Source organism: Phalangium opilio, unplaced genomic scaffold (genome assembly GCF_054372755.1).
Source record: "Phalangium opilio isolate 3A_F unplaced genomic scaffold, DU_Popi_V2 ptg000209l_1, whole genome shotgun sequence".
NCBI lineage: Eukaryota > Metazoa > Arthropoda > Arachnida > Opiliones > Phalangiidae > Phalangium > Phalangium opilio.
The window spans coordinates 13,433,473-13,505,561 of record NW_028324217.1 but is presented as its reverse complement, the minus strand read 5'-3'; the positions used below and the strand labels follow the sequence as shown (position 1 = coordinate 13,505,561).

At 37.9% G+C, this 72,089-nt stretch overlaps 4 protein-coding genes and 3 long non-coding RNA genes across 9 annotated transcripts; 5 read left to right on the top strand and 2 right to left on the bottom strand.

The window, feature by feature from the left end:
• Window positions 1–20,129: 20,129 nt before the first annotated feature.
• Window positions 20,130–26,354, top strand: LOC149620726 (uncharacterized). The gene is made up of 3 exons (XM_089854579.1): window positions 20,130–20,178; window positions 25,200–25,471; window positions 25,545–26,354. The coding sequence occupies exons 1-3, from the start codon at window positions 20,130–20,132 to the stop codon at window positions 26,352–26,354; spliced, it is 1,131 nt and encodes a 376-aa protein (XP_089710705.1).
• An 11,026-nt stretch (window positions 26,355–37,380) lies between these two features.
• Window positions 37,381–38,496, top strand: LOC149620725 (uncharacterized). Its single transcript, XM_089855955.1, has 2 exons — window positions 37,381–38,102; window positions 38,195–38,496. The coding sequence occupies exons 1-2, from the start codon at window positions 37,742–37,744 to the stop codon at window positions 38,371–38,373; spliced, it is 540 nt and encodes a 179-aa protein (XP_089712081.1). The 5' UTR covers window positions 37,381–37,741; the 3' UTR covers window positions 38,374–38,496.
• Window positions 38,497–41,891: 3,395 nt separating this feature from the next.
• LOC149620724 (uncharacterized) lies at window positions 41,892–42,982 on the top strand. Its single transcript, XR_016375576.1, has 3 exons — window positions 41,892–42,522; window positions 42,600–42,698; window positions 42,803–42,982. It is a non-coding gene; the product is annotated as an uncharacterized LOC149620724 (long non-coding RNA).
• Window positions 42,983–51,824: 8,842 nt separating this feature from the next.
• On the top strand, window positions 51,825–52,716 carry LOC149620723 (uncharacterized). Its single transcript, XR_016375486.1, has 2 exons — window positions 51,825–52,371; window positions 52,454–52,716. It is a non-coding gene; the product is annotated as an uncharacterized LOC149620723 (long non-coding RNA).
• A 4,674-nt stretch (window positions 52,717–57,390) lies between these two features.
• On the bottom strand, window positions 57,391–60,534 carry LOC149620722 (uncharacterized). Its single transcript, XR_016375203.1, has 3 exons — window positions 59,954–60,534; window positions 59,838–59,886; window positions 57,391–59,767 (listed from the first exon to the last, which is right to left on the bottom strand). It is a non-coding gene; the product is annotated as an uncharacterized LOC149620722 (long non-coding RNA).
• A 488-nt stretch (window positions 60,535–61,022) lies between these two features.
• On the top strand, window positions 61,023–63,597 carry LOC149620721 (uncharacterized). 2 transcript variants are annotated; one of them, XM_089854318.1, is made up of 2 exons: window positions 61,023–62,388; window positions 62,482–63,597. In XM_089854318.1, exons 1-2 carry the CDS (start codon window positions 62,372–62,374, stop codon window positions 63,350–63,352), a joined length of 888 nt encoding a protein of 295 aa, XP_089710444.1. In that variant the 5' UTR covers window positions 61,023–62,371; the 3' UTR covers window positions 63,353–63,597. The 2 variants fall into 2 exon arrangements, with proteins under 2 accessions (XP_089710444.1, XP_089710445.1); XM_089854319.1 differs by having other exon boundaries at window positions 61,027–62,392.
• Window positions 63,598–68,897: 5,300 nt separating this feature from the next.
• Window positions 68,898–71,135, bottom strand: LOC149620720 (uncharacterized). Of its 2 annotated transcripts, none has more exons than XM_089854419.1 (2): window positions 70,107–71,135; window positions 68,898–70,013 (listed from the first exon to the last, which is right to left on the bottom strand). In XM_089854419.1, the coding sequence occupies exons 1-2, from the start codon at window positions 70,121–70,123 to the stop codon at window positions 69,143–69,145; spliced, it is 888 nt and encodes a 295-aa protein (XP_089710545.1). In that variant the 5' UTR covers window positions 70,124–71,135; the 3' UTR covers window positions 68,898–69,142. The 2 variants fall into 2 exon arrangements, with proteins under 2 accessions (XP_089710545.1, XP_089710546.1); XM_089854420.1 differs by having other exon boundaries at window positions 70,103–71,134.
• Window positions 71,136–72,089: the final 954 nt, after the last annotated feature.

The window sequence follows — 72,089 nt, the reverse complement described above, 5'->3', positions numbered from 1 at the left end:
CATCAAGTTCAGTTTAGTTTGAACATCTGATGCGGAATTGTAGGAGATCATTTAATTGGACCTTATTTTTTGCAACCGAGGCTAAATGGGGAGGCGTACTTGACCTTTCTGCGAGACAATTTACCGGAGCTTTTAGAGGACGTACCGTTACAACTGCGACAAATAATGTGGTTCATGCACGATGGCGCACCGCCCCATTTTAGTCTTCAGGTTAGAGCGTATCTTGATGTCGCGTTTCCCGGGAGGTGGATAGGTCGAGGCGGAACTGTTGCGTCGCCAGCAAGATCTCCCGATCTCAACCCATGCGATTTTTTTCTTTGGGCCATCTCAAGGACTGGTATACCGAAGTGAAGTTCGCGATGTCGAAGACTTACGACAAAGGATAATTGATGGATGTGATAGCATCCGTAACACACCAGAAATCTTCGAACGTGTTCGTGAATCTTTCAAACGACGGGCGCAAGTTTGCTTAAACGTTGATGGTGCCCATTTTGAACAATTTTTGTAGAACAATGTAAATGTGTTTCATTCGAATTATTGTAAAAGTAATGCGGTTCGATTCCAATTATTGTAAAAGTAATGGGTTCGATTCCAATTATTGTAAAAGTAATGGGTTCGATTCCAATTATTGTAAAAGTAATGGGTTCGATTCAAATTATTGTAAAATTAAAGGAATCGGTTCGATTTATTGTAAAATTTAAGGGGTTAATTCGATTTATTGTAAAATTTAAGGGGTTCATTCGATTTATTGAAAAATTTAAGGGGTTCATTCGATTAATTGTAAAATTTAAGGGTTTCATTCGAATTATTGTAAAAGTAATGTTTCTAATTGAAATAAAGAATAAAAGACTGGTCAGTTACCAGTACATCCGAACAAAGAAGTAACCGATATCTGAGCTACTTTCCTTACCTTTAATTACAATCAGTAATAAAAAAACAAAGGGATTAACGCTTTTGGCCGTTTAACACGTTCACGGTCTTCCACTAGGTTTGAACTTATTTCGATCATTGCCTTATGCTCAATAATCGAAAACAATTGGGTCAAACCACAATACTAGTGCTATAATTCTGCAAAATCTCCTTGTTTATCGGCCTACTTTTGAGAGCCCATAACGTCGCAACGGAGCGCTTTACCCCAAAACGTCATAGGACCTTTCGGATTCCTTTTGACCCAAGGAACATGCCTGTTAATTTGTGCCAGACTTTGCAGAAACACCCTGTATATGTGGGCTTCATTATTTAGGATTCTAAACCTAATATGGGTGTCTTTCTCAAGGATCCCAAGCTTTATTTGGGTCTCTTACTCTAGGATCCCAGTCAACAATTTTTAACGGTTACACCTAAATTACACTATAGCGCGAGCGGCTTGCGTCGTGATGCGCGTGATCTAGTGGGCTATGATTACACGCAAGGCTAGGAGGCTTGGGAATAAGATATTTTTCGAAACTAGTCCTCCGTACCAGTGAGCAGTGACCCCTGGTGTCTTAAATATTAAACTGGTCCCGGGAAAAGTCACTTTTCCCTATTTATATTTCTTCTGGTTCCATCTAGTGTGAATCCAACGTAATTAATAAGTCAATTTGATGAAGTTATTTAATTTTTTATGTTGAGATGGTTGGCTTTCAATAAAATATTTCGTAGCATAGAATTTTCCTAGATTTATCAAATTTTTGGTGGAATTTCCCTTTTTGCCGTTTTTAGGAGTCAAAATTTCCCTAGATATGGGAAATTTTCCTCAATCTGGCATCACTGTTCTGTTCTAAAAAATCTCTCTGGACTCTCTCTAGTCTCAACCTAGGAGTGTATACAAAAATGCACAACTGGAGTCGAAATTTATGTTACAATTACAATAATTATAGTGGTCCCTATATCAACTTTTAATAAAAGTAGGAATTAATAAACTAGTCATTGGGACCAGTGAGTCTCACGTTATGAATAAAAAATAACTGGTCCAAGCTATTAATAAACTGGTTTTTAACCAGTATACCAGTCTTATTTCCTAGCCTGAAGGCACGGATGTGTATTGTAGGAGTAGAGACTCGTAGCTTCCACTCTACTAAAAAAAAGCTAGACCTTATTTGTCCATAAAAAGGGGTATGAATTTTGAGCCTCCTTCCAAACCTAGACGAGCCCAATGAGATAGATAGAGTTACAATTCAAATCGGCTTACCGCGAAACACATTGTGTTTATCAAGCACATTTATCAAAACATGACAGCGCCACCTGTCACCCTCTCGCGGAACTAATTACAACTTTTACTCGTTTATTTGCAATCAGAAACATCGTTATGATTTTATTTCATCTATTTATTAGATTAAAGGACTAGAGTTTTTATTATTTAACTCGCGTATTTTATTTAACACGTTTAAAAACTATCTTGACAGCTTATTAGTTGTTACACAGATTATAGCAGCAGACGGTAATAAAAATGTTCTTAGGGTGGCGCCACCCGTATTTGATAAAGATTCATGCTCGACAAAAGGTGTATCGCGAAACGTCGATCTTGTGACTCTAGGTTTAATATATACATTCTATCTCATTGGACGAGCGCATGTAAACAAGAAAGATGGCCGCGAGCTACGTTAAGCCTCGGTCTTTTGTGTATAGAATCCGAGTAGATGATGATATGATTAAATTAAATTTTATATTAATTAAAACAACGTGGTAGGCGTCAGATTTCGTTCTGGTAAGTTAGTGAACTTGTAGTTGTAAGAATGGGATGCGATGATATTGATAAATTAATTTTATCATGGTTTAATTGATTTCTAGCCTTCTAGGTAATTTTTTATCCTTATGGTGATAGAAATCAAGGACATTTATTTTTAAACTAGGGTTTGTAATTATTATATTACCAGTTCTTAATTTATTTTGATTGAGATAAGTATTTAAATATTAAAAATAATGTTGAATTTTTTTCTTAAGATAAGTGATGATTAGTAATTGATTACTCTTAAAAGTTAAAATTAAATTAATAAAAGTTAATTAAATAATTTATAATTAGATTTTAAAGGCAAATCTAAACTTCAAATGATAATTTTTGTAAAAGAAAAATTGTAACTGAAAATAACCTTAGAAAGTGCTTGGTCAAAATCATTATTAAGGGTTATTTTTTGAAATAAAATTGTTTAACACCTTTTGATATAAAGCTTATTGCTAAAACAGTCGACTTATGTATTACTCAGAAGAGTTTAAATTTTAGGCAGATATGAATTAATCTGCAATCGCTTAACCTTATGATTATGTTAACATAAATAGCTCCGTTCTAGTTCTAATTGGATTTAAGTAATCGTTAAACTAATCTGAAATCGCGTAACTTAAAAAGTATGTTAACTTGAATACCAATCGCGTAACTTAAATAGTACCTTAACGTAATTATTTCATTAGTTTTTTGTTCAAGTGAGTGTGATCAACTTTAGTCGTTTTTTTTTCGTTTGAGTACTTTAACTTAAAGGGGCTGTTCGGAACGTGGGAGAGGGGTCGTAAAGCCCCTTTAAGCGATCGAATTGAAATCATAATAGTGAAGGTAATTATATCATTTGAAGTTTGAATAAGTTTACCAACGTGAGCGTGATAAACTTACTGATACGTTAATAATAGTGAACGTAATTATAATATTAGTTGTTGTTGGAGTTCGTTAATATAAATCTTATTAAAACCATAATAGTGAACGCAATTATATCATTAGTTGTTGTTTCAGTACGTTAACTTAATCTAAACCGAAATTCAATATTAACGCCGCATACAACCGTTCTAGCAACACCGAAAACAGCCTAACCCTAAACCGAAATTAAATATTAACGCCTCATACAAACTTTGTAGTTCTAGTAACAGCTATGTGCCGCCGATAAATAAAACACCCTTGCACTAAAAAGAAATTGAGACGCGGGCGCGGCAAGCGTCGACCGTTCTAAACTCTAGTAACGAGAGTCACGTGGTCCCCCTCCTCTCTCTCTCTCTTTCTCTCTGGAAAAAAAATAGCTAGCCCGTCGAGGGAAGAGTGAGATACTGTTGGTGAAAATCGCAGAGAGGTACTAAGCCTCAATAGCTCAGTCTGTAAGGCGTTGTACTCTGGTGCCTGTGTGGATACAAACGTGGCGGGTTCAAATCCCGGTCCTGCCAAAAAATTAATTCTTCAATAGTAAAATATTTACGGGACTTTGTATAGATGTCGCTGAAGTTCGCATTCCTAGCGGGAAGTTTGAAATGAAAGTAACTTTATTTATGATGGATTCTCCCAGGTCACATGAAAAATTGGGGGCAGAAGGGGGGGGGAGAAGGCGCCCAGCCGTAAGGGGTAATTGCAATGCTTAGGCAGTCTATAGACAGCGAAAGCAAAAAGAAAGTGTCAATTTGATTAATTTACACGATATCCCTCAAAATAATAAATGCATGATAAAATGTTTCAGGAAAATTTAATTGTTCTTGAAAAATCTGAGATAAGTAATTTTTTATTTCAATTAAATTATTGGAAACTAATCCATTAGCAGTAAAATCAGGTGATTGAATTAAGTTCTAAAAAGTAGTAAAATACGGATTGTCTTTAAATTTCAATAGAAAAAATAATATCCGCGCTTCAGTCAACTGGAAAAACTCTTATCGTTTTGTTTTTAAGGCTTGGGCAAACCAAGTCTTTTTTATATAATATCTGTTCTTTCAGACTTAATTTGTATTAATCTGTTATAAAAATAAATATATGCTTGTCAAACGTCATTAATTCGATGTTCCAGTAAGATGTTCGTGAGCATATTGGCTCACACCGAGTGCTTCTCATTATTTAATGGGAAAGTTTAAATAATTTGGTAGGGGAGTGGTAAATTAATTCACAATTGGTAGGCGGATGGTAAATTAATTCACCATAGATAGGCAGGTGGTAACTTATTTCATGATAAAAAGTCGGTTGGTAACTCATTTCGTCTAGGTATTAATCTAAGCCTAAACTTGTGACCCTCATAAGTCTTACTTATGATAACTGGTTTTTAATATTTAGATTTGAGGCAGTTACATTGATTTTATACAAAGGTTCTATTGGGAGAGAAGGTTATGTTATTTACCGTATGGCTGCCAGAGCGCGACTATCTGTCGCTATCACTGAGGGTTTAAAAGAGGCTAGCGTCATCTATATGAGTATACAAACATAACAAGTAACGGTTTTACCATAATTTATAAATTAATTAAAATAAAATACTTGGACTTAATTGTTCTTAAGGAAACTTCAGAAGTTTAAAATTCAATAGCTGCTTGAAAATTCAAAATATTCCGAACCTTAACTTCGCTGCTGTTCCTTGGTTATTCGATGTAACCGACCACCAAAAATCCCATGCTTTTTCCATGGGACGCTAAGCCTAAAATATGTGAATTTTTTGTTTAACATTACGGGAGGGTGTGGGTTCTTATCCAGAAGGGCCTACCGGCCCTCTAGAATACAGATAACGCGTATTGGTCAACACCCATACTGTCACAATTATAACCCTATCAGTACTTGGAAGTTGGAACCTAAGAACATTCAACCTCCTTCTTAGTTCAACTGAAACTCAGTGAAGACCCGAAGGTTGAAATAATGTTAGCGGAAAACGAACAAGACGACAAGAGTTATGGTTTTTTTTTTGGTTTTTTTTTAAGAAAAAGGGCTGAATAAGCTTTTCAATTTTCCAAGAAGTCGATACTAGCGCCGCCTGGCTACCAGCGCTGGAAAGCCTCGCATGAAAAATAAAATGTACTGGACATAAGAAAAGAAAAACCAGCGTTTTGCTTCTAGCAAACGACACAAAGGAAAAACTCGAACGTAGCCAAGGTCTATAGAGTTACCGCTATGGACCGTAGCGCGGGTTTGTTTCTAGTGTCCAGTACATTTTATTTTTTACGCGATGCTTTCCAGCGCTGGTAGCCAGGTGGCGCTAGTATCTACTTGTCTACTTTTTAGTATAGGGAGTTGCACATCCTATAGAGCGACGAATGTTTTTCACGCGCATCAAAACTTCGGAAAAATTTACAGGTCCGCCGTGACCCCTTTTGTTTTATATAAAAATTATGGAAAATTTAAAATATCTATTAGACAATGTCCAGTGTCCTGTGCTTATTTACAGGCCTGAGATAGTTTCACCTATCCTGACCTGGGCCGGAAATAAAAACAGCACACGGAATTTTATCCAATAAAATTTTTAAGTGACCCATAATTTAGAAAATCGCGTCAGGGATTTTCTATTTATACTCAATCCTAACTCAAATGTTAATCTCTACGGAGCTCAACATTACGTCGTGAAAGAATTTTCAGAATTAGACCCAAGGTTTCCCAACCAAGAGGGTGCACTTTTTTCACAACAAAACTTTACAGCAATAGTCTAGCAAAGGCACATCTCTCAGTGTAAAGTTTAGTTGACCATTTTGTATAGGTTTAAAAAAACATTATTTCTAAACCATGCGCCAGCACGCGCACATTTCATTGAAAGTTTCTTATTTAAGACTTTGCCCTTCTATATACTAAGAATATTCATCAAAAACAGACAAAGAGCTTTCCAAGACTCGAACCTGCAATGTTTTGTCTCGAATGCAAAAGCGTTATCCATTACGCCACATGCCCGTACTTCATAAAAAAAAGAAATTATCGAAACATTGTATTTAGAGGATTATTTCTTTTATGATGTATAAAAGATCTGTAAAAATAAACTCCTAGCTTGCCAGGACTCGAACCTGCAATCTTCTGCTCCGTAGGCAAACGCGTTACTCTATGCGCCACAAACCCGTTGGAGGCTGTACAAAATGATATGCAAACAGTGTAATATTTGTAACGGTTTTACGATGATTTATAAATTAATTAAAATAAAATACTTAGACTTAATTATTCTTAATTAAACTTCAGAAGTTCAACATTCCATAGGTGCTTGATAATTCTAAAGCGTTCCGAACCTTAACTTCGCAGTAGTTTCTGAGTTATTCGATGGAGTAGACCAATAAAATTCCCATGCTTTATCTATGGGACGCTAAGCCTAAAATCTGTGAATTATTTCTTTAACATTACGGGAGGGTGTGGGTTCTTATCTTGAAGGGCCTACCGGCCCTCTAGAATACAAGGTCTGTAGTGTTACAGTTGTAACAATACTCCTGTTAAAAAGGCACACATACTGTACCCCCCTCCCCCCAAAAAAACTTTTAAATTTCGCGCCTTTTCAATAGCTCTCTTTTCAATATGGGAAAAAATGATTTTAAATGACAATTTATTTAAGTGTAAGAATTAAACAGGAAAATGGAGGTTGAGTGAAAGATTAGTGAAGTTTTAATTATAATTTGTTAGTTTAATTATAAGGTATCCATGAATTTACCAAAAACTTTCGTGTTTTGGGTTAATTTCACATTAATTATACTTCATTAAGTTTAATTTAACGGTTTATCTAGTGTGGATTTAGTTTATAATACAAGTTTCAATGAAATATTAACTTTAATTGCAATTACTCAAAAATATGTATGCGCTTTTGATGTATTTTAATGATGAATTAAATTAATTCGAAAGTGAAATAGGAAACATCTGTGGCTGAGAGAAAAACTTGTGTTGTTTTAATCTTAATTTGAGCGCAGTTCCGGAGAGTCGATTAAGCTTGAAAGTATAATTTATTGGAATTTTTTACCCTAATTGGAACGTTTTGTGCAGTTTATCATTTTTGCCACAGTCATTATTTTACCCTCAACTTTTGAATTTCGCGCCAATTAATGTTCTTTAAACATAGTTGAAATTAACTGAAGTGTGAAATAGAAAACATTTGGATTTTCCAACGGCTTGGGTAGTTTTAATCTTAATTAAACAGTTTATTTAAAAGTTATTTGAGCTTTTAATCCAAAAAATGAATATTTTTGGTTTAATTTCACGTTAATTATATTTAATTGATTTAAAATTAACGTAGGATTGTGTTTCGGCAGTGTACATTTAGGTTATAAATGACTTTCAATATATACTTAACCTTAATTGCAATTTTTAGTGGGTTTTGAATCTTATTTTACCTTAAACTTTCAAATTTCGCGCCTATTAATGTACTTTAAAGATAATTTAAATTAACTAAGTATGAGATAGAAAACATGGAGCTTGTGCAGTTTTAATCTTAATTTATTATTTTATTTCAAAGTTACTCGAGTTCTCATCCAAACATGTATATTTCATGTTTAAATTCACGTTAATTATACTAATTCAGTTGAAATTAATGGAGGATTGAGGTTTGGCAGTGTTGATTTAGCTTATAAAATGAGTTTCAAAACACCTTAATTGTAAAGTTTAGAAGAGTTTGTAGCGGAACGCTACATTTGGGCCTTCACAAACAACATCTACACATTTAGACTTACCCATTCAGGCACCAAATTATATCTCACTGAACCCTAAGCCTACATCCATCCTAATCAGATGGAGTCTCTAGCTAGAGGGGAGCACTATTGCACTACTTGAGCGCCCCCTAGTCTAGATAGGCCTAACTATAGATAAGGGAAAAGTATATATAGCCTGAACAGCCGTGGGAGCAGTGGTTAGTTAGTTGGTTAGTTCATCCGTGGTACTTCGGTTAGAAAGTTAGTCGGTGGGATCTCCTATCTAACACCCGAGTGATTGACATCTATCACCGGCAGCAATAGACGGTCGCGTTTCCGACCCTCTAACGGTTTTGCAATTTAGTGAATCCCGCGCGCTTCTCAGACCAGCCGCCTACCGTTTAAACAAGACCAACAGACACCGTTCACATGGCTCTTATAATTACTGTAAGTGTAATGTTTATTTAACGGACATTCCCTACTGGCGCTTCCCCGATTAAGTACTACATTGTATATAGCCATTTTTCATAATTACTAAAAATTAAACTAACCCATAAAATCATTTATTATTCCAAGGAAAATTACTAACCTAACCTGACTCTGGTAAATAAACGAGATCGAATTTTGTCAACTAATTTTGGTCTCATTATTCCTGACTCTGTATACCTTCGCTTTTAAAGCAAATCGGTTACAAGTTTATCATTCTTGCCAACACAATGTGTTCAATTTTTATCATACCACGTGCTAAATTTGCGGTAACATAAAGATCATCTATAACATATGTTAATGAATGATGTGATTCTATAGTTTAGCAACTTTGGCTTCAATAACAGTAATTAAATTAAATACCTAAACAATTCATTGCAATTTAGACAAATAAACAAACGGCAATGTGAACTGTGGAGATAGCGAACAACGTAACCCTTCGGTGCTGACATGGTTACGTTGGAAAAATCTGCGCTGATGTAAACATGGAAATTATTTGACTAATTAAATTACATAACGACACTGTCCTCCTGGATTAATCAGCACCACTGTTACTTATATTTATGAATTAACAAAATCCACTTTTGGTAACAAATAGTTAAACTGCGCTAACCACGACTCTTTTAACGGGAATTCTTTCTTAACTGTTCTCGCATTAGGAATTATTCGTTGCTTTTCGACGTTACTGATGCACTTTAACTTGGACGATTCTTCCGCGACTCTGACCGCATTCACAGGAATCAAGGGATTCAAGGCTGGCTTTTGCTTAACAGCTTCAGAACTAAAACTTACAGAAGGCATCTACATAGGCTTGCTTTTTCCAATTGCTTTTGAATACTATTCCTTTGTTATGGCACAATTCTTTTAGTTCCAATATTTTAAATTTTTTATAATAAAGGTCCAAATAAATATCGCGGTCAATCACTCCAGCCATTTTCCCTATAGGGCGGACACGTCGTCTGCTACTTTATCCACAACGTACATCATGCGCATGCGTGCATAAAATTACGGAAAGGGCTATTTCAAACTGTGAATTTTCAAGAATTTCCTGTAAATGATTATTTTTAATCTATCCGATGTCGAAGCCTTTAGGTTCTTTCGTCAAATGGATTTCATTCAATTGGAGTGTCTGTATTCAGGCAAAAAACATGGTTTCTCCAAATATTTTAATTTTACATGTGTAGTTGTTAAAGGAAAGTTAGATAACATAACATTACACCTTAGAATAACGGCCTTTTTCTAAACATACAAGGGAAAATGTTATTATTACATAATAATTAGCATTTATTTGGTCTTAAAAACGAGGACTACTGCCATTGGTTTAGTGGCGTCCACTAAATCGAACCTCATACCCTCTTACCCCTACCAAGAAGTGATATCTAGTTTATTAGGGAGAAGGTATAAATTCACCACATTTCCAGCTTTATCGCCAGTCCAAACGTAGGTCCGGAGTTAATCCCCGCCTCTTAATTACAACCAGCATCTCATTGGTTCTTGAAAACTCACGTCAGCCCGACGCGAATGACGAAAATTATGTATTTTCTGACTGAGGAGAGGCGAAATAGCCCGGCCTCCTTTTACGTCCCCCTTGTATTTTGAAAGGGGGACTTGGACCATGGTGCGCGAATACCAAGGCATCTTATACCTTCTCCCTAATAAACTAGATATCACTTCTTGCCCTACCTTACCCTTACTCCTCCCAGCTGTGAGAATTCAACCAATCCCGTACGTTTTTACTATTATATTTAGAAAAAGGACGTTTTTAAACAATTTTGCCTAGACCTAGATGCAGTTTTAAATACCGCGAAAAGTTAAGGTTGTATTAGTTTACGTAAAATCGAGAGATTTTGATAGAAATTATCAAAAATTTAGACAACAATGAGTGTTACAAATATTCGAAAAGATTTTGATTCAATGGCCATTTTCGTCAGTCTCCATATTTCTACGAAATTGACGCTAAATGTTTTACTGAAGAGTGAGATATTAATTATGGAGCAAACCGCAAGTACACGCGTTAAATACATAATTTGTATCAAAATATCAACTACACCAAATTGGACACTAAAATTAAATTTGATTGTCCAATAAATAAAGTGTAATGCATGTGTAATTAAAAGTGTTAACCATCCTCTCTGAGTGAAGTGTTTACGTTTTACACCAAACCTAATATATCGAGAAGCCCTCACATGAGCAGTTCCCGTATGAGCGGATTTCATAATAGCGGTCCTCATAACAGCAGTTCCCTAAATAGCAGTTTCCCGAAATGGCAGTTTACCCGTTACAGCAATTACCTATACAGCGGTTCTCGTAAACGCGGCGTACCGTTACAGCAGTTCTCTAAAGAGCAGAAAGACAGATATGTGAAAAACAATAGTTGTTTATTATGGTGTAAGCTGGCCCAGCTGGGTTATATGTACTCAAATAGAACTAGGTCAGATATGGATAATTTGGTTAGGTTAAAATTCATTATTTCAACTAAATAGTATTAGGTCAGGTCAGGTTAGGTTAGGTTGGATTGGGTTGGGTTCGGTTGGTTTTTTTAGGTTTTGTCCCGTTTGGTTAGAGTTAGGTCAGTAATATTTTGAAAATGGTGTAACAATGTTACGCCTTTCCTAAAATATTGTTGTTTATCTTCATTGATTTCCCAATAATAATATGCCTTTTCCAAAAAATACTGTTTACAATTATCTACTTCCGAAATAAAATAAGCTTTCCCGAATTATTTTTCTATCCTGGTATGAGAATTGTAAACTGATACAGCTGAAGAATAGTACAATATTTAGGTGTACTTTAAAAAATTCAAAAACACGATCCGTTTGTCGGTCACATTACTGATTAAATGATCACAGAAAAAGGTAGATTTTGAAACCAACGAGCATATTTTTAAGAAATGCTCGAAACTCTAGACAAACACTGCTATTTCCCAAAATAGCAGCCGCTATTTCTAAAACAGCAGTTTTGAACAAAGCCACTGTTTTTTTGTAATCGCGGTTGCTATTTCGAGAACTGCTCTACCGGGAACTACTCATACGAGGTACAGTACACCCAAAATATCACAGACATTGTAGAATTCTCAATATAACCAAAGCAAACTTATTTTTTTGCTGTGACGTTCATCTCCATTTCCACAACCAAATATTTTGCAAATTTTTTAGTCTCGATGTTTTGCAATTTTACGAGCAAACATTTTAAACGCTTTTAGTCACGGTTCACGATCACCATCTTCCAAAACCCTAACGTTGGTTCCTTTCTTCAACTGGGTAAATTGCTTTATCGCAAGAAACAATTCATAAAGTAACGTGAGCTGAGCTGAGCTGAGTCCAAGCTATGGTGGACAGGTATGGTCGTGGGTTTTCAACGGCGAACCCCCGTATTGCTTAATTCGTGACTACAATCACTGAATTCTTCATGGTTTCTTCTCCACCATAGACAAAGTGAATGACAAATATGAAGTGGAACTTATCACCAAGTTTTGAATAAAGTCAACGTCAATTCTGACGCAATTCAAGACCGAGTAATTCATGGGAGCCGATTTTAATTTGTAAATTAAAAATCGTTCTAAGGTCGCTTCGTGAAATGACAGACCAATGAACATTTTTCCTAAATGGCAAGCTGAAATTAACATAGGTGCTAATTGTCGACAAAATAACCAATAAATATAACGTAGAAATTAGCGGTAAAAAGGTATATATCGCTTCGGAAACATTGTGTAATGTTGATCCTTGCATCATTACACAAATCGAGACAATAACAGCGACGTTAACAAAGAATTCGACTAGCCACAAACATAAAAATATTTTCGCAGTTGAATTCGAATCTTCAAGCATTTTCACAACGTCTGTATGAATGACCGCGATGTGTTTAACGTTATTTTCAGGGTTTTTAATCATATTAGCTAATTCAGTCACTCGAAACCGCACAACGTGAGCTTGAAAAGCCAAGATAATTTGAAAAAGATACGGTACAGTTAAGATTAAATAATAAATCACAGCATCAACTGAAGCAACGACTTTGGCTAAATCTAGATTCCGTTTTAAATACCGGGAATTGTAAAGAATGCATTCAATGTAATAAAGTGTGTCTTCAAAGTTGCCTTGAGCGAATGCGGAAATTCTGGTCGAAATGAGCAAAACGTTAGACGTTAAAGCGAGCGTTGCAAAAATTCTATAAGAATTTGTTTCAATGGCCATTTTTGTCAGTGTGCATATTTTCACGAAATTCTCGCTAAATGTTTTACTGAATAGGCAGATATTTATAACATAACAAGCCACAAAAGCACGCGATGCATACGTAATTTGATACAAAATATCAACTTTGCCTAATTCGACACGAAAATTGAATTCGATTGCCCAACAAATCAAGTGTAATCCGTACGAATTGGCAATCAGAAATGATACCCATCCTCTTTTAGTTAACCGTTTACGCTTTTCACCAAACCTAACTAATCCCAGACATTGCACAATTTTCAATATAACAAAAGTGAATACATTTTTCCTGCAACTTTGATTTTCATTTTCTCGACCAGACATTTTGCGACATTTTTTAGTTACGATATATTTGCAGACGCGTGAATTTGCAATTCTACGAGCAAACATTTTTTTTCACATATGGTCACGGTTCGGTCACCAAAATCTACCGAAACACTAACGTGTGTTTTATCCTTCAAATTGTTTTACCGTAAGAGAGTTTATTCCATAAACAGTATTAATTATTTAACATACTGCGTAGATAGAGCAGAAAGGTACCGTTTTCACTATCTCTTTCAGGTCGACATATTTTAATTAAATACTATAATTACGTTCATTTCCATTTTTTCCTACACGCAACGTAGCGTTTGCAATTTAATGAAGGATAAGCAAAGTGTTACGGGTATAAATGAGAGAGGCCGATAAAAGGTTTAACTAGCTTTATTCAGTGCGTTAGCGAGAGTGTCTGTAGGCCCAATAGGTCAGTCTAGATTACGACTCGGGAGACGCCCCCTTGTGAGGTTGTCTACTGAGATAACGGTTATTACATCGATTAGATCGCAGCATGATAATAGGCCACGTATCACAAAGGATTTAGATTTACAATTCCACGTATACAACCCGATATCATTTGTAGACATTTTGATTTTCAATTATTCGAGCAAACAAAGGCTATTAAAGGGAGGGTGAAGTGGAAAATCAAGTGATTTTTTATCGATTCTTCTTCTAATTATAAGACCAGCCTGCATAGTGAAACATCCAGGAAATCCCTCCGAGTGATTTTAAAATTCTAATTAGGTTCAGTTTATATGTATAATTTGAAATAAGACATGGAGCGTGCCACGAGAATATTTTGAACAAAGAGGCAGGGCGTTACGCGATTGGTCGGAGGGGCTTATATCAAATTATTCTTAAAATCTGAACCTAATTTGAATTTTAAAGTCATTCGTAGGTATTTCCTGAATGTTTAACTATGCAGTTTTTTTAATTAGAAGAAGAATTGATATAAAATCACTTAGTCAAGTGGGATGATCACCAAAATGTACTGAAAAAGTTTGATCAGTTCTTGAAGCGCATAACACAATTTTTGACTCGATGAATTTTAATCCTTGCATGGTTGGGTTATTTAACATACTGCTGAGAAGATTGGAGTATTGACTATAAAGTACTACAGTATGGTTCCACAAGGGAAAAATAATTTTGCAATACTACTTGTGATTTCAAACGTGCTAAGGGTGTACAGCACCCAACAATGATCAAAGGCTATACAGCGTCTCTTTCGAATACACTATAAATTTCTTAAGAGGAATGTCAGTATCAATCAATGCTCGCGGAATACAGTGACCACGACACGATAAGGCGACAACCTTCGTTATTTCGGTAGTTTCGTCGTGCAAGTACGTGAACGACTGTATAGTCTGTAGTGAGTAGGTATGAACCGATATCATATCAGTATCGGCACCGATACTCGGTGTTTAGTTAATGTTTAACTGCGACTGACTTAGTTATTCATTTTTTTACACAATAAAAAGGGTACACATGTCATGCCGTGAAGCGGTCGTTAACTAACCCCGTATACAACAACTCCTAACTATTTATCTGTATTCTGTTATCACGTGATCTTATCAATTAACATAGCTCTAGGTACAAAGATCATTTAGATGATAAGCCTACATTACGTTACGTCCTCTATTTTCTCTTTTTTTACAAATTTATTCTGAAAGGTGGTTTGCTTTTTCTTCCCGACCTTGTAACTCGAGTATTTTAATGCTCTGCACGGCTGGTATCCGCCACTTCATCGGTATTGTCGGCTTTACTCTCGCTAACGCCACATCGTTCTGGTTCCGGTCCTTGCGGAGTAGGTCGAGGCTCCTGTCCATCCCTTGGTGCGGACGGACTGTCTCTCCCAATGGTGCTTTTTTCGGAAGGGGGTGGCTCCTGGATACTCGTCACCTCCGTGTTCAATGGCGAGTTGACAGATGTGGCTTCTTCATGAACAGGATTACTGGCGAAGAACCATGGCTGACTAATTCCGATGGTGTGCATATTGACCTGGAATTCGCCGGTTTGTTTTTGGTTTGTCCGGTCTGGAATTTGGACTAGATGATATCTATTCCGGCGAATAATTTCCCTTGTTGTCTCAATCATATATGACCTGCGCTCGTTGGCTTTTCGTAGAAAATTTTCTTTCCCGTCGCATGTCTACAACACAGACTCGATCCCCAGCAGAAAGCTCGGGTAACTGACGGACGCCATGGTGTCGATCATAATTTGCCTTCTGCTTTTTTTTGTTGCAGTAGATGATGTTGTAATACTAGTCGTTTTGGTGGGATCACTGGCTCCTACGACAATGCGCTAGTTGGAAGCGTGGTGCGTAAACGTCGATTCATTAACAGCTCTGCTGGGCTAAATCCGTTATCAACAGGCGTTGCTCTGTAGGCCAAGAGTCCCAAGTGTATGTCTTCTGATTTTTTTAAACGTTCTTTTATCGTTTTCACCATGGATTCCACAAAACCGTTACTCTGTGGATACCTCGGGCTGCTTGTGATGATCTTAAAACCATAGCTTTTGGCGAATTTGGCAAACTTCAGCGTTCTGGTTGCGTTGAACTGGGTACAATCTCCGGGATGCCGAACCTCGAATTTTTTTTAATCGCTTCGATGACTGTAGATGCACGCTGATCCTTTAGCTCGGTTTGTTCCGGATACCTTGAATAGTAATCGACTATGAGTAAATACCATACAGGCGAGCGTCGGATGCAGGCAGACTTTGGAACACGAGCTGGACATATGCCGAAATTTCGTCAGATAGTTCGTTTTCGTCAAGATCGCTCAACGGGTTTCGTCACAATGTGTCAGCTGTGGTTAGCAGTCGTCCCGGGGTGTATTGAACGTCATACGAATCTTATTCGCAGACGCTGTAGTCTAGGAGATAAATCGTCCACCGGTATCGTTTTTAATATTGAGAATAAGGGTTTGTGGTCCGTTTCCAAGGTGATCTTCAGCCCTAATATGTAGTCTCGGAACCTCTCGCAGGCCCAAGCCAACGCTAGCGCTTTCTTTTCAATCTGCTGTTAACGTTCTTGAGGCATAAGCTATGACTTTAACGTCGCCACCTGGTTGGACTTGGCGCAAAACGGCACCTACGCCGTAGGCTGAGGCATCCGCTGATACTGTGGTTGGATAGTTTGGGTCGTAGACACCCAATACTGGCTGGCTCGTCTACGTCACCTTCAGATATTCTAACGCCCTGTCCTGGCTTAAGCCCCATGTCCAAGCGTTGTTTTTGCTTAGCAGGCTCGTCAACGGGCGTAGATTGTCTGCCATCTTTGGAAAATCTTTCCTAAGTAGTTAGCAATACCCAGGATTCGTCGTACGTCGGGAACATTGGCCAGTGAGGGAATTTGGATTATAGCCCGACGCTTTTCCGGATCTGGACTGATTCCATCGGGTTCAAGTACGTGCCCCAGGAAGACGACACGGTTAACTCCAAATTGGCATTTCTTTTCATTTAAAGTAATCCTGTTGTCTGCCAAACCGTGAAGTACCCTCGTTAAGTCGCTGTCGTATTCTTGTCGGTTTCTGCCCCATACAAGAATGTCGTCTTGATGGCTAATCGCGTTCTTGGTACCATCTATATATTTACAAATCCGACGCTGAAAGTGCTCCGAAGCTGAATTAAGCCCAATCAGCAGGCGGTTGAAACAATATCTTGCCAATGGTGTTAAAAACGTCGTCAGCGGAATAGAATCTGGATGGAGCGGCACTTGCCAATATCCGGAGTTGCAGTCCTGCTTCGAAAAGACCTTTGCTCCCAATAACTGTCTAAACGTATGGTCGACCGATGGGATTTGATAACGCTCTCGTTCAACGCTGTTATTTAGTTCGGTGAAATCCACGCAAACACGAAGACTTTCTTTGCGATTTAGGACGACTATCATTGGTGAACACCACTTCGTGCCTTCTTCGATTTTGCGTATCACCCCCTGTTCGATCATCTTGTCCAACTCTTCCTTGACTTTGTCCATCAACGGTAGGGCTATTCGCCTGGGCGGAGCAATTGAGAAGGCCGCTGTTCTTGGCTTTAGTTTGATCTTGTACGCCTAAGCCATGCATCCCAGACCCGAAAAAAAGGGCAGGAAACTCTGCCATGACATCGGTGTGAGAGACTTCCTGGATTTTACTTTCGTCTAGTCTCTGCAGCAAACATAAATCTTCACTAGCTTTCGGACTCAGCAAAGGGAGCTGCAGTTCTTGGATTATGTATATGTAGTCGCTAACGGTTCTGTCACCCCATTTCAATGTCACTGCCGCCAAACCCCTGCAATTGAGCTGAACTTTGCCAGGCCCAAATAGCCGCCGGTTCGATTTTTCCACCCGCAAACCTCTGATGGATGTTCCGACCATTGCCTCCGGGACAGCACTGACCTCGGCGCCAGTATCTATTTTGAACGTGATTGGAGATTATGGACACTACTCATTTGTTGCTGGTCTGTAAGAGCACCCAGAAAGTCGTCATGAGTGGTTTCTGAAGGTACGTCGGTGCCTGGGATTGCCCGGGCGGTGGATGTCGCGTCGTGTTTTCTGATAGGTCTGACGTTATTTCACGAGTGAAACGTGCCGGTGCTGAGCGACAAACTCGTGAAAAATGGCCTCGACGGTCGCAGTTGCGGCAGTTCATGTTGCGAGCAGGGCAGTTAAAGCGGTTGTGCCGGTCGGATCGTCCACAGATGCGGCATGGATATGTTGTCCCTGAAGCGGAGGGATCTTCGAATCTTACTCGATCCGGAAGGGTGGCGTTGCGCTGGCTTGCATGCGACGGAACTCTGTTCATCACGAGCCTGTCGACATCCGCAGCGGAAGGTTGAGCCTGCCCGTTTTGGCTACGAATGGTCCGTTGTTGGTTGTGGATCTCTTCAGCCTATCGTACTGTAGCAATAGTCTTCTCTAAGGTTAAAGAATTATCGAATTGCATCTACTCTACCTAAGTATCATTTTAGCGACGAATTGCACCCATAGTCCGCCACAGCATGGGAAATAAGGCGGTGGCACAGGGCAAATGACCAGTTTAAAAATTGCCTGGTCCAGTTTAAAAATTAAATCGGAGGGGGTCAATGGTCCTCTGGACCACTTAGATAATTCAAGGGTAACTAGAGTCCAAACATTAACTCTAATAGTTTAATTATCCACTTCTCTAGTTTAGCAGACGGCGTGCCCTTGTGAAATGGACCAGGTTATTTAGTCCAGTTTAAAAATCCTTATTTCCCACCCTGGTCCGCCATAAGCGAAGGACGTGACGTCATGCGAGACTGCGCAGGACGAATTTACTTTCGTCATCGCGAAAATTCTCCCCAGAAAAGAGCCATCTAACGGTTACTTAGCGCAAATTCAAAATGTCAAATAAAAATACTTCTGTTGTACATTTCCAGGCCTAGTATTAGAGAAGGCAGTGGCGAAGTTCATGCAAATAATGGAACCAAGGCTTAACAGATAAACTGAACACTGCACTAATTGCGGCCCAGCTATTGTTTTTTTTTTTGCAATCTTTGTTTCTAATATCATACAGATTTGTATTGGTCCACGCGTGGTCGAAAATGACGTCACGACTCTAGCTTATTGCTGATTGGCTCGCGCAGAGCGTTAACGTTGAACGCGGTCGAAAAAATAGAAAGCTAATATCGCCACACTCAACGTAATTTCTGTCCAGCGTAACTAGGTTTTTTTTCGGTTGTCGCTTGACGTCGGGCGAAAAGTCGTGATTTACGCCAAGAGAAAACCATGCTTAAATTAGCAAATTATTTTTTACATGCTTTAAAACATTTGAAACTTTAAAAGAAGAACCTTTTTTACCGTTTTTATTGGCAATTTTCATGGAATAATTCTAAGGAGTAAGAGTGTACATTTCCTTATGGGTACTTTGCATCTCGCATAGCAGGTTCAGCTAGCTGGCAGATTGCTACCAGTTAGTAAACGTCATTAGTTAAAGTTTAAGGGTGGTCTGCAAATCACTATAAAACGTTCGCATGCTACGGGTGAAGTTTCGGGTGAGGCCCCAAGAAAACCGCCATTACTCCTTCACTGTAATTTTTTAGAGAAAGGAATGTTCCCTTTTTTGGTCACTTTGAACCGTAACAAATTTTATTTCATTTTCAACATTTAGGTTTCTTCATTATTTGTTGATTTTTATAAGGATAAAATTTTACAAATTATGCATTTTACTGCTCAGTTTTAACAGCCGTTGCCCACCAACCCATCCCAAACAATCGTCCACTAACATTTATTCACGAATACCGATTTCGATAAGTTGCAACATAAACCTAATCTTTAAACTAAATGCAACATTTCGATTGTTTGAAGAATGAAGCAAAATGTTCGTGTTCCTTATTAGTTTGCGCTACTTATCGCTGTCAGTTTCCCGTTTCAACACACTAAATTGAAACATGTTGTTTTACATTGATGTTGTTTATGAGTCATCAACTGTACAACTTTCTACTCCTCAAAAATTGACTATAAACTCTATGGCTTTGAGGCTTTTTTTGTTTTAGATGGCAACCACTAATTTGCAATAACCATCCAATTTTGAACTTAATTCCTACTGTTTTAGACGAAGTAAACATGCGTTTTATGCAAACTAGCAAGTGTGAGGTTCAAGTAACTTCCAAATGGGTTGGCGTACGACAAAATGTCATACCACAGTTTCGCCTTATATTGACCCCAGGAACCCAAATACTTTCGCTCCTACGTCCATTTCTGATACACCCTGTAGAATAATCCTTGCTTTAGTCATTATGAGAAGAACACTAAGGTCTAGTCTCTGCCGGTTTTTTTAAGTATTATCCGCAATAGGCCTTGTGAACCAAAGAGTAATTAATTGAGGTCCAAGGTGAAGTAAACTATGGGTTTTGATTTTTATGTCTGTGATGAAGAGACATTAACGGTTCAGAGTGAGCCGAAAGCTAAGTTTACGTTTAAATAATCAGGTTTAGATTTTATAATGGAAAGAAAAGATCATCGCGATGGCGGCAATTAGATCAGTAAAAGGGCTGATCGTCATCGGGTTGAAGCTACGGAGTTTTCATTCTTTTTATGGTGCGCATTGACTTTCAGTGTGTCTAACCACAAATCAGATTTGATGTTATTTAACGTTAACATTCATGTTGGCAAACTAAGAATATCGTTGAGGTGAAACGAGACGATAGTGTTTACACTGCAAACTAGTTGTGAATGTAGCTATGACAATATAGGGTATACAGCTGAAGTGTAGACAATTGGACCTTTACAAACACATAAAGGTTATATCTCTCCAAAATGTATACACTTCATTTCCTGTTTTTTCCCCATTGACTGATTTCCATGTGTCCAAGACACATCCTTTTTGGTTTTAAAACGTCGTGTGTTTTACTGTATATTCGCTATGCTTGGAATACTGCTTTAATAATTCGTAAATTTTTATTTTTTAAAAATAGAGAAATAATTCCATATCTAGGTAAATAAGTTTGTAAGTTGTCCTCTTGACTCGGAGAGGAATATTTTGGTTTTCCCAACTTGTTTTTAGCTAATTTATTTCGCCGTGTTTTCTCGCTCGGGGGCGCTTTTAGTATCGTAAAATAAAAATAATTTCAGCCTCGTGACCCCGTCGACTGCTACAATATTAGGACAAGGCATAGACGTAGAGCGGTGAAGAGGAGGTCGCGGATAGTAAGAAAATGTTTTAGAAAATTTCCGAAGACCTTTTTTAAACAATCATGCCAAAGAAGTAGAGGATAAAAAAGCTAAGGTTTAAAAAAATTAAAGGTTACGAAGGAGTAAAAAGATTTCTCTTATGGTATAATACAAGACGGCCCAAGGGCTCGTAATAGTAGCCACATCGTACGAGTGAATAGCCCCTCTATACACTACCCTAATGAGTGGATAACCCCTCTATACACTACCCTAATGAGTGGATAACCCCTCTATACCTTACCCTAATGAGTGAATAGCGCTATCTTTTTCAATGCTTAAATGATTTACCGTGCATAAAATCTGAGTTAATAGCCCCTCGATTCCCTACTCTAAACAGTGATAAAATTATAACCGTATAAATTTACTTTAGCTGTAATTATAATATTCCGGCGAATCGAAGAACAGATAGTTTTTAGTGATAATGCCCTCGAGTTTACAACATAGACTTATGCCGATGCACACTTATCGCATCTTATAAATTTCTAACAAGGACTTATGCCCAGAAAATTTTGAAAGAGAAAGTTTAGTTATAGTGATTATCCCCTCGAACAGGGCCGTCGTCAGGGGAAGGGCCGGGTGGGCCCGGCCCTACCTACAATGTGTTTGGCCCTACCTGAAATATTTCCAAAATTCTTGGAAACAGCTTATGGCCCTACCAGTAGTTTCATTGGCCCAAAGCTCCTACCCCTAACCCCACCAGACTACGTTCATCAGTGTGAGAAATAAGGACCTGTGACCTGTGGCCAGTAGAGCCTTGGTATTTTAATTAAAAAACTGGCCACGGTGTCACCTACCATTTTTAGCCTGAAAAACCAGCCTTTCGTATTTTATGGCCAAACTATCTATTCTTGACAATATGTGCTAGGGCATAGGCTTAGTAGGTTAGTTTTAGTACGGGTATTTCAAAATATTGGAGTCTTAAATTAAGAGCTATAAGTCTTTATTGAGTAATGCTAAATTAAAAAATTCGACCCATAGGGATTGAGTTGACACTCCATTGTTATCTTCCCATAGACTCTAATACAGTCAAAGGCATCAGGCTGCCTTTTCTTTAGACCAGACCCGAGCATATAGTGTTATATGTCTGTGCTACAGAGAGATTATCCTCCCTTTAGCTACCTGCAAAAATCACTTCATCTACAGTTCTACAGTGTGTAGAGTGTAGACAGACATAGGAAACCCACCCATAACCATAATCCCACTCCCACACACAATTCAGGCCAAGCAAGCTAACAACGTAGAAGCAAAGACGCAAAGACGAGACAATTTTAGGGATTAACATGATATTTATTTAATGAACCAAAATCTTGAAAGACTTTGAATTAATTAAGTGGCCACCGGGGCCAGTAGACCCCAAAGCGTTTAATTTTTAAACTGGCTATTGGCCTGTGATAGTGCCTAATTTCCCACTCTGACGTTCATGACATTCTGCTAAGGCTATAAATCCCATATCATTAAAACGAAATTAAAAAATTATTGTCTGGCATTAAAAAACGTTTTCGCCAAGCTTTGGCAAATCGGCACACTCTTCGTAGACGGTAGAGCAGATGATTCCAGTGTTGCCAATATTTGAAAGTGGATTTTCCCACTTCTATTTGAAACATTTCCCCCATTTCCCACAGCCCCTTTTTAGCCCCGCCCCCAGCTAAAATATGGAAAAAAGGGTACAGTCACATTTATCTGGACTATGTTTTCCTACTAGGTTTTATATGGAATACACTCCGCATGGCTTTGACATTATGTACAAAACGCGCCAAAACGCTATAAAGCTTTAAGATTCTCAAAATATGCTACTCTTTTTCCAGTGTCAGATTTACAATCACCGAATTTATTTCATAATATCTCTTGCAATTACTTAACCGTGCAAAATTTTCGAAAATGCATCAATTTTAACTGCATAGTCTGCACTTTTAACACTTAAACAGTGAAATTCCCACATTTAACCGATTTCGGAAAAAAATTACGTTTTTCCTACAGAGCCTAAAACCAAAAATAAATAGGGGAAAGTGTCGGACTGCCATATTTTCCTGCCTTTGCCTTAGCTTGACATGCATTTCGAGACGCTCAAGCGCGCGAGAGGTGTTTAGCCAATCAAATTTGAAGTTGATGATGTCATTCTTCCCGAAAATAACGCTCGTACGCCACCAAACGGGACAATTTGGCATAGGCGTATCTCAAGGAAGAGTCACAACCTCGGACCTCAATGCTCTGTTCTATTTTCTTTAGTGTTATTTTCGCGTTTGAACGAGGTTAATATTTGTTTAAAACGTTAGCACGCCGAAAATAAATTAAAAATGCCGCAAATTATCATTTATTTCAAAAAACTCATGGGTAAAATCCTTCAGAATTTCGTTCAAACTTAGGCCCTGGGTAGTCATTATAAGCTAAATGGTTTTAATATTAGTAAATAAAATCAATATTAGCAAACTAAATTAATGCAATCATGTACATCATCAAATTAAATTGTGGACACGGTTAGCCTCAGTCAAAAGCAACTAATGTAAAATAAAACCGCACTATTTCTTCACGCGCAATATCACAAATTATCTTAGGTACATGGTGAATAGGCGAGGGGGATGAAACAGATTTCGCGAGTATGCATTCACCCCTCCACTAAAAAGTCTTTGGGGTCATCTCAAAGATTTTGTTGACATCGTGTACAAGAATGAAGTCCGTGAATAAAAAACAATGCTGACAGCCATGACGCAAACGTAAAAACTAAACGGTGGTTTGCTATAAAGTAACGCGATGTTGTTGATAACGTCACAGTATCACTTCGAACGAACGTGTGGTAGTACAGTATGGCGTATACCAATTCAGAATATGCAGACATGCATCTCATGTATGGACTGGCGCAGGGCAATTCAGTGGAAGCACAGCGGCGATACCAGGAACAATTTCCGCAACGACGCATACCAAATCGTCGTACGTTCGAGGCTGTTGACAGGCGCTTGAGGGACATCGGACAAGTACAACCCAACAACGTTCGAGAGCGAGACATTCCAGAAGACATGGAGGAAATCGAGGAAGACGTCCTTGCCATGTTCGATGAGGACCCCTCGACAAGTACCAGACAAGTTGGACGACAATTACATGTTAATCACGTTTTGGTCTGGCGAATTCTCCGCGGACATCAGTTTCACCCGTATCATATTCAAAAGGTGCAAACTCTTAACCCGGCAGATTATCCAAGACGCATCGACTTTTGCGAGTGGTTTTTGGCCAGAGTAGAGGACAATCAATTTCCACGGGTCCTTTTAGTAACCGACGAGGCACATTTTTCCCGGGATGGAATTCTGAACTATCACAACCACCACGAATGGCGCCAATTAAACCCACACGCAACTAGTGTTAGAAGTCACCAACAGCAATTTTCTTTAAACGTATGGTGCGGCATTGTCGGTAATCATTTACTAGGTCCGCATTTTCTTCCACCCAGACTAAATGGTGAAGCATATCTCACGTTCTTAAGAGACACTTTACCTGAACTACTCGAGGACATACCGTTAGCATTACTTCGTGACATGTGGTTTATGCACGACGGGGCACCCCCACATTTCAGCCGTGCAGTTAGAGAACATCTTAATGCTACGTTTAATTTGAGGTGGATTGGGCGTGGAGGACCAGTTGCGTGGCCAGCCAGATCTCCGGATTTAAATCCGTGCGATTTCTATCTTTGGGGTCATCTCAAAGACATCGTGTACAAGAATGAAGTCCGTGATGAGGAAGACTTGCGAAGACGAATTATTGAAGGTTGTCAAACAATCAGGAACATGCCAGGAATCTTCCAACATGTAGAAGAATCTTTCGAAAGACGGGTTCATGTTTGTCTTAACGCCTTTGGTGGACATTTTGAACAATACCTGTAACGTCCATGTTAACTTGTTAAGAATAAAAGTAATACCAACCGAAAGGTACCATGATACTTTGAATTTACTTTACTAGAGTAGGCATACTTCTACTCATTTAATACACTTCTGCCAGGTGAAAGTTCAATAACGATGTTAGAGGGAAACTATTGAAATTGTCTCATACTTCTAAACAAGTTGATAAGGCTGAATTTGTTTTAGTCTACATTTTCGAATATTTTCTTGTTTTAAGGGCCAATGTTTGGGGGGCCATATCTTCGTTGCAAATTCTTGTACACCCCATGTTCTTTGACACTTTCCACTCAGTTTGACCCAAAGAACACGCCCCTTGATTTATGGCAGACTTATCAGTAACACCCTGTATTCAACGAAAGATTGTTGCAGAGAACATGTTTATACCTTTGCAAGACATGAGAAAGAACTTCAAGGGAAGATATTATTATTAGAAGATCGTTTGCTCAAAAAAGAAGAAGAAAACAATCACCTTAAAAATAAAATAGAGGCCTTAGATGAACTATTAGGGGAAAAGGATGAATCAACAAAAGTTAATAGTGGAATGCAAGACTTTAACTTTCAAAATATAAGCAAGAGCTCACAGCAATTGAAATTTTACACTGGATTTCAGTCAGTCGAAGATTTCAACGATGTATTTGAACTTATAGAAGATGATCTACCCACTTTAACTTTATACCATAGTAAGGAAAACACCAAGAAATAAGACTTCAAAAGGGAGACCACCTAGTCTAGATTACAAAAATGAAATATTTTTAGTCCTTTGTAGAATCAGAGTTGGACTTTTGGAGCAGGATCTAGCCTATCGTTTTAGTATTAGTTTATCAACCTTAAGTAATATTTGGATAACATGGGTGGATCTATTGCATAGAAGACTCACTCGTGTACCAATCTGGCCATCTCGAAAGATAGTTGACGAGTTTATGCCAGAATCCTTCAAAAAGTTGTACCCATCGACACGCGTTATAATTGACTGCACAGAACTATTTATAGAAAAGCCAAACCATTATAATACGCAGAGTGACACTTATTCTCAGTATAAAAAACATAACACTGCTAAAGGATTGCTAGGCATTTCTCCAAATGGATTAGTAACATTTGTTTCAAACTTATCACCTGGAAGAATTTCTGATAAAGAAATAACACTCGATAGTGGTCTCTTGTACCTTCTAGAGGAAAATGACTCCGTTATGGCTGACCGGGGGTTCATAATAGAGGAAGATTTAAGAAATAGGGGCATAAAATTGAATATGCCACCGTTCTTAGGTAAAAGATCCCAACTTTCAAAACCAGAAGTGGAGAAAACTCGAGAAATCGCGAATTTGAGAATCCATGTGGAGCGGGTCATAGCCGAAATTAAAAAGAATAGAATTTTAAAGTTTGTATTTCCGAATGCAATGCACACCCAACTTAATAAAGTTTGGATGATATGTGGTTACTTGACCAATTTCTTCAATGAACCACTGCTTGATAGGGTCAGTGGAAGCCAGGGCATGATTGCCACCGTAAATCCTTAGTCGGTAAAACCATGATGGAACATTTTTCTTCCTTTATTAATAAAATGATACATTTTTAATTAAATCAAAATTTACTGAAAAATGTCAAATAAAAACTTAACATTCGCATCACAGTGTAATATGCTTGTTTTAATGATAACACTGAAGGTGTTTCAAGTAAATATCACAATACCCATGACTTGTTTAAAGTAAATATCACAATACCCATGACTTGTTTAAAGTAAATATCACAATACCCATGACTTGTTTAAAGTAAATATCACAATACCCATGACTTGTTTAAAGTAAATATCACAATACCCATGACTTGTTTAAAGTAAATATCACAATACCCATGACTTATTTAAAGTGTTTAAAGTAAAAGTCACAAAGCTTAGGAACCATCAGATCATTAAACAACTGTTGATCAAATTTTACTCTTTCGCAAAATGAGTCTTTTTCTGTCACTATGAAGAAATCGCACCATTTAAAACCAGTAAGGCCAAGTTGTTCTTGTACCTGGTAAAAATAGTTGTGATTTATTTTTAAATTTATTTCACCACTATCATTTAATTTCAAACATGTTGCGGCTTTATTGATAATAGCTTCTTTAATTGTCCACTTCTCTTTTTTTGCTTTTGAAAGGGTCTTTATTTCAATCAGTCCGTATTCGTTGACTGTTTTATCATAGCAAAGTCGATCGGGGGAAGCCCCAAGAACTGGTACTGTGGGATTAACGCAAAATCCGGACTTGAAAATAACAACCTGCCTATTTTTAACCCGTGCTCCCTCTCACTTTTCCAAAGTTGGCAGTTTTTTGATCTTGGATCAGCTTGGTCTCTTGTCAAAACTTCCAGTTCTTTGGCTTGTTCTATTGTTATTGAACAATTGAGTGGAAATACAAAATTTACTGCTGATGTAATAGTTGGAAAGGGAATACTTCCAAGTCAATATTAGCTTGAAATATAGGTGACTCGTTTAATACTGATGTTCTTATTGCTGTTGGTTGGTAATCATTCTCAGCTATTATCATTCTCAGCATCTTTCGTTTTGTCAAACATTTCTTAGAAAAACTTTCCAACCTTCCCCGTAGTTTGATGTTATCATTCAAGACTTCAGTTTCATTCATTTTTGGCAATGACGAAAAGCTTTTAACATTGAAAGATTGGAGTCGCTTTGGTTTATCCGTTAAACGGTTGACTAATTTGTGTCTTACAAAGTTCAAATCGGAAAAATTTTTAGTGACTAGTTTCGAAGATCTTGCTTTGATAATTCCCCATTGCCTGGGACCTTCCGTACATGCTTTATCATCCCTAACATATATACTTTTATCAACTTTACAGTCCCATAGACAAAACAATAAGGCACTAACGTGTTTGCAAACTCCACCAGTTCCACAAGGGCACTGACAGTACGCATTTATCACTACCCCAGTTTTGTTATTAAGTTCTACTTGAACGATATATTCTTTTGAACTATAGGAAGAGATAGTAACACTCTTTACATATAAAGCATTGGGACTAGACGATGGTGCATTGCATAGAAAAACCTGTCCAACTTTATTGGATTTCACCATTCTATTCCCGTCTTCTAAGTGCTTTGTTGCTTTATGAAGATTAAAATATTCAAAAATGGTCTCGATACTAAATGTTATTGGCAGAGTCCTTAGCTGCTTAGTCCATGGTCCTTTGGGAAAGTTTTTAAGTGTTTTAACTGAATCATTTTTGGGATTAAGGGCTTTATCACACCTTTTTGGAAATTTTTGATTTATTGATGGGAGAAACAGTTAGTACCTCATCTATCACAGAATTTTTTGGAATTTCCGAACCCTCCAGGCATAATTTTCTTTTTACATTGGCATTATCGCCAATATTTAGAAGTTTTCCACTTGCAACTGCATTTGGACTCTTCTCTTTTAAAACAAATTTTTCTTGAGGGGCAAATTTCACACAATTGAACAAGAATTTTCTTTTTCTAACTCGCCAGCATTAAGCCTTGGCTTAAATATTGTTCTGGGTTTCAACTTCACTTGGGGTTGGGGAAGTTGGGGGGTAGATTTAAAATCCATGTTTAGCTTTAATAAAATGCTCTAAAACAGAAAAGGGCCAAAATAATTAATAAACATTAATTTTGATTTACTCTTGAATTCCAGTTTTTACTACAAACCTTTAAAAAGGAACTTGACCAAATTTATTCCCTTACGACTTAAGTTACGAGAACGAGCCACGCCGGTCACGCAGTGCTGAGCGAGTTGAGTTATGTATGTTCCGCTTATAACGGCTTATTGAGTTGGCCGTAACTACTAACTAGTTGACCGTACCAAGGAAATTTGGAAATTTTGGGAAATTAATTCACTGAGAATTCACCATAAATATGGCAGCCCTGCTTCTAATTTTTGTCATAGAGCCCCCTCATAAGAAAAACCGGGGGGCAAGAGAATTTTTCAAAATTTTGTGGATTGAGCTATTTTCGAATCGGAACATGCAGCAGAGTATTATTAATTTACTGTTTTCGCCGAAGGACCATGAGGTTTTATAAATATTATTGGCGCTCAACATATTTCAAAACCTTCAGGAGTTCAACACATAATTACTTATGATAATAAAATCTTTTTATATAAAAAGGAATTTTTTTAGTATTAATTGGCAAAAGTAACACTGAAACCGTAAGCTAGAAATCCAATAGTCTATCCATGTGAGGTGTTTCTAGGACGCGGGAAAATGACCGGGGGATTTTGCCTTGAGAATGGGGGGCTTTACTTTCTTCTAGGATGAGGGATAATGACCAGGGGATTTGGCGTCGAGAATGGGGGGAAGGCTTTACTTTCTTCTAGGATGAGGGAAAATGACCGGGGGATTTTGCCTTGAGAATGGGGGGAGGGCTTTACTTTCTTCTAGGATGAGGGAAAATGACCGGGGGATTTTGCCTTGAGAATGGGGGTGCTTTGCGTTCTTCTAGGATGAGGGAAAATGACCGGGGATTTGGCCTTGAGAATGGGGGGAGGGCTTTACTTTCTTGTAGGATGAGGGAAAATGACAGGGGGATTTGGCCTTGAGAATGGGGGGAGGGCTTTACTTTCTTCTAGGATGAGGGAAAATGACCGGGGGATTTTGCCTTGAGAATGGGGGGGGGGCTTTGCGTTCTTCTAGGATGAGGGAAAATGACCGGGGGATTTTGCCTTGAGAATGGGGGGAGGGCTTTACTTTCTTCTAGGATGAGGGAACATGACCGGGGGATTTTGCCTTGAGAATGGGGGTGCTTTGCGTTCTTCTAGGATGAGGGAAAATGACCGGGGATTTGGCCTTGAGAATGGGGGAGGGCTTTACTTTCTTCTAGGGTGAGGGAAAATGACAGGGGGATTTGGCCTTGAGAATAGGGGGAGGGCTTTACTTTCTTCTAGGATGAGGGAACATGACCGGGGGATTTTGCCTTGAGAATGGGGGCTTTGCGTTCTACTAGGATGAGGGAAAATGACCGGGGATTTTGCCTTGAGAATGGGGGCTTTACTTTCTTCTAGGATGAGGGAAAATGACAGGGGGATTTGGCCTTGAGAATGGGGGGAGGGCTTTACTTTCTTCTAGGATGAGGGAAAATGACCGGGGGATTTTGCCTTGAGAATGGGGGGGGGGCTTTGCGTTCTTCTAGGATGAGGGAAAATGACCGGGTGATTTTGAATTGAGAATGGGGGAGGGCTTTACTTTCTTCTAGGATGAGGGAACATGACCGGGGGATTTTGCCTTGAGAATGAGGGTGCTTTGCGTTCTTCTAGGATGAGGGAAAATGACCGGGGATTTGGCCTTGAGAATGGGGGGAGGGCTTAACTTTCTTCTAGGATGAGGGAAAATGACCGGGGGATTTTGCCTTGAGAATGGGGGGAGGGCTTTACTTTCTTCTAGGATGAGGGAAAATGACCGGGGGATTATGCCTTGAGAATGGGGGGAGTTACTTTACTCTAGGATGAGGGAAAATGACCGGGGGATTTTGCCTTGAGAATGGGGGGGGCCTTTACTTTCTTCTAGGAAGAGGGAAAATGACCGGGAGATTTTGCCTCGAGAATGGGGGGGGGGCTTTGCGTTCTTCTAGGATGAGGGAAAATGACCGGGGATTTTGCCTTGAGAATGGGGGCTTTGCGTTCTTCTAGGATGAGGGAAAATGACCGGGGGATTTTGCCTTGAGAATGGGGGGGGGCTTTGCGTTCTTCTAGGATGAGGGAAAATGACCGGGGATTTTGCCTTGAGAATGGGGGCTTTGCGTTCTTCTAGGATGAGGGAAAATGACCCGGGATTTTGCCTAGAGAATGGGGGTTTACTTTCTTCTAGGATAGGCAAAACGGACCAGAGGATTTTGCCTTGAGAATGCGGGAAAACGACCGGGGATTTTGTCTAAGGAGGGGTGTTTTATTTTTTTTTAATAGTGAGGATTATGACCTGGGGTTTCGGTCTTAAGGGTATTTAGTCCGTATACCGTTTCGAAGTAAATTTAAGACTCGGAACTAAAAATCCACTTGTATTTGTGGTAACTACTGTCGGACTAACAATGTTACGATAGGCCTGGCAATAGAAAAGCCCGAAATTTCGTACCAATGATCATTTGACATTACTGTTTTTACTCATGACCCATACAAGACATTCAGAAATTGAACGTCACAGCAATCGTAAATTTAAACATTATTTCTATGAAGAAGTTGGTGTGGTGTGTAAGGATTTCAAACTAGTCAGCTACGCGGCGTTGTTCGGGTGTATAAGTTGACTTAAACCAGGTGTTTGACAATTCTCAAATTCAAAATAATAATGCTTAAACAGGGTTTATTCATAAAACTAATATGTTGCGGGTCTATAATACTACGTTCCTAAGGGAGTGAATAACTAGACATTCGTAGACCCAGCCTCAGCTAATCCACATGTGAAGTCATCCTCTATTGTCAGTGGTCAAATTGGGTAACTAACCGTGACTGTGCATAAAGACTAAATAAACTAAAATACAAACTAACTTTTCAAATATAAGATCTCAGCTACTTATGAACCTTCACCTTATGGGTTATATTTGGCTTGAGAAGACCAACCGTTCTGATTATTCATGGTGAAGTCAAAATATCGTGAAGCTCGGTCATAAACAGCAGCTTAGAATACGAGATTTAATCCAAACAGGTAAACACTACTAAACAGGGCCAGGAATAAGCACAGGACACAGGACATTGTCCAATTAAATTTGAAAATGCCCCATATTTTTTTTTAAAAAATTAAGGTCACTTCACATTTTGACCCATAAATATTTCCGAAGTTGAGATAGCTTGACTATTAGGTTTCGACACTTTTTTGGACACTCCGGAGGACAGGGTTCTATATATTTTCCAGTCAAAGGAGGGGTTACTGGATACACGTTATATAATAATTTTACCTTATTTCAGGCCCTGCTACTAAACCAATGGGAAAGTAGTCTTTACATTTAAAAAAATTCCTTGTGACATTTACAACGGCCAGGTAATATTGAAGTGAAAGACTAAATTCTTAAAATTAGAACATTTATGTATCCATTTAAACATAATGAAAAGTTAAAGTTAGCTGGAACTTACTAATTCGTCATATCAACAAAAAGATAGGTAGAAATACCCTATATGGGGTGTTCTAGATATTTGGGTAAACGGTTTTCATTTTCACTTTTTGTGGAACTTAGAGGGTTCTCAATTTTATAAATTTAAACAAATTGAAATATCTTGCGAAATATTAAAGATACAAGGAAATTGAAGACACTTTCTGAATATAAATTGACCCCCCTGATAACGAAAATCCCATTTATATTTTTCAAAAACTATTATTTAAAAAGTTGAACCTTTTCAGATTTTCGAATAATTCGCTTTTTTTAGCACGTGCTTCGACCTACGACTTCAAATTTGGTCTCATTTGATGGAAAACTAAATTATTTATCTTATTGTCAAATATCAATTCTCTGTGATCAACGGTTTTTGAATTATTCAAAATTTTCGGAAAAAAAATCAACGGGCAAAGACTTTTCTAACAGACTGTGCTTAACACAGTAACATAGACACTTTTTTAGGAAAAGAACCATTTTTTTTTTAAAATTGCGCGATAACTTGCATCGTCACATTGACGGTCATGGTGAAAGCTGACGGCTTTGAATTTTCAAGTGGTAGTCGGAAATGCACAATTCAATTTATTTTCTTCTTTTACATGTTATTGTTATGACTTGCGTAATTTAATTTATAGTTAAACCCTTGTATTAATTTGTTTTAAGACCTCGTTGACATTGTCTCTTCTCTCGCTTAATTTTTAATAAATATTACAAAGTTTTTTAATTTCTTGTATATACAGGATTTTAATACTAATCCCCCAATTCCCGATGAGTATACCAATGCTTATAGCACGATTTTAATTGAACAATCTGAGGCAAAATGATGCGTCCTGTTCTTCACAGTAGGAACTTTTAAGTTATTTTCTAATATGCATCATCTTGAACCAGACTATTGAGTTAAAAATCTTGCGTTAAGACTTGGCACACGCATCGATAATTAGGTGCCTTCGTCCGAATATGTGCCCTACCGTGGCCCTACCTAAACTTTGACCCTGGCGACGGTCCTGCCCTCGAATTACCTTTAGCAATGCTAAAATGATCAAACGCATAACGCTCATTTAACACTATGTTAGCTCTATCTAAACCCACATTTGAATTAACCGTCAAAACGTTCCAGTCAAACATAACATAGATGACGATAGCTACCGAACGAGAACGAAACACATGAGGAGCGCGGTAGGAAACGGGGAAAATCGTTATCTATTTAATTAGCATATAAATAAAAAGAAAATAAATATAAAAACCCCAAACATACAAATTCATAGGTATCCGACCCCACAGATAAAAATTCAAAAGTATCCGACCCCACAGATTAAGGGGCACCCCACCCCACATCACCCCAATATTTTAGAGATAAAAAGAAACGATAAAAAAGTCGGGATTTCTATCAAGTCTCGATGGTTCAGTGGTAGAATGTTTGTCTACTACACCAGAGACCCGGGTTCGATTCCCGGGTCTGACCTGAAAAAATTTTAATTAAAATTAAATCTCAAACCGAGCCCTTTTAAGTTAAAATCTGACGATAACGAAGCGACAACCCCGGCCACTACCACTACTACTACTACGGATGACGGCTCGGGTCAAACTAAGAGCCTATCGTATACTACGATGAGGCTAAAAACTGTGAATTAGCAATTTCAAGAAGTTTTGTTTTACTTAAAAAAAAACAATGTTAAAATCTCATAATTAATTTTGTGTTCACACAATCTAACCAATAGATTCAATAAAATGTAAATAGCCCCTAAAACAATTACGTTAATTTAAGGGTGAATCCTTTCTCTTTCCCCTAAAATATCAGCGATAATTTATGGAAGACCCCGGTCGCAACGATAATAAAAGCGCCATCCAGTACACATATAAGGTGATTTATTTCCTCTATGAAACTGCTTTTTTTCCCACGTAAAAATCGACACGCACGGGCGTAGATCATCTCGGAGGCTCCGCTTTAAATTACTACACTGCCCCCGTAGAAACCTTTGCAGAACATATCTATCTATGTACGGTGTATTTGCACGTTGATGAGAAAATTAATCTTTTCTCGCGAGCGTTCACGGAATAAAAATAAGCATGCTATTTCATTTACAGAGTGTAACATCGAGTCGTCAACTAATCTCTCTACTGTGCTTAAACAGAATCCGGTCTTTCTTCGGTATACTCATTAAATACACACGGCGGGAAACTTTTGTAATGGGTGACTCTCAAACGTCGCACCCTGCACGATAATAGGACCGTTAACAACACACGCGAGCTAATAAAAACATTTCAAACATATGGTCTATTTCCCATAGCGTTAGCGAAATATGTGGTCTCACTTACACTAAGAAATGTCCACCAATGCGTGTTATTAACTTTTGAGACTCTCAAAATTTAATAATATTAGCGACTAGCTAAGAGGAAAAAATGTAAGGAGTGCCGACGCTAAACGCTAGCAGATTGTAATGGATGTCAATATTGAAAAAAACTACAGAGTCATATATCATGTTGTAAGTAAAGCTTTCTTTATGAATTTATATAAACTCAACTGCAAATGTATTTGGGAAACATTTTATTTACTATACAAATATCGTGATAACAGTTTTTTGTGGGTTAACGTTTTTGGATTTGATTCAATCGGGGATAGGTTTAATTTTAGAAGTAGGAATGGAGAACAGAGTAATCTGGGCGCGCGTCAAAGTCCCGGACCCCCTTCCTCGGGACGGTGAGGGGAGTATGAAAGAAGAGGCGGGTAATGGCGAAAGAGATATACAGGAATTACGTATTTTTGCCGTCCCCGTCAGCAAAGTCATCAAAACGTAATTTAAGTGAGCCAATGAGATAATTTAAAATTTTCGTTACGTGTTTGAGGGAGGAGCTCTATACTGGGCAATGAGTCGGACTGAAGTAAATACTAACCGTTCTCCATTCCTACTTCTAAAATTAAATCTATTACTTATTCAATTAATTTCTAAACAGCGATATTCGATTTTGAATGTTAACAAACATTACTTTAAGCAGAAATGTTACTTTCTAGAATTATCTTCAAAGAGGCTAGTTTTCTGATTGACCCATGTGTCTATAAATATGTCACATCGTATAACTCTTTGTTAGACTTTTTTCAAAAAGCACCATATTCGTATGTTAAACGTAATACAGGTTTTCATGCCATTTTTGGATTGAATATAAATAGATGTTAGCAGGAGCTCATAGTTACCTCCCTTCGGGGGAAGTACGGAACTGGCCATTGAGCTAATGGTAAAAATCGCGAACAACAAGATTTTGTCGTTGCGCATAGAAAGGATTAGCCTGTTGATGGACATACAACAAAACTTCCGTTTTCTGGGAATATGTCACATCGTATACCTCTTTGTTAGACTTTTTTCAAAAAGCACCATATTCGTATGTTAAACGTAATACAGGTTTTCATGCCATTTTTGGATTGAATATATATAGATGTTAGCAGGAGTTCATAGTTACCTCCCTTTGGGGGAAGTACGGAACTGGCCATTGAGCTAATGGTAAAAATCGCGAACAACAAGATTTTGTCGTTGCGCATAGAAAGGATTAGCCTGTTGATGGACATACAACAAAACTTCCGTTGGCTGGGATCTTTGTCGTTAATAAAAATGGCGACTATGGTGGACGTGGAAACACGATAGAATCCTTATATTAAAGATACTAGGAATAAATTTGTCCAAACCGTTTTAATTTAACCACGGACTTCTCACTCACACATATCACAACAAAACATTAATGACGATCGTTTAAATGTTTTGTAGAAAACTAGAAACCATCGAATAGCCAACTTCTTAGCCAAGGCTTAATTTCCACCGCGCCGACAGACACTGACCTAAGAGGATATACCATGTGATATACGCGATGTACGAGGTTACCTCCCATTTTTTAAATGTTAGTAGTTTTTGGTAAGCGCAATCAAGTGAGCGAATTCTGTACTTTGATTTTATTCCGTATTTTAAAAATGGCCGCGGACAACAACATTCTTTATGACACAGAGTTAACCCTTTGTCAGGTACCGAATGAAGTTTGCAAACCTGCGATCTCCACTCCCTTAAATCCCTATCACAACTTTTACAGCCAAGAACGGAACATGTTCTACCCGAACTCGCCATTTTTATTTTTCAAAACTTACTAATTACCAATGAGAATTAAAAAATATGTTCAAATCACCGGATTCACCGCAGCAAAGGATTTCAGACGATGGGTTTGAACTTCCTGCTATTGAACGCTAGATGGCTTTAAACACCGACGTTTAAAGAGACAAAAATACCGAATTTTACGCTTTTCTTCGACGCTAGAACGTGGTAGCAAAAACTACTAAAACTAAGGTTTCCCACAGTTCAGTTCAAACAGTTCAGTTTTCGGTTCAGTTCAGTTGTTTTCGGTTTCAGTTTAGGGACTAAACTAATTTGATTGCTTCAGTTCAGTTTCAGTTTGCAAATCTCCAAACTGATCAGTTTTCAGTTCGGTTCGGTTTATTTCACAAACTGAACTGATAAAAACTGGACTGAAGAGATAGTTAAGTACTCTTTCGATCTATCGCGAGAAACGATATCAATACGTTCCCACAAACATTAGTAGAACAATCGAAAACTGGCATCATTTAGTATTGCATGCTGTATGATATTTTGGGGGATGTGTCGCGTAAAGTTACCTTATTAGTGTCGCGTATATTTCATCATTTATGTCGCGTATATTTAATTATGCATAGAAATAAGCTATTAATTTAAGTCCCGTGATTAGCTTGAACCCTCTGCAGAGAGACACAGGCTAAAAGAATACCAATAATTTGTAACTAAAAAGGGTATCATAATTAGTTAATTAGTCCAAAGTTAAATTGTTCAATGTTAATAATTAGTAGTTAGTGAAATAAACATGACTCCCAAGGTATGGCACTTCACGATTCCAAAATACTTAGTACTAGTAGAAAATGTTAGCGGTTAATAGTTACTTTTGGGCCTCTGACACCGTATTTTTCTTCTTGATAGACTCTGAAGGGGTTTTCGGTTCAGTTCAGTTATAACTGAAGCTGAACTGATCAGTTCGGTTTCCTGGCTGAACCGAACTGATAATTTCAGTTCAGTTTCAGTTCTTGAAAATCTTAACTGAAAAGTTTCAGTTCAGTTTCAGTTCTTGAAAATCTTAACTGAAAAGTTTCAGTTCAGTTTCAGTTCTTGAAAATCTTAACTGAAAAGTTTCAGTTCAGTTTCAGTTCTTGAAAATCTTAACTGAAAAGTTTCAGTTCAGTTTCAGTTTTAGTCCAAAACCGATTTGAACCGAACTGTGGGAAACCTTAACTAAAACGCAATGGAAGCCCCCTTGGAATTTGCCTGGCAAACGACGTATAGGGGTGAGGGAGTCTTCGACTGTCCGTTCTTAGAGCTCAGGTTTCGGCCTCTCCGATGTTACATTCGTACACGCGCACCTAGTTACCTTGGTTACGCGCATCACGTGACCAGGCAAATCCCAATTCAAAAAATAGCGGGTTTTTCATGCTAGCTTAGGCCTTAGAATCAACGTCTCCTATATTTCGTGTTCACTGCACATGTAGTACGTTTTTTAAAAGACATTGCAAAAAGGAGTCAAAAAGGCAGAAAGCGGAAGAACATCGAAAAAAAGGTAGAGGCAGAGCCACTGAAAAACAGCCAGAGCCAAAGCGCCTTTTCTCAAAGAGACCTGTTCCGAAACCTAAGCTTCTCCCAATTGTCGAGACTGATTATGGACCAACTGCGGATGCTCCGACAAAGACAGAAGCGGAGTTCAATATCGCGGCACGAGAGAAGCTACAAAATATTCAGGCAAATAATATTCAGTTTCATTTTCAGATGACTACCGATAACACAACTCAAAAATATTGGTCGTTACAGGTTTCAGCAGCTGAGCGCGATAACATAGAACGACTTTCAAGGGGACAACACGGAAATCCTTTCTACGCTAGCCACCGCCACCACCGACTCGCGGCGTCCAGGTTTGGGGAGGTCATTAGGAGGCGCTCAATGACATCTTGCCATACTATGGTTCGATCTGTTGTTTATCGCGACCACATTTCAACTACAGATATGCGTTATGGCCAAGAAAACGAAAACGTAGCAAAGAACAAATTTACTGAAATAACAGGCCTTGCGATTAGAGAAAGTGGATTTTACATAGACTTGACTCACGGATTTTTAGGTGCTAGTCCAGATGGTGAGACATAAAAATTTAATCTTATTTCATATTTATATTTTATTTTTATATCCATCAAATGACTAAATTAATTTGAGTTCTTAAATGTATAGGAGTTATTGAAAAAGAAAACGCCTTAGTGGAAGTGAAATGCATTCGTTCAGCCAAACGAAACGGGGAATCACTGGCAGAACATGCGCAATCAACTTCAAGCTTTTGTTTGAAATTGGAAAATGGAGAATTGCAACTAAAAACACCCACAGCTACTATTATCAAATACAGGGACAACTGAACATTTGCCAAAAAGATACATGCTATTTCATAGTTTTCGTAGACAACGAAAGTCCATTGTTTTACAAAAAAGTTCGTCGTGACAAAGAAATTTGGAATAGTGTTATGGTCCCAGCTCTAGAAGCGTTTTTCAAAGATTGCATTCTTCCGGAATTAATTGAACCCTAGGTTCCATTGGGAAAGAGATGCAAGGATCCTCAGTATATTATCGACGCTCAAATGAAAGCGAGCAATAAGAAAGAAAGAATCCAAGAAAATAGTGAGATTTCGGTTGAAACTCCTGTTAAAGGAAAGCTTAACATATCAAACTAGATCATGAATTTTAGTATATTTTCAAATATTGGACAGGAAAACGTCTCCAAAACCCTGAATTATTTTTATATTTGATAATATGTACATTCATGTATTTGTAAATAAACCATCTTGTTGACTGCTCATTACTGTACTGAATATAAGGTGTTTATTTACGGAAGAGCTAGGGGCTAATTGAACTATTTTAAAAATATAATTACATAACCCTTAGCATTAATGGTTAAGGGGTTAATTTGGCCTAAATTATATCTTCCTTATAACTAGTCTAGCCGATTTCAAAAATCTCCGGAACTGACGTGTTCTTGTAGAGAATCCACAGCGTGAACTACAGCATTATAAGATAGCTTGAGTCCGTTTCATTTACTATTTCAATAATACCAAAGATACACTTCAGCAAACATAATAAATATTCCCCTCGATTTATTTGGCTGAACTTCTCTTTAGACATGGGGACCCCCGGCGTGGCATTTGAGGTGTGGGAGTGATGAACTACTTTTTGGGAGGAAAAGAAGAGAAACACACCCACCCACCCCCTCTTTCCGTTTTCGGCGCCATCTGGAAGAAATAGGCTGAACAAACATCCTATACTCTCATTGAACTTGGTGTGACTTGTCAGCGTTGTAGAATACAGGCATAAATGAACGACAATTGTTTCGTCACCAAATCTCTAATTAAAATTTTCTAAAAAAAATAACTATTTCCTAAATGGAAGAATACTTCGATATACAGAACATATTATATTAATATGATAATGTGTTCATAATTCATGGAGAAAATTCAAATTAAGAAATTTTCAATACATGTCTTCAATCTTTGAGTTTAATTTCTGTCGTTCCTAATTCAAGAAGTTCGAAATAATTACATATTCTCGCCAAACTATTCCACTACCCGTTTCAAGTAAAAGGAGGATTTTCAATTCGTTATTTTGATAGATTTGGCGACGAAAGCAATAGCTCGAAACTTTAAAAAGCAGTATGTTTAGAATTTATTAAATCCTAAACTAATTAATTTAATTTTATCTTATCAATAGATATAGATAGGGCAAATTTCCTTCTATGAGTGGTAATAATGGCATGTTTTTATTTGTTATAGAAGTATTTAAAAAATTAAATACTTACAACTCAAAAACACCAAAATATCTAAGGAAGGGCATGAATTGCGTCTTTTCACATTGCCAAAATAATGTTTCAAGATAATAATACCATAATAAGTTGTAATTGTAACGGAGCGTGTGCACGAGGAAGTAAAAAAAAACAAGAGGGGACACGGGGGACACGGAAGAAGCGTGCTTGCTGACACCCTTTTCTATTTATTTCTATATAGTATAGCTTTGAATGTGATAGACTCTCCTCTTGGTACAGAGCTAGCTTAAAGGGGGGGGGTATTTTCTAAGAAACCCTTATAGAACACCTGACCACCGCGGGGTAGCTAAGATTTATTTTTCGTTTTTAACCTTGACTGTATTTCCCGTACAAAAAACCATGGATAAATATACTGTCACTATATTGCTCCATAACCTTTTGTGTCATATCTCCAAGGCGCATACATTTAGCTATTGCGCCACGCCATCTATTTTAAATATTGGAACTACGTCGCTAATGCCTGGATGCGATACATTCTTTAAAACCATTACTACTTATTACCGACCCAAAAATAGTATTTGTTTAGTTGTTACCAGGTTGTCCGTTATAAAAAACATCTACCAAATATTATGTACCAAACTACCTAGAGTGCAAAAACTTAAAACGAACTTAATAATTTATTGATAACTTTTTGACAACTATAAACAGGCTAATTACCAACCAAAAAATAGTGGTTTTTTGTGCAAACTTGAAGTCCACTTAGAAAAAACGATCAAACTATACAAACAACTTAGGACTTGATGCTAGCTAGTTCTTATTTAGTTGTGAAAACGTTGTTCGTTAAAAACGATATTGAAAACATTAGATTATATTGTAAGTTAGTATAACCTACTTATTACCGACCCAAAAGTAGTATTTGTTTAGTTGTTAACAAGTTGTCCGTTATAAAAAAAATCTACCAAATATTATGTACCAAACTACCTAAAGTGCAAAAACTTAAAACGAACTTAATACTTTATTGATAACTTTTTGACAACTATAAACAAGCTAATTACCAACCAAAAAATAGTGGTTTTTTCTGCAAACTTGAAGTCCACTTAGAAAAAACGATCAAACTATACAAACAACTTAGGACTTGATGCTAGCTAGTTCTTATTTAGTTGTGAAAACGTTGTTCGTTAAAAACGATAATGAAAACATTAGATCGTATTGTCAGTGAGTATAACCTACTTATTACCGACCCAAAAGTAGTATTCTGAGAGAGCGGTAGCTCTCTTAGATAAGACTTCATACTGCCCTTAATGTATAAGGGTGGTTTTTTGATTGGATGTAACTTTTTTTGTATTTCGTTTACTGTTTTGAAAATATACCCCAGAACTACAATTTGGGCCCTTAATGTGTGGTTAAAATTTCAAAAAGATCCATCCATTAGTTTTTTTATAAAGAATAAAGTTGCTAAGGGTGGTTTTCATTTCCATAAAATTTTTCACACCTTTTTATGAAAAACAGGAATTTTTCCCATAGAAATAACATGGGAAATTTTTTGAAAAGAACCGTCCGGTTACTCCGATGATAGGAAAACTATACGTTTGTTAGTTTTGGGAACGGTCTTAAATGAAAGGTAGAACATTTCTCATTCCGCTAAGCGATTTTCATGGAAAATAATTAAGTTTAAGTATTAATTTTGATAACATTTAGAACATAATTCGATTTGCGATTTTATATCATGGATACACTAATTTACTAGAAAATATCAGCGCGACCAAAATTGGCGTATTTTAACGTTTAGTTGCCTCATAATTATTTGAGAGTTTCTTCATAATGCTTTTTAGATGAAATGGCCTATAGAGAGCGGGATAAGACGGCTTTAATAATGCCGCGCAGCCGCCGTGACGTTGAAACGGCGATAGCTTAAGTCGGCGACGCCATCAAAATACTAGAGTCTAAATCGTCGCCTTAAATAGCGTTTAAGAACTTTGTGAAGCTTTAGGAAAGTAATTTGGTCTAATTTTAGTATTTTTAGTTGCTAAAACTTAATATTATTTAAATATAAAACGCTTAAGGTAAAAATTATCATTAAATTTGTAAATTATTGTAAATTAATCTATTTCATTTCACTAAGCCTTGGTCAAAACAATCTCCGTAGACTCCGTAGCACCGTGCTAGGATATCCTCTGTTCCTAACTTCGAAGTCGTAATTATGCTATGATTTTATGCTTTGTTTATTTCGTCAACATAGGTAACAGTAGTGCTAGTTAATTCAGGATACCGTTATCTAATGTGCTCAAATCAGGGTAGAAAAAACCATGTAGTCGTGTTCTTTAGTACACATCTGCTTTTATCCGTTACGGCTATTTTCATATCTCCATTGTATTAATTAAAAAATTACATTTCTACCCAAATAATTGAAATAATTAATTAGGTAATGCTTTTTGAAAGGCCACGCTTACTACAGAACAACCAACGTAACATCTTTGTTTACATTGTAAACTATTAAACACAAGAAATAGCACTGCCTTTAACGGCGATTTTTTAATGAAATAATAAGTAATGACTGCAGACCTTATTTTGTTAACTAATAGTCCTCATTTATTATAATTTTAGCTCAAAGTGCTTTAATTGACACGCTTTTAACAAGTTTTTTAATTGTGATTGTATGAATGTAACACTTGATGGATGAAGTTCAGTTTGGTATGAAGCCACTTAACGTGAGCCAACCAACGAACTATGGTTTCTAACCAAATAGACTATTGTGAGTAAGTCAAAAATAGTAAATAATTTCCTAGAATGCTGCTAGTATTTTTCTTTTATTTCAACAAAATACTTCCATCAGTTTGGTGGAGAAAATTCTGCGTTAGCGTTAGCATAGTTTTCTGAACAACGAATAATGGAATGTTGAAATCGGTATTTAATGCCCAACATTTGTTATTAGGTAAAAATTTAATTATAAATAAATTATTTGCGTGTCCAGTCACTGTCCATATCTCAGTTTAAAAAAACCAATGTTCCTAATGTTGTAAAATTATTGATTTGCAGAAAAACAGTTTATTTTGCCAAGGTTAGCGGAGCATCTAGTGCCGTCGGGTTAAATTAACCCTAACAGAATTTTTTTTTGCTTTGAGATGTGTGGAAATTTGCTACGTGGACAAAATTGTTAACGCTAATTTATAAATAAATTGACAATTTTTAATAGATATTATTAATATTAGACAACAGTAGCTAAATGACTCCATTCATTCATTTATGACATGATTTATTTATGTCAGTATACATGTTTGTTCATTATTTTCAGTATAAATGATTCATTTATGTCAGTGTAAATAATTCATTTATGTCAGTGTAAATAATTCGTTTATGTCAGTGTAAATAATTCGTTTATGTCAGTGTTAATAATTTATTTATCTATTTGGTCGTCAGGTATTGTGGAAAAATTATGACATTTTACGCTACATCTTAGACCTCTCAACACCTCTCCTGGGTGGGCTCGAACCACCAACCTTTTGATTAACAGCTGAACGCGCTAACCTTTTCGCCACGGAAGCTTAGAAACGAAATAATCCTCTGGTATTGTGGAAAAATTATGACTTTTGACGCTACATCTGAGACCTCACAACACCTTTACCGGGTGGGCTCGAACCACCAACCTTTTTATTAACAGCTGAACGCGCTAACCATTGCGCCACGGAAGCCCAAAAATTTAATGGTCGTGAGGTATTGTGGAAAAACTTTGACTTATTAAGTTACATCTGAGACCTCACAACACCGCTCCCGGGTGTGCTCGAACCACCAACCTTTCGGTTAACAGTCGAACACGCTAACCAATGTACTACGGAAGCTTAGAAATTAATAGTCATCAGGTATTGTGGTTATATCTGAGACATCACAACACCGCTCCCGGGTGGGCTTGAACCACCAACCTTTCGGTTAACAGCCGAACGTGCTAACCATTGAGCCACGGAAGCTTAGAAGTGAAATAATCCTCTGCTATTGTGGAAAAATTATGACTTTTGACGCTACATCTGAGACCTCACAACACCGCTACCGGGTGGGCTCAAACCACCAACCTTTTTAACAGCTTAACGCGCTAACCATTGCGCCACGGAAGCCCAAAAATTAAATGGTCGTCAGGTATTGTGGAAAAATTATGACATTTTACGCTACATCTTAGACCTCTCAACACCTCTCCCGGGTGGGCTCGAACCACCAACCTTTTGATTAACAGCTGAACGCGCTAACCTTTTCGCCACGGAAGCTTAGAAACGAAATAATCCTCTGGTATTGTGGAAACATTATGACTTTTAACGCTACATCTGAGACCTCACAACACCGCTACCGGGTGGGCTCGAACCACCAGCCTTTTTATTAACAGCTGAACACGCTAACCATTGCTCCACGGAAGCCCAAAAATTAAATGGTCGTGAGGTATTGTGGAAAAACTTTGACTTATTAAGTTACATCTGAGACCTCACAACACCGCTCCCGGGTGTGCTCGAACCACCAACCTTTCGGATAACAGTCGAACACGCTAACTAATGTACCACGGAAGCTTAGAAATTAATTGTCATCAGGTATTGTGGTTACATCTCAGACCTCACAACACCGCTACCGGGTGGGCTCGAACCACCAGCCTTTTTATTAACAGCTGAACGCGCTAACCATTGCTCCACGGAAGCCCAAAAATTAAATGGTCGTGAGGTATTGTGGAAAAACTTTGACTTATTAAGTTACATCTGAGACCTCACAACACCGCTCCCGGGTGTGCTCGAACCACCAACCTTTCGGATAACAGTCGAACACGCTAACTAATGTACCACGGAAGCTTAGAAATTGATTGTCATCAGGTATTGTGGTTACATCTGAGACCTCACAACACCGCTCCCGCGTGGGCTCGAACCACGAACCTATTGATTAACAGCTGAACGCGCTAACGTTTGCGCCACGGAAGCTTAGAAATGAAATAATCCTCTGGTATTGTGGAAACATTATAACTTTTAACGCTACATGTGAGACTTCACAACACCGCTACCGGGTGGGCTCAAACCACCAACCTTTCGGTTAACAGTCGAACACGCTATCCAATGTGCCACGGAAGCTTAGAAATTAATTTTTCATCAGGTATTGTGGTTACATCTGAGACCGCACAACACCGCTCCCGGGTGGGCTCGAACCACGAGCCTTTTGATTAACAGCTGAACGCGCTAAACTTTGCTCCACGGAAGCTTAGAAATGAAATAATCCTCTGGTATTGTGGAAACATTATGACATTTAACGCTACATCTGAGACCTCACAGCACCGCTACCGGGTGGGCTCGAACCACCAACCTTTTTATTAACAGCTGAACGCGCTAACCATTGCGCCACGGAAGCCCAAAAATTAAGTGTTCGTCAGGTATTGTGGAAAAATTATGACATTTTACGCTACATCATACACCTCACAACACCGCTCCCGGGTGGGCTCGAACCACGAACCAATTGATTAACAGCTGAAGGCGCTAACCTTTTCGCCACGGAAGCTTAGAAATGAAATAATCCTCTGGTATTATGGAAACATTATGACTTTTAACGCTACATCTGAGACCTCACAACACCGCTACCGGGTGGGCTCGAACCACCAACCTTTTTATTAACAGCTGAACGCGCTAACCATTGCTCCACGGAAGCCCAAAAATTAAATGGTCGTGAGGTATTGTGGAAAAACTTTGACTTATTAAGTTACATCTGAGACCTCACAACACCGCTCCCGGGTGGGCTTGAACCACCAACCTTTCTGTTAACAGCCGAACGTGCTAACCATTGAGCCACGGAAGCTTAGAAGTGAAATAATCCTCTGGTATTGTGGAAAAATTATGACTTTTGACGCTACATCTGAGACCTCACAACACCGCTACCGGGTGGGCTCAAACCACCAACCTTTTTAAAAGCTTAACGCGCTAACCATTGCGCCACGGAAGCCCAAAAATTAAATGGTCGTCAGGTATTGTGGAAAACTTATGACATTTTACGCTACATCTTAGACCTCTCAACACCTCTCCCGGGTGGGCTCGAACCACCAACCTTTTGATTAACAGCTGAACGCGCTAACCTTTTCGCCTCGGAAGCTTAGAAACGAAATAATCCTCTGGTATTGTGGAAACATTATGACTTTTAACGCTACATCTGAGACCTCACAACACCGCTACCGGGTGGGCTCGAACCACCAACCTTTTTATTAACAGCTGAACGCGCTAACCATTGCTCCACAGAAGCCCAAAAATTAAATGGTCGTGAGGTATTGTGCAAAAACTTTGACTTATTAAGTTACATCTGAGACCTCACAACACCGCTCCCGGGTGTGCTCGAACCACCAACCTTTCGGATAACAGTCGAACACGCTAACTAATGTACCACGGAAGCTTAGAAATTAATTGTCATCAGGTATTGTGGTTACATCTGAGACGTCACAACACCGCTCCCGCGTGGGCTCGAACCACGAACCTATTGATTAACAGCTGAACGCGCTAACGTTTGCGCCACGGAAGCTTAGAAATGAAATAATCCTCTGGTATTGTGGAAACATTATAACTTTTAACGCTACATGTGAGACTTCACAACACCGCTACCGGGTGGGCTCAAACCACCAACCTTTCGGTTAACAGTCGAACACGCTAACCAATGTGCCACGGAAGCTTAGAAATTAATTTTCATCAGGTATTGTGGTTACATCTGAGACCGCACAACACCGCTCCCGGATGGGCTCGAACCACGAGCCTATTGATTAACAGCTGAACGCGCTAAACTTTGCACCACGGAAGCTTAGAAATGAAACAATCCTCTGGTATTGTGGAAACATTATGACATTTAACGCTACATCTGAGACCTCACAACACCGCTACCGGGTGGGCTCGAACCACCAACCTTTTTATTAACAGCTGAACGCGCTAACCATTGCTCCACGGAAGCCCAAAAATTAAATGGTCGTGAGGTATTGTGGAAAAACTTTGACTTATTAAGTTACATCTGAGACCTCACAACACCGCTCCCGGGTGGGCTTGAACCACCAACCTTTCTGTTAACAGCCGAACGTGCTAACCATTGAGCCACGGAAGCTTAGAAGTGAAATAATCCTCTGGTATTGTGGAAAAATTATGACTTTTGACGCTACATCTGAGACCTCACAACACCGCTACCGGGTGGGCTCAAACCACCAACCTTTTTAAAAGCTTAACGCGCTAACCATTGCGCCACGGAAGCCCAAAAATTAAATGGTCGTCAGGTATTGTGGAAAACTTATGACATTTTACGCTACATCTTAGACCTCTCAACACCTCTCCCGGGTGGGCTCGAACCACCAACCTTTTGATTAACAGCTGAACGCGCTAACCTTTTCGCCTCGGAAGCTTAGAAACGAAATAATCCTCTGGTATTGTGGAAACATTATGACTTTTAACGCTACATCTGAGACCTCACAACACCGCTACCGGGTGGGCTCGAACCACCAACCTTTTTATTAACAGCTGAACGCGCTAACCATTGCTCCACAGAAGCCCAAAAATTAAATGGTCGTGAGGTATTGTGCAAAAACTTTGACTTATTAAGTTACATCTGAGACCTCACAACACCGCTCCCGGGTGTGCTCGAACCACCAACCTTTCGGATAACAGTCGAACACGCTAACTAATGTACCACGGAAGCTTAGAAATTAATTGTCATCAGGTATTGTGGTTACATCTGAGACGTCACAACACCGCTCCCGCGTGGGCTCGAACCACGAACCTATTGATTAACAGCTGAACGCGCTAACGTTTGCGCCACGGAAGCTTAGAAATGAAATAATCCTCTGGTATTGTGGAAACATTATAACTTTTAACGTTACATGTGAGACTTCACAACACCGCTACCGGGTGGGCTCAAACCACCAACCTTTCGGTTAACAGTCGAACACGCTAACCAATGTGCCACGGAAGCTTAGAAATTAATTTTCATCAGGTATTGTGGTTACATCTGAGACCGCACAACACCGCTCCCGGATGGGCTCGAACCACGAGCCTATTGATTAACAGCTGAACGCGCTAAACTTTGCACCACGGAAGCTTAGAAATGATACAATCCTCTGGTATTGTGGAAACATTATGACATTTAACGCTACATCTGAGACCTCACAACACCGCTACCGGGTGGGCTCGAACCACCAACCTTTTTATTAACAGCTGAACGCGCTAACCATTGCTCCACGGAAACCCAAAAATTAAATGGTCGTCAGATATTGTGGAAAAACTTTGACTTATTAAGTTACATCTGAGACCTCACAACACCGCTCCCGGGTGTGCTCGAACCACCAACCTTTCGGTTAACAGTCGAACACGCTAACCAATGTACTACGGAAGCTAAGAAATTAATTGTCATCAGGTATTGTGGTTATATCTGAGACATCACAACACCGCTTCCGGGCGGGCTTGAACCACCAACCTTTCGGTTAACAGCCGAACGTGCTAACCATTGAGCCACGGAAGCTTAGAAATGAAATAATCCTCTGGTATTGTGGAAAAATTATGACTTTTGACGCTACATCTGAGACCTCACAACATCGCTACCGGGTGGGCTCAAACCACCAACCTTTTTAACAGCTTAACGCGCTAACCATTGCGCCACGGAAGCCCAAAAATTAAATGGTCGTCAGGTATTGTGGAAAAATTATGACATTTTACGCTACATCTTAGACCTCTCAACACTTCTCCCGGGTGGGCTCGAACCACCAACCTTTTGATTAACAGCTGAACGCGCTAACCTTTTCGCCTCGGAAGCTTAGAAACGAAATAATCCTCTGGTATAGTGGAAACATTATGACTTTTAACGCTACATCTGAGACCTCACAACACCGCTACCGGGTGGGCTCGAACCACCAACCTTTTTATTAACAGCTGAACGCGCTAACCATTGCTCCACGGAAGCCCAAAAATTAAATGGTCGTGAGGTATTGTGCAAAAACTTTGACTTATTAAGTTACATCTGAGACCTCACAACACCGCTCCCGGGTGTGCTCGAACCACCAACCTTTCGGATAACAGTCGAACACGCTAAATAATGTACCACGGAAGCTTAGAAATTAATTGTCATCAGGTATTGTGGTAACATCTGAGACGTCACAACACCGCTCCCGCGTGGGCTCGAACCACGAACCTATTGATTAACAGCTGAACGCGCTAACTTTTGCGCCACGGAAGCTTAGAAATGAAATAATCCTCTGGTATTGTGGAAACATTATAACTTTTAACGCTACATGTGAGACTTCACAACACGGCTACCGGGTGGGCTCAAACCACCAACCTTTCGGTTAACAGTCGAACACGCTAACCAATGTACTACGGAAGCTTAGAAATTAATTTTCATCAGGTATTGTGGTTACATCTGAGACCGCACAACACCGCTCCCGGGTGGGCTCGAACCACGAGCCTATTGATTAACAGCTGAACGCGCTAAACTTTGCACCACGGAAGCTTAGAAATGAAATAATCCTCTGGTATTGTGGAAACATTATGATATTTAACGCTACATCTGAGACCTCACAACACCGCTACCGGGTGGGCTCGAACCACCAACCTTTTTATTAGCAGCTGAACGCGCAAACCATTGCGCCACGGAAGCTCAAAAATTAAATGTTCGTCAGGTATTGTGGAAAAATTATGACATTTTACGCTACATCATACACCTCACAACACCGCTCCCGGGTGGGCTCGAACCACGAACCAATTGATTAACAGCTGAACGCGCTAACCTTTTCGCCACGGAAGCTTAGAAATGAAATAATCCTCTGGTATTGTGGAAACATTATGACTTTTAACGCTACATCTGAGACCTCACAACACCGCTACCGGGTGGGCTCGAACCACCAACCTTTTTATTAACAGCTGAACGCGCTAACCATTGCTCCACGGAAGCCCAAAAATTAAATGGTCGTCAGATATTGTGGAAAAACTTTGACTTATTAAGTTACATCTGAGACCTCACAACACCGCTCCCGGGTGTGCTCGAACCACCAACCTTTCGGTTAACAGTCGAACACGCTAACCAATGTACTACGGAAGCTTAGAAATTAATTGTCATCAGGTATTGTGGTTATATCTGAGACATCACAACACCACTTCCGGGTGGGTTTGAACCACCAACCTTTCGGTTAACAGCCGAACGTGCTAACCATTGAGCCACGGAAGCTTAGAAATGAAATAATCCTCTGGTATTGTGGAAAAATTATGACTTTTGACGCTACATCTGAGACCTCACAACACCGCTACCGGGTGGGCTCAAACCACCAACCTTTTTAACAGCTTAACGCGCTAACCATTGCGCCACGGAAGCCCAAAAATTAAATGGTCGTCAGGTATTGTGGAAAAATTATGACATTTTACGCTACATCTTAGACCTCTCAACACCTCTCACGGGTGGGCTCGAACCACCAACCTTTTGATTAACAGCTGAACGCGCTAACCTTTTCGCCACGGAAGCTTAGAAACGCAATAATCCTCTGGTATTGTGGAAAAATTATGACTTTTGACGCTACATCTGAGACCCCACAACGCCTTTACCGGGTGGGCTCGAACCACCAAACTTTTTATTAACAGCTGAACGCGCTAACCATTGCGCCACGGAAGCCCAAACATTAAATGGTCGTCAGGTATTGTGGAAAAATTTTGACTTAATACGTTACATCTGAGACCTCACAACACCGCTCCCGGGTGTGCTCAAACCACCAACCTTTCGGTTAACAGTCGAACACGCTAACCAATGTGCCACGGAAGCTTAGAAATTAATTGTCACCAGGTATTGTGGTTACATCTGAGACCTCACAACACCGCTCCCGGGTGGGCTCGAAAGTAGTAGGATTTTGAGAGAGCTGGATCAAAAAAGCCGTGGAAAAGCGGTGGAATTGCGGTGGAATACGGTGGAAGAGCGGTGAACGGCGGTAAAAAATTTTTTAATGTTAAAATCCCATAGACATTTAACATGGTTGAGAGTTCTAGATCAAAAAAGTGACGAAAACTCGGTATAGCAAGGGTGAGAGAACTAAACCAAAGCGGTGGTTATGGTGGTATCTTATCTATTGTGAGATAAAGATATCAGAAATTATTGGTATATAAACCTTCACTATCGGCAAACTAACATATTCGATTAAAAAAGGAATCTGAATCGGAAAACTAAGGTGGAAAAGAGGTGGAATTGAGGCGACCCAAAAAACACATGTTAAAATCCCATATTGTTTAACATGGGTGGGGTTTCAAAATCATAAGCGGTGGGTTTCAGTTAAAGCCATCACTGGTGGATTTAATCAAGTTTTAAGATACGATAAGGCGATTCTAAAGAAGAAAAATATTCTTTCGAAAGTGTGCTTGAGATAAACATGTTTGTACGTCAATCACATTTTAAATTAAATGTATTGTACTTAAACTAATTAATTCAAAAATGACTTATTATCGAAGGGAATTTTCTTAGAGCCAAGAACGAATACAGCATAAAAGAGTTAGCCTTTTGTATTATAGAAACTCAGGAAAGTACGGTTTTTCTTTTCAAAGCACCTTATGATTATCATGACCTTAATTACAAGGAAAAACGGACAAATACATGGATGGCGTACAATATATGTGGATTACAGTGGAATGAAGGTGACATAGCCTTCGAGGATCTAGCATGTATAGCTGCATCAATATCTTCTAAGGCAACCAAGTTTTTCTCAAAGGGTTGGGAAAAATGCAGTATTTTCAGTGAACATTTAGGGAAAAAAGTTGAAAACTTGGAAGATATGAAGTGTCCTAAGTTTAGCTCACTTCCAAAATGTGAACTTCAATTAAAGTGTAAATATCATAATGAAAGTGATAACTGCGCCTTGTTCAAGTCATATCAATTGACTTCATTTTTCCATTATAAGTCAATTTAATTTTTGTTATAATAAAAGTTTACATTTTTGATAAATAAAAGTTTAATTTATTCTCGAAACTCTTACAATATTTAAGGACTGACGTCAATTAACCCTTTTTGTTGTATTAATATCTCCAGAGGATTCGGGGTATTTTAGCCAGGGGAATATAAATCAAGAGGTCATACAATTCAAAATATGTTTATTTTAATTTCAAAAAATTGAATTACCCACAGTGAATTAAGATTAAGATGATCTTTAATTGTGTTTACTTTCATCTTGTAAACCGGTTTTCCACCATATTTCATATCATATTGAGAACTAAAAATATATAGATTAAAATTTCAAGTGCTTTTCATATTTCCAATATAAATGTGGCGATATTTTGGGTAGTCACTATTCAACTTAGAAACACACTAAATATTATACTTAAAGAAAAAATCAATATGGAAAATCAAGTAAAAGACGCTGTTAATATGAACGAAACTGTTCAAGTTTTAAGATATTATCGCTCATAAGTAACCCCATACCAGTGAAACAAAACTCGCCCCAGTTTACCTTCCGTATAATGGAAATCCTTATACGGAAGTATAAAAATTGGTATTGTCGTGAAATCGACGTTCAAGAAGCTAAGGGCTACGTGGATGTACACCTAGCTACGTTTGTCAACATAGAAAAATTATTTGAGAGAATCGGAGAACTCTCGAAAAACTATTTTAAGGTAAGACATGTTTTTAAATAGTAATTAATATATATAGTAATACAAAAATACCCTGACTCATTACTTTCTAAATTGAAAAAAGACTTTCAGGAGTAACCGATAAAGAAGAGGAGATATGTGACAACTTCCTAGCTTTTTTCAAGGAGAGTCCGAATAAAGCTGTGTCTTCACAATCATCTATTTCCAAAGTGAACGGAGGGGGAGGGAAGAGAAGACGTCCAGAAGACAATGATCAAAATTTTAAAAAAAATTTAAAACTGTTGTAGAGAACAAAGATTTAGAAAATATTATTGCATCAACAATTTTAATAAATGAAATAAATACTTAACAAGTTTCTCTGTGAAATTCCCTTCTATCAATTCCAAAAACACTCTTACTATCACCACCACCTCACATATTTATTCTTAACAATTTTAATAAATGAAATAAATACTTAACAAGTTTCTCTGTGCAATTCCCTTCTATCAATTCCAAAAACACTCTTACTATCACCACCACCTCACTTATTTATTCTTAAGATTCTTAAGCAGATAAAATAAACAATCAAAATATGGGTGCATATAAAAACAGTCAAATCAAAACTTATAGTAGAATGTGTAAAACCATCCATCCCAGATGCAACATGATTGTATAATGATGGATTGGGAAGAAAGAATTGAATCGCACCCTTTAGATGTTGTTGATAAGTTAAGTTATTCGAGTAATATTGTTTGTACAGCGAAGAAAATGCTATTAGGAAAATAAATATAACTTGACACGTTTGAAATGTTTCATTCTTGAAATGAAATCTACGCAACAAAACACAACTAAATTACAACAAAATACAATTAAATTACAGGAAAATACACTAAAACTACAATAAAGCACACTAAAATACACTAAAACTACAATAAAACACACTAACACTACAATAAAACATACTTAAAATACACTAAAACTATAATAAAACACACATAAGCACACTAAAGTTCATTAGAACTTTAATGAAATAAAATAAAGAGGCAAGCAACCATCAGTTTCATCCATTCTATAAAAGATGATTTTATTCAGCATTATTATAATGTTGATAACAAGTCATAGCTTTTTCATCATAAGTATTATTAATATCAGGACTTCTAAAAATTTTTGAAACAACTACATTATTTTGCCATGGACATTCTCTTTTTAATCCATGGTAATGAGGATATATTTGTCTACATGTATCATCATCCATTATTGTCATAAGAGGAGTTAAAAAACAATTTTCACACCAATTATTTCGATCTCTTATAATTTCATCATGAATATCTTGAATGTCGCAAACAGTATGGTATTTAATTTTTTGAATAATGTCCCATTTTTTGTCAAGGTCGTGTTTATCACCATAAAAACAGGTGGAACATATTTTATGAAAGAATCTTAAATCGGGATCATTTTCATGAGAACGGGTACACAGAGGATCTCCAAATGGGCAATCGAAATGCATTTGGCACAGGTAATAATGGTAGATAACGTGTGTTCCTTCAATCCATATCGGTATGTATTCATTTTCCGCCATCATGAAATTGAATTCTGGGTAAGACTTTGAAGATCCTTCTATGATGTTTGAATCAAAAAATCCGTCTAATATATCCAAAAGAGCTGCACCTTTTTGAGTGACCGGACAAAGAGAAGCTTCCCGAAGCTGAGGATCCAACGTGCGTGCGATTGATGTTGGTAGTATTGGTGAGTGATGCAAGTTCCATCTCGAGGCCGTTCCCATATTAAATGATTCCCGAAACACTCCGACCATACTATCCTTACATAAATTAAAAAGTGTAGGAGGATTCATACCTTCAAGTTGCTGCGACTGTCGTCGAGGTATAATCTGTAATGCTCTGTAGAAAAATTGATGGTTGTGTACTGAAAATGTTAGCTATTTATACTAAAGTTCTGTAGCGTAGTTTACATACTAGGGGAAATCAACCCGAAACTTACAGTTGAAATAGAACATGCGGTTTAATTTATTGCTATTTGCTCCAAACCTACATACTCAGGGAAATCACCTCGAAACTTAGTTGACATAGACCATGTAGTTTAATTTATCGGTATTTGCTTCAATCCATGTTTGCTCGGGTGTTATTTTGGAAATCATGAAGGTATTTTATAGAGAAGGTATTTTATGAAAATAGGGTTAATTCGGTGAAATTACAGCACAGGAGTATAAAATGAAATAAAATTTCCACTCATGTTAGAACAATTCCATCTTTATTTATCGTGAACACTGATACCTCTAAAGGCAATGGGGAGCATTGGTGTGCAATATACATTTCAAGGAAGAAGAATACAGAGTTATTTTGAGAGTTACGGAAATGCACCAGATATTTTCAAATTTAATCATTTTATAGAAAGAATTTAACCATAAGACAATGCACGTATTCCATCCCCCAAAATATATCTCTTGTTATCACAGGGATTTAAGGAAATCTTATTTTGCGATATTGTAAACAAATCGTGTTTGGTACTCATTATTCGTTTCATTGTATTTACAGAGATTTTTATGTTGAATAGGTTCTCAAGATAATCCGAATGACATATGTTTTTTAACAATTCGCTTAGAAATTCCATTCAAAGCTTGTGATAACACTCACAGTTTAATGTTTCATGAAGTTCATTATCACATGAGATCCAATCACATGAATAATTATTTCGCGAATAAGTATTTCGCAGACTTTCTTTAATTAATAAAACGTTTGTAAGTTCTACATTTTGTAGGCGAGGGATAGTGTTAAACGCTAAACAATATTTGTAGAATCTCGAATAAAAAGAAAATGTTCGAATGATTTGGGTTTCTAATTGTTTTACGTAGGTTTAATGTAATTAATATTTTAAGCCCATTTTAAAACCTTATCTTTTGGTCATTTAAACAACCGCCTTATCTGGAAGTTCATATCTATATATAAATAACTATTTTATTATATATTCCTATTTATGTTTATCTTAAGACTATATATTTAAACTACGAGATGTTTATAAAAATTAAACAATAAAACACACATAAAGACATTAAAATTCATTAGAACTGCAATAAAACTCTCTACAAATTGAAAATTACAATAAAACACACCAAAATTATAAAAGAACTCACTAAAATTACAATAAAACACACTTAAATTACAATAGAAAACTTAAATTACAACAAAACACACTATAATACACTAAAACTACAATAAAACACATATAAACACACTAAAATACGCTAAAACTGCAATAAAACACACATAAACACACTAAAATACGCTAAAACTGCAATAAAACACTCTAAATACACTGAAAGTTCAGAAAATACACTAAAACTATATAAAACACTCTAAAATTACAGTAAAAAACTTAAATTACAACCAAATACACTAAAACTACCATAAAGCACACTAAAACTGAAATAAAGCACACTAAAATACACTAAAACTGAAATAAAACATACTTAAAATACACTAAATCTACAATAAAACACTCTAAAACGTAAAACAAAGCACTAAAATTCATTAAAACCGCAATAAAACATTGTAGAATACACTAAAATTACAATAAAACGCGCTTCAATTACATTAAAACACACTAAAATACGCTAAAACTGTAAAAAAACACTCTAAAATACACTGAAAGTGTAATAAAACACTCTAAAATACACTGAAAGTACAGAAAATACACTAAAACTATAATAAACAATCTAAAATTAGAATATAACACACTTAAACTACAATAAAAAACTTAAATTACAACAAAATACACTCAAAATTACAATAAAGCACACTCAAAATTACAATAAAGCACACTCAAAATTACAATAAAGCACACTCAAAATTACAATAAAGCACACTAAAATACACTAAAACAGCAATAAAACATACTTAAAATACACTAAAACAACAATAAAACATTCTAAAACGTAAAACAAAGCACTAAAATTCATTAAAACTGCAACAAAACATTGTAGAATACACTTCAATAGGCGCGATGGTTGGAAAACTACTCGAAGTTGCCGAAACGTTGCTTTGAGTCTCCTTTCCTTGATCCTTCTTTTGATGTAGAAGATGGTGTTTTTTTAAACTATCTTTACGTGTGAAAGATTTGTTGCAACTTTCACAACCGAATTTTTATTCTCATGTTTACTCAACACGTGACGTTTTAAAGGGGAACTCTGCTCGGTTGGCGCCCCTTTAGTGAAACTTTCCTGTGTAGCTCCAAACGCCGAGAAAATGTGCTGCCGCCTAGGCGAAAAAGCTTGCAACTCAGTTTATTTCTAACGAATTTTCTACTCCCCCCTTTCCCCCATCCGTTACCGCACCAACGACGAAGCCACGCTTCCTTTAGGTTCGCCAAACCCCCCTTCCCCCATGGATGATGCCCGCGCCACGTGACCGTTGATGGTAGGGATAGCTTAAGAATGTTAAACGGGGGGACGAAAAACGCCAGACTGGGTTTTCTTTTTGCCCCTATATAGAGTAGTGGCACTCCATGTTAATTTCTCATAGAGCGTAACGTAGCCAAAGGCAAGGAGGTGCCATTACTCTAAAGTCTTACTGCCATGATTATCCTGGGGACTGCGGTACCAAGAAGGGGTTCGGAGTTTTAAGAGGGCAAAGGTTTAAACTGAAACCCCCTAACATTGCAATACTATTAAGTATTTTCTCTGTAAGAAGGAGGTACCTCCCCCCCTTGTTTTTTCAAATAAGGGCAGGGTAGCTTCGACCACCTGAATAAATTGACAACCAATCACCTATAGTTGATTCCTTTATTCCCTTTTCCCAATGCCATACACACGCCTTTCAATCCATTTTCTCACTCTCCATGTGCTAAAGGCTAGTAGCTTTGAATAGAAAGGTCTTTTATAAAGATTCACTATTTTTTTCGATTCGATATTTTTAACTTAAAATGAAACTATGGAGACAAATATCTATACTCCTGTTTATCCGCACTTGAGAAACCGTACTTGCCATTATATATTGGCTAATGCTCCTCAACTTTTACAATACTGTCAAGTGAGGTTGAACAAGAGTATATAATGAGCATTTTTATTTATTTCTTGGAAAAACTGAAAAAGTACATTGGTTTGAACGTTCTTCAAACGAAAGGGACGTGATCCTTCTTTATATCCTGTGAACACCTGACGTGAAATGATTTGGTTATCCCGATCTAATTCCTTATATCGTGTGATAATTGCGAAGTGTTTCGAACATACTTCTTTCTGAAATGAAATGACTCGTTAATCGCTTTACAATTACCTTTGCCATGTGTAATTGGCGAGTTGTTCTGGGTACAAGTGGCGATTAAATAATGTTATAATCACTGCAGTAACCATAATAGTGAGTTCACTGCTCGCGGGAGGCTAGCCAACTCGCACTGAATCTAGCGGGGTTTCTTGGCGCCAAGGAGGATACCGCAATGGTACCGTATTTAATTTCCGAAATGGTCTATACGGTAGGTAGCAAGGCGGATTTAAAAGAGAGGAGGTTCAGAGTCAGACAAAATGCACGTAGTCCGCAGTTCATAAAATTACACTGTGGCGTTCCCCAGTTACCATGATTACCACGACCCCCTCATGGCAAGAGAGCGTACGTTCTCACCCATGCGTTCAAGCCCCCTTTTTCTAGCCTCATCAGCTTGTTTATAATTTTGAATATTCCTCGTTTGCAAGAACGATCACGTGACGTGCGCCTTTACCAACGGCTTACGCGCCGATGCATGTTTTTATTTCCACATTTCCAAAACGAGTCTTCTCTCTTATTCATCCTCCTTGCTTTTAGCGAGCCGGCACAAAAATTTTCCAACACCATCACACCTTTACCCCACTCAAAGTAACGAAGCAAGTACCAGTCCATACTACCCCTTAATGCCAATAAGGATGAATACATACATCTCCTTTGCTAATTACTACCTGGTATTATCTATCATTCGATGTTGCTAACAAAGACCAAAATTATTTTGCAATGTGCTAAGGTTGTACAATACCCAACAATGGTCTAAGGCTGTGCAGTGCATGACGCATAAGTTTTTTCTCCTTTCCTAAATCGTAGAAAATGTCTTTAGCCTACCTATTCTCTCCCAAACCTGTCGCGATTTATGGATACAATAGTTTGAAGCGCTACACCCTTTCCCTCTTGAAGCTGGCAGTTTAACAGCTCTATGATTAGACACGGTTATACGAGAAAGAATCACAACATTGTATAGAAAACCCTGGTTGTAAAGGCTTGTCTATATACATGTACAGGTACACAAACTGGTTCTGATGTTGTAAGACTGAAATCAGGCCCGATATAGAGTAATGGCAGTACTACCTATGCAAACGGCATACCTCCTATCTCTTAGCTCAGTGTCATGCCCCTACTGGGCGCGTACAGTATCCTCTCTTACAAAAGCGCGCCCAGAGGGAGGGATACACGGTTTTCACCCCTCTCTACCACCATTAGTCTATACACTGTATCCTCAAAAAGTTTTTATAAATACGAAGTTTGAAAAAATATTCTAACTATTGCGACTGTCCACTTAAAATATCGCGAGTGTCCACTTAAAAATTAAAATAACGCGAGTGTCCACTTAAAAATTAAAATAACGCGAGTGTCCATTTAAAATATCGCGAGCGTACATTTAAAATATCGCGAGCGTCCATTTAAAATATCGCGAGCGTCCATTTAAAATATCGCGAGCGTCCATTTAAAATATCGCGAGCGTCCATTTAAAATATCGCGAGCGTCCATTTAAAATATCGCGAGCGTCCATTTAAAATATCGCGAGCGTCCATTTAAAATAACGCGAGTGTCCACTTAAAAATTAAAATAACGCGAGTGTCCATTTAAAATATCGCGAGCGTCCATTTAAAATATCGCGAGTGTCCACTTAAAAATTAAAATAACGCGAGTGTCCATTTAAAATATCGCGAGTGTCCATTTAAACTATCGCGAGCGTCCATTTAAAATATCGCGAGCGTCCATTTAAAATATCGCGAGCGTCCATTTAAAATATCGCGAGCGTCCATTTGAAATATCGCGAGTGTCCACTTAAAAGTTAAAATATCGCGAGTGTCCATTTAAAATATCGCGAGTGTCCATTTAAAATATCGCGAGCGTCCATTTAAAATATCGCGAGCGTCCATTTAAAATATCGCGAGCGTCCATTTAAATTTTGCCAGCGTCCAGTAACCCAGTTCAATTTCACTTTGGTTCTCCCAGTGTTACTAAGCCAAGAGGCTGCAGGGAGAAAGGCTAGCAGTTCAGTTTGAATTAGTACTTGACCATCTTGGCTGACGTAGAATGCCTCACAATCACAACATGGCACTGAAGATAAAGCTGAGAGAGGGAGCAACTTCTCCCACCCCAATAATTTCAAACATTATTCACACGTCCTGTTAAATTATCAGTAACGTCCTGGTGTATACACACTATTTAAAAGTCACAAAATGTTTAGTCACTAATCTTTTAGATTGGTCAAACTTAACATTCGATTTTTACCTCATTTTATTTTTGATGTTCATTACCAAACACCACTAAAATAATTTTCCTGATAAAACAAAGCATGAATTAAAACCAGGCATGGATATAGTTTTGATGCTTTTATTAATAGTTACCTATCATCTTCATATAAAACAGTTCCGAACACAATTGACTTCATGCGATATGAAGAAAGCTCAATTCGTTTCTTACTAACCGTCTTTCTGAAATCCCGTCCCGAAGAAAGATACCTAACCGATCGCTAAACGCGCCAGGCCCCAAGCCCCCAACCAAACCAAGTCGAATGATTTCTCAATTCCGCGAATTTCCCCTCTCCTATGACTATAACAGCATAGTACAAAAAAAAAAGAAAAATTCCAAGAATAAAAGAAGTTCCCAGGTGCAAAAAAGAAAAACTGCTCCTCGCTGTCACGAAAGAATGAGGAAAAGGGGTGCAAAATGGACTGCAAGGTTTTGCGCTATAGGCGAGCTTCATTTATATTGATACGTGGAGTCCAGGTTGAGGGGCAAATAGAGTCTTTGTAACCCACGTGACGCGATTCATCCACTCGTAGGGTATGGTCCTTTTTTCAAATTTTAGGCCACCGCCTCCAACGCGAGCGCCATCTAGCGTTCTAGATCGGTGATAAACGTCGCCGACGCTACCTTTAAGGCGTCTATCCGACTGAATTCCGCGAAACATACGGTGCAGGGAAACATTTTCACGTTCTAACTAAATCCGACTGAATTCCGTGAAACATATGGTGTAGGGAAACATTTTCACGTTCTAACTAAATTGAATGTTTTGTTGGGGTTTTATATACCCTAGTTGGTGGATTATTGTGGTGGAGTTGATTATTGAAGTGGGTATATATTCTAACTGATTAAATAAAGATATGACATTGTGGTGGAGTGAAGAACGTATTATTTACTCACGTCATTGAAATTCCTTTTCACTTGAATATATTAGTTTTCAGATAGTGCAAGCTTAAGGACCACTTATTTCAAATTAATTTATCTTACAAACAAATTAAAGTAGTATACAAAAGAGTCTTTCGCGCCAGTGACACCCTGTTGACACCTGACACCCTGTTGACACCTGACACCCAGTTGGCGCCTGACACCCAAATTGGCGCCTGACACCCTGTTGACGCCTGACACCCTGTTGACGCCTGACACCCCGTTGACGCCTGACACCCTCTTGGCACCTGACACCCAAATTGGCGCCTGACACCAAGATGGCGTCCTCACGCCAGATGGTACTGTTGGTACAGTTGGCGACTGACACCGAATTGGCGCCTGACACCAAGATGGCGTCCTCACGCCAGATGGTACTGTTGGTACAGTTGGCGCCTGACACCGAATTGGCGCCTGACACCAAGATGGCGTCCTCACGCCAGATTTTTTGGCGGGGAAAACCAGGGGAAAGCTTGACACCATGTTGACTTTGTGAATGGCGTGGAAATTTTCAATTTCGGCGTGGAAAACCAGGGGAAAGCTTGACACCAAGTTGGCGCCGTTGCCGCTGTTGACGCCGTTATCACTGAAGTCGCTTCAATCTCCCCTTTGACGCCAGATATTCAATGCGCGCCTTATCCTTATTGACTTTGATAAGGGAAAACATATGTTAGGCTTAAGACTAAGCGCCATATTTCCACAACTTCTCCTGAAACTAGAATTCAATTATGGCGCCAGATATTTGTGGGCGCCTTATTGACTTTGACAATGTGGCGGGGAAATACGTATGGAAAAATACGCGACCAATGGGGGTAAATAAGTGTGGGGAATTTTTCGTTTTCAATGGCGTCTTCTTATTTTCAAATCAATACGTTACACTTATCTGTCTAAAAATATCTAGGTATATTGGCTCGAATTTCTTAAATACGGCGCTGGAACCGTTATCTTAAATAGTATCCCTACACCTGCTTCAAATAGCGTATCATTAACGTAAGCCAAAACAGAGACGTACAATACAATGTGTTTGACCTAAAATATATTATTGGAATACACTATGTTAGGCTTAACATTTTTAACGAAGTAGGCGGGGAATATGAACGGAAAAAAGAGTGTTCGGTTTTCGGATACGACGGTGTACGTGATTCCTCAAGAGGACAGGGTGAACCATGAATTTCGTAACCTGCAATGGTTTAGAATGCAATTAAAGTGTAAATACGAATACATATTATCCCCGATATTGGAGTTGAAAATTGAACTTTTCGCTAACCCTTGTCTTACACGCGACTCGAGGCTTTCTACGTCACGTTAACTTTCGACAACGTGGTGGGAGGGGGAAATTATATATGTTAGGCTTAGAGATTAAGTGTCATATCGTCGTTCGTCAACGTGTTTGAGGATACCATGGTAAATACCCGGGTTCAGAGCGTCACGGTAAATTCCCGTTACGTCGTTGATTGAGAAAATACACCCATCATATCTTGGGTTATCGTCTCGCGATAAGATCCTATAAAAGACGCGGTAGTTTAAAAGATAAGTCATTTTACGACTCTTCAAGCTTTTCACCCCAGCTAACGATATCCACGTGTCATCACTTAGAAATGGACTCAGTTAAATTGTAAGTATGTTCTTAACAATATAGTTAACCCTTGCATGTCCATTTGTATCCAGACTTATAATTAGAGTATTCGGTTAATTTTTTCTCCATCAGGGACGGATCAAAAGCGTTCTCCGAAACTGACAATACGCCGGACACGCCTTCCTGTCCTATCTGCTGTAGTGAGGATGGTAGAATGAATTCACCCATTACTTTAGAAGCCGCCGTTAGACGAAACAACTTAAGACGAATTGAAAAATTTGGTGCTATCGGATGGGATAAAGATTACGGAAAATCCGAAAGGACTGCAGATCTCGAAACGGGGGATTTACTAATAAACCCCATACCGAATGAAGTCTATAATGTAGACGATGGTGAAGGTTATATATGGCAATACGTTAATGGCCCTAATATAAATTTTGGTTTGAAACACTTAGCGATGTACAGATTACTAACTTCTACAGTACAATTACCCGCAGGGTCATTAATTGACATGTATGCTAGACAGTTTCCATGTATCATAAATAAGAAGACCCATCAATTCAAATTGGAAGAATTTGCGGGAGATACTATCCTCGAATTTCCCGTACACCTCACACCACACAAAATGTACGGAATGCCAAACCCAAATATTTGCCATTTAGGGAGTTGTCACCCCCGCAATGAGGGGGAATGTAAATTTCGCACCTTTTATTACGGTGGATACGAATTTCATTGTCCATATCAGTACTTGAGAGTTCTGAACTTAGCTCTTCATATGTGTATGTTTATGGTATACAAAACTAACAAAACCGTAAGGAAAAATTATAGTGATGAAAACGACCTAGCTACGCATTATATATTCAAGGCCCTGCAGATTTGCAGGTTAGCCAAGTGTCTGTGTGATAACACTCACAGTTTAATGTTTCACGAAGTTCATTATCACATGAGATCCAATGACGCGAATAATTATTTCGCGAATAAGTATTTCGCAGACTTTCTTTAACTATGATTACCCCCGATCGGTTAAGCGAGGGAGTATAGTGTTTCAATAAAACGTGTTTGAAAATGCTGTGAAATTAATAGTTTAAACGATGTTAAAGCGCGAATAATAATTTCGCGAATAAGTATTTCGCAGACTTTCTTTAATTAATAAAACGTTTGTAAGTTCGACATTTTGTAGGCGAAGCATAGTGTTAAATGCTAAATAATATTTGTAGAATCTCGAATAAAAAGAAAATGGTTGAATGATATGGGTTTCTAATTATTTTACGTAGGTTTAATATAATTAATATTTTAAGCCCATTTTAAAACCTTAAATTTTGGCCATTTATTTAATTTTCAGCATTAATTCACATATCAAACGATATATATCAATAATAAGTACATCTGACATCACTAAAATACAATGAAACCCGGGAGTATTATTCACACGTACCCATCTCACGGTCCATGAAATCTTGTACATCACGGTATTCTTGGCTTGTTAAATCATCCATCTCGTCGGAATCTGGGAAATGCTCAAGCATGTGGATGTTCAAAACATCAAGGTCGTCAAACCATTTATCGCAGATGTAACAAGAAACTTTCGGAGGCGGTGTGTCAGGCAGCGTGATGACATCTGGTTGGTCATACTCTTTAATCGCAGCGACACACTCAAATCGATCCATGAGATCATGTAGGGTCTGATTTTCCTGGTCTGTTAAGTCATCGAGGGTAAGGATGCAGGAATGCGACGAGGTAGGAGGGTTGTCACCGGCAGGACGGAAAGAATCAGGAACAAAGGGGTATGCAACCCCAGACGTCACCTTAGACCCCTCAAGTCCATCCCCTTGGGCTGAAAGGACATTTCTATGGTCGGGTATACAAATAAACGGAAATATAGATTAGAATGGTGGAATGTTATTACATCATACAATTACACCTTAACTAAATATACCATCACTTACTGTACGTACTTGAAAATTATTAACTTATTCGCTATTTCACAGAGTAGCCCGTCTAAAATAACGAAGTTCCTCACACTAACCCCAATCAAACCCCACATCCAATAACCCCTCATGAAATTCTACACACTAAAAACCATACCCATAAATTACTAATAAATTATTAAGTGAATTCTCTAAATATAAGTGTAAAGGGATGGGTATACATTGTTAAGAGTATACTTACAATTTAACTGAGTCCATTTCTTTGGGTTAACACGTGAATTTCGTTAGTCGAGGTAGAAAGTTTGAAGAGTCGTAAATGACTTCTTCCTTTGACCTACCACGTCTTATAAACCACCCGTTTTATCTTAGGTTTCAATTATAATCGAATAAATGCACGTGGGGAGAGGGATTGATTTATTCGCAATATTTGTTGTGTTTCGGAAATAAGATTTACATCTTGCGAAAAACGTTTTCAATCAACTTAACCACACTATTGTTTACTAGACATGATTAGAAGAAGAAGAACATTTCCATTCTTTTTATCTGATGTTTAATCATGCGCGCGGGAAGAGGGTTTGATTTCTTCGCAATATCTGTTTGTTGCGTTTCGGAAATAAGATTAACATCTTCCGATATTTGTGTGCTGTTTAGGGGAAACATATATTTATGTTCAAAAATTCACTATTTCTGTTCAAAGTTTCACTATTTCTTGTCAAAGTTTCACTATTTCTGTTCTATGTTTCACTATTTTTGTTCAATGTTACACTATTTCTGTTCAAAGTTTCACTATTTCTGTTTAAAGTTTCACTATTTCTGTTCAAAGTTTCACTATTTCTGTTCAAAGTTTCACTATTTTTGTTCAATGTTTCACTATTTCTGTTCCATGTTTCACTATTTATGTTCAAAGTTTCACTATTTATGTTTAAAGTTTCACTATTTATGTTCAAAGTTTCCCCCAATTTCTGTTCAATTTCTCCCTTTTTCTGTTCAAACGTCCCCATTTCTGTTCAGACATTTCTGCGTGGGAAGAGGGATTGACATCCTCGCAATATCGGTCTGTTGGAAATAAGATTAACATCTTTCGAAATTTGTGTGGTGTTTAGGGGAAATATTTACTTACGCGTCGAAAGAAATTGTAAAATGTTTTTCTTTTACATCAATACGAAATATCTGTCTTTCTAAACTAATTTGTTCATTCAGCGTTGATGGTAAATATGGAGATAAGATTTAAAATAGGCCTACAAATAATTAAAAATTAGCTTAAAATAATAATTAATTCAATTCTCAGAAACATATATACTAGCAGCAAAGGTACCCGGCGTTGCACGTGAGCCCATAAGTCCGTCGGGGCGATTTAATTACTTTTGCCGAAATTCTACATCGCTTTACTAATTTCTATGGTTTTGAAATCGAATTTCAAAGTTCCATAACTAAAATTCTAATGTGATATAAATGTGTTGAATACCTTATTAGCTAATAATGTATGAATTCCTAGAATATAAACGTCTTACTCCTAACCGGGATACATTAATTTATAATTTTAAATTACTTTAGTATTGTGAGATTTAGAACTCTTGATAAATTCCTAATCCTACTGCAAAAGTTTATATCGAAAACGATTTTTCAAGGTGAAAGATACGTAGTGTAAAATGGATGATTTCAAAGTTCAGACTAAATACAAGAAAATCAATGAAACACCATCTCCTCATTAACATTAATTTATGTTTTGATATTATTGCAGTTTGGTTTCTAATATGTTTATAGGTATTTACGTAATAGAGAACGTTTTCAAGTGACTGAATTTCGATAAAGTTTTGTTCACAAGAAACTAAAAAAGCGGTTGAAAGTGTCATGAAATGTCTATAATTCAATTAAAAGTATCGGCAAAACACTAAAATTGGTTAAAGTTTCGCTAAATGTTTAGTAAACGTTTCGTTATTCGACTTAAATATATCCGATATTGTTAATATATGACTATTATAAAACAGATAATGAAGTTGAATGGCGAAACGTTTACTAAACATTTAGCGAAACTTTAACCAATTTTAGTGTTTTGCCGATACTTTTAATTGAATTATAGACATTTCATGACACTTTCAACCGCTTTTTTAGTTTCTTGTGAACAAAACTTTATCGAAATTCAGTCACTTGAAAACGTTCTCTATTACGTAAATACCTATAAACATATTAGAAACCAAACTGCAATAATATCAAAACATAAATTAATGTTAATGAGGAGATGGTGTTTCATTGATTTTCTTGTATTTAGTCTGAACTTTGAAATCATCCATTTTACACTACGTATCTTTCACCTTGAAAAATCGTTTTCGATATAAACTTTTGCAGTAGGATTAGGAATTTATCAAGAGTTCTAAATCTCACAATACTAAAGTAATTTAAAATTATAAATTAATGTATCCCGGTTAGGAGTAAGACGTTTATATTCTAGGAATTCATACATTATTAGCTAATAAGGTATTCAACACATTTATATCACATTAGAATTTTAGTTATGGAACTTTGAAATTCGATTTCAAAACCATAGAAATTAGTAAAGCGATGTAGAATTTCGGCAAAAGTAATTAAATCGCCCCGACGGACTTATGGGCTCACGTGCAACGCCGGGTACCTTTGCTGCTAGTATATATGTTTCTGAGAATTGAATTAATTATTATTTTAAGCTAATTTTTAATTATTTGTAGGCCTATTTTAAATCTTATCTCCATATTTACCATCAACGCTGAATGAACAAATTAGTTTAGAAAGACAGATATTTCGTATTGATGTAAAAGAAAAACATTTTACAATTTCTTTCGACGCGTAAGTAAATATTTCCCCTAAACACCACACAAATTTCGAAAGATGTTAATCTTATTTCCAACAGACCGATATTGCGAGGATGTCAATCCCTCTTCCCACGCAGAAATGTCTGAACAGAAATGGGGACGTTTGAACAGAAAAAGGGAGAAATTGAACAGAAATTGGGGGAAACTTTGAACATAAATAGTGAAACTTTAAACATAAATAGTGAAACTTTGAACATAAATAGTGAAACATGGAACAGAAATAGTGAAACATTGAACAAAAATAGTGAAACTTTGAACAGAAATAGTGAAACTTTGAACAGAAATAGTGAAACTTTAAACAGAAATAGTGAAACTTTGAACAGAAATAGTGTAACATTGAACAAAAATAGTGAAACATAGAACAGAAATAGTGAAACTTTGACAAGAAATAGTGAAACTTTGAACAGAAATAGTGAATTTTTGAACATAAATATATGTTTCCCCTAAACAGCACACAAATATCGGAAGATGTTAATCTTATTTCCGAAACGCAACAAACAGATATTGCGAAGAAATCAAACCCTCTTCCCGCGCGCATGATTAAACATCAGATAAAAAGAATGGAAATGTTCTTCTTCTTCTAATCATGTCTAGTAAACAATAGTGTGGTTAAGTTGATTGAAAACGTTTTTCGCAAGATGTAAATCTTATTTCCGAAACACAACAAATATTGCGAATAAATCAATCCCTCTCCCCACGTGCATTTATTCGATTATAATTGAAACCTAAGATAAAACGGGTGGTTTATAAGACGTGGTAGGTCAAAGGAAGAAGTCATTTACGACTCTTCAAACTTTCTACCTCGACTAACGAAATTCACGTGTTAACCCAAAGAAATGGACTCAGTTAAATTGTAAGTATACTCTTAACAATGTATACCCATCCCTTTACACTTATATTTAGAGAATTCACTTAATAATTTATTAGTAATTTATGGGTATGGTTTTTAGTGTGTAGAATTTCATGAGGGGTTATTGGATGTGGGGTTTGATTGGGGTTAGTGTGAGGAACTTCGTTATTTTAGACGGGCTACTCTGTGAAATAGCGAATAAGTTAATAATTTTCAAGTACGTACAGTAAGTGATGGTATATTTAGTTAAGGTGTAATTGTATGATGTAATAACATTCCACCATTCTAATCTATATTTCCGTTTATTTGTATACCCGACCATAGAAATGTCCTTTCAGCCCAAGGGGATGGACTTGAGGGGTCTAAGGTGACGTCTGGGGTTGCATACCCCTTTGTTCCTGATTCTTTCCGTCCTGCCGGTGACAACCCTCCTACCTCGTCGCATTCCTGCATCCTTACCCTCGATGACTTAACAGACCAGGAAAATCAGACCCTACATGATCTCATGGATCGATTTGAGTGTGTCGCTGCGATTAAAGAGTATGACCAACCAGATGTCATCACGCTGCCTGACACACCGCCTCCGAAAGTTTCTTGTTACATCTGCGATAAATGGTTTGACGACCTTGATGTTTTGAACATCCACATGCTTGAGCATTTCCCAGATTCCGACGAGATGGATGATTTAACAAGCCAAGAATACCGTGATGTACAAGATTTCATGGACCGTGAGATGGGTACGTGTGAATAATACTCCCGGGTTTCATTGTATTTTAGTGATGTCAGATGTACTTATTATTGATATATATCGTTTGATATGTGAATTAATGCTGAAAATTAAATAAATGGCCAAAATTTAAGGTTTTAAAATGGGCTTAAAATATTAATTATATTAAACCTACGTAAAATAATTAGAAACCCATATCATTCAACCATTTTCTTTTTATTCGAGATTCTACAAATATTATTTAGCATTTAACACTATGCTTCGCCTACAAAATGTCGAACTTACAAACGTTTTATTAATTAAAGAAAGTCTGCGAAATACTTATTCGCGAAATTATTATTCGCGCTTTAACATCGTTTAAACTATTAATTTCACAGCATTTTCAAACACGTTTTATTGAAACACTATACTCCCTCGCTTAACCGATCGGGGGTAATCATAGTTAAAGAAAGTCTGCGAAATACTTATTCGCGAAATAATTATTCGCGTCATTGGATCTCATGTGATAATGAACTTCGTGAAACATTAAACTGTGAGTGTTATCACACAGACACTTGGCTAACCTGCAAATCTGCAGGGCCTTGAATATATAATGCGTAGCTAGGTCGTTTTCATCACTATAATTTTTCCTTACGGTTTTGTTAGTTTTGTATACCATAAACATACACATATGAAGAGCTAAGTTCAGAACTCTCAAGTACTGATATGGACAATGAAATTCGTATCCACCGTAATAAAAGGTGCGAAATTTACATTCCCCCTCATTGCGGGGGTGACAACTCCCTAAATGGCAAATATTTGGGTTTGGCATTCCGTACATTTTGTGTGGTGTGAGGTGTACGGGAAATTCGAGGATAGTATCTCCCGCAAATTCTTCCAATTTGAATTGATGGGTCTTCTTATTTATGATACATGGAAACTGTCTAGCATACATGTCAATTAATGACCCTGCGGGTAATTGTACTGTAGAAGTTAGTAATCTGTACATCGCTAAGTGTTTCAAACCAAAATTTATATTAGGGCCATTAACGTATTGCCATATATAACCTTCACCATCGTCTACATTATAGACTTCATTCGGTATGGGGTTTATTAGTAAATCCCCCGTTTCGAGATCTGCAGTCCTTTCGGATTTTCCGTAATCTTTATCCCATCCGATAGCACCAAATTTTTCAATTCGTCTTAAGTTGTTTCGTCTAACGGCGGCTTCTAAAGTAATGGGTGAATTCATTCTACCATCCTCACTACAGCAGATAGGACAGGAAGGCGTGTCCGGCGTATTGTCAGTTTCGGAGAACGCTTTTGATCCGTCCCTGATGGAGAAAAAATTAACCGAATACTCTAATTATAAGTCTGGATACAAATGGACATGCAAGGGTTAACTATATTGTTAAGAACATACTTACAATTTAACTGAGTCCATTTCTAAGTGATGACACGTGGATATCGTTAGCTGGGGTGAAAAGCTTGAAGAGTCGTAAAATGACTTATCTTTTAAACTACCGCGTCTTTTATAGGATCTTATCGCGAGACGATAACCCAAGATATGATGGGTGTATTTTCTCAATCAACGACGTAACGGGAATTTACCGTGACGCTCTGAACCCGGGTATTTACCATGGTATCCTCAAACACGTTGACGAACGACGATATGACACTTAATCTCTAAGCCTAACATATATAATTTCCCCCTCCCACCACGTTGTCGAAAGTTAACGTGACGTAGAAAGCCTCGAGTCGCGTGTAAGACAAGGGTTAGCGAAAAGTTCAATTTTCAACTCCAATATCGGGGATAATATGTATTCGTATTTACACTTTAATTGCATTCTAAACCATTGCAGGTTACGAAATTCATGGTTCACCCTGTCCTCTTGAGGAATCACGTACACCGTCGTATCCGAAAACCGAACACTCTTTTTTCCGTTCATATTCCCCGCCTACTTCGTTAAAAATGTTAAGCCTAACATAGTGTATTCCAATAATATATTTTAGGTCAAACACATTGTATTGTACGTCTCTGTTTTGGCTTACGTTAATGATACGCTATTTGAAGCAGGTGTAGGGATACTATTTAAGATAACGGTTCCAGCGCCGTATTTAAGAAATTCGAGCCAATATACCTAGATATTTTTAGACAGATAAGTGTAACGTATTGATTTGAAAATAAGAAGACGCCATTGAAAACGAAAAATTCCCCACACTTATTTACCCCCATTGGTCGCGTATTTTTCCATACGTATTTCCCCGCCACATTGTCAAAGTCAATAAGGCGCCCACAAATATCTGGCGCCATAATTGAATTCTAGTTTCAGGAGAAGTTGTGGAAATATGGCGCTTAGTCTTAAGCCTAACATATGTTTTCCCTTATCAAAGTCAATAAGGATAAGGCGCGCATTGAATATCTGGCGTCAAAGGGGAGATTGAAGCGACTTCAGTGATAACGGCGTCAACAGCGGCAACGGCGCCAACTTGGTGTCAAGCTTTCTCCTGGTTTTCCACGCCGAAATTGAAAATTTCCACGCCATTCACAAAGTCAACATGGTGTCAAGCTTTCCCCTGGTTTTCCCCGCCAAAAAATCTGGCGTGAGGACGCCATCTTGGTGTCAGGCGCCAATTCGGTGTCAGGCGCCAACTGTACCAACAGTACCATCTGGCGTGAGGACGCCATCTTGGTGTCAGGCGCCAATTCGGTGTCAGTCGCCAACTGTACCAACAGTACCATCTGGCGTGAGGACGCCATCTTGGTGTCAGGCGCCAATTTGGGTGTCAGGTGCCAAGAGGGTGTCAGGCGTCAACGGGGTGTCAGGCGTCAACAGGGTGTCAGGCGTCAACAGGGTGTCAGGCGCCAATTTGGGTGTCAGGCGCCAACTGGGTGTCAGGTGTCAACAGGGTGTCAGGTGTCAACAGGGTGTCACTGGCGCGAAAGACTCTTTTGTATACTACTAATTAAGTTAGTATTATTTCCACCACCTTTTTTGGTTTGAGTTGAGAAACTTCCCCACCACCCTTCGGCCAACACTAGGAATGAATCACTTTAAAGTTCAAGTTATTTTATTTACAGATATTCATTACTAGGAAAGAATCACATTTAAAGTACCAAGTTATTTTTATTTACAAATATTGTTGAGCATTACAAACGATTTGGTCAATCATACACTTACAAAATTCGTCACTTAAAAAAGTGTTCATTGTAAATACCTTATTTATTGTTACATAATCTAAGTTATTTATCGCGGTGTCAAAGTTCATTGAAACACGCATTTCCCAGTCATTTAAACAATCGTGTTGAATTTGGGAAGGGTGGTCAACATTACATCCGAAACAACATCTACGGATATTTGTTTTCAATTGTTCTACAATACAATTTTTTAGTAACTTATGCTCCCGAT

Bases quoted from the DNA above. Each gene is read 5' to 3' on its own strand.
- LOC149620726 (XM_089854579.1), top strand. From the start codon at position 20,130: ATGGGTTTTGATTTTTATGTCTGTGATGAAGAGACATTAACGGTTCAG. The intron at 20,179-25,199 runs GTGAGCCGAAAG...ATTCAACGAAAG, and splicing joins AGAGACATTAACGGTTCAGA to ATTGTTGCAGAGAACATGTT. The intron at 25,472-25,544 runs GTATTTGAACTT...CCAAGAAATAAG, and splicing joins CAGTCGAAGATTTCAACGAT to ACTTCAAAAGGGAGACCACC.
- LOC149620725 (XM_089855955.1), top strand. From the start codon at position 37,742: ATGACTACCGATAACACAACTCAAAAATATTGGTCGTTACAGGTTTCA. The intron at 38,103-38,194 runs GTGAGACATAAA...TTAAATGTATAG, and splicing joins TTTAGGTGCTAGTCCAGATG to GAGTTATTGAAAAAGAAAAC.